This window comes from Micromys minutus, assembly GCF_963924665.1.
Source record: "Micromys minutus genome assembly, chromosome: 11".
NCBI lineage: Eukaryota > Metazoa > Chordata > Mammalia > Rodentia > Muridae > Micromys > Micromys minutus.
In genome coordinates this window covers 58447142-58519230 of record NC_137980.1, presented here as the reverse complement: position 1 = coordinate 58519230, position 72089 = coordinate 58447142, and the positions used below count along the sequence as shown (strand labels likewise).

The window sequence follows — 72089 nt, the reverse complement described above, 5'->3', positions numbered from 1 at the left end:
AAGCAGCTAGTTATGAGGAAAAAAGATATTATCCTGACGAGCAGTACAGACCCAGGCGCTTGTCCCCAGTTGTCCCAACAACACCTCCTTTACCAACAGCCCCTCTTCCTTATGAGACACGCGCACCTTTAAAAGCCTTCTCATTCCTCCCAGAGAGAGTAAAGAAACAGGTGCGTCTTGCATTATGCCACAAAAATTTGATGATTTTAAAAGAGGCATTTCCTATATTGTTACAGGCCCTAAAAAGTAAGGGCCTATATATTGCCACAGAAAAGCTCCAGATTTTTGATACTGGTTAATTCCTAGGGTCTGTGGTATTTATTCACTGATAAGATTGTCCCTCAAAAGCTCGAGATAAGAAGGGATCACCTCCACACTCTTAATGATTTTCAAAAATTACTGGGAGACATTAATTGGCTTAGACCTTTTCTTAAGATTCCTTCTGCTGAACATAAACCCTTATTCGATGTTCTAGAAGGAGACCCGCATGTCTCCTCACCTAGAAGTTTGACCCCGCAAGCAGAAAGAGCGTTACAGTTGGTAGAAGAAGCTATACAGGATGCACAATTGGTTCGCATGGATTATGATAAACCTTTCTCATTATGTGTTTTTAAAACAAACAGGCTCCCAACCGCTGTGCTTTGGCAGCAAGGACCCTTACTGTGGGTACATCCTAATGCCTCGCCAGCTAAAATAATTGACTGGTATCCAGATGCTGTGGCTCAATTGGTGCTGAGAGGGCTAAAATCTGCCATCACGCATTTTGGCATTGAGCCACAGCTGTTAATTGTTCCCTATAATGCCATGCAGGTTTCCACTCTTGCTGCCACTTCGAATGATTGGGCTATTTTAGTCACTTCCTTTTCGGGAAAAATAGATAATCATTACCCAAAACATCCAATTTTACAGTTTGCTTTAACTCAACCTGTAGTTTTTCCCAAAGTAACGTCCTGTAGTCCCCTAAAAGAAGGGTTAGTTATTTATACTGACGGTTCCAAAACTGGGCTGGGGGCTTTTGTGGTTAACGGTCAGGTCTATTCGAGGCAGTATACAGAAACCTCTCCACAGGTGGTAGAATGTTTAGTGGTTCTTGAGGTTTTACAACGTTTTTCAGAGCCTATAAATATAGTGTCTGATTCATCTTATGTTGTTAATGCTGTCAATTTGCTTGAGGCGGCTGGCATTATTAAACCGTCTAGCAGAGTTGCCTCAATTTTTGCGCAAATTCAAAACTGCCTTCTAGCCAGAAGATCACCCTTTTATATTACTCACATTAGAGCTCATTCTGGATTGCCAGGACCTATGGCTCAAGGCAATGATTTGGCAGACAGGGCTACAAAAATAATTGTTGTAGCCATGTCTTCGCCGCTAGAGGCTGCAAAAAGTTTTCACAAAAACTTTCATGTAACTTCTGAAACTTTGCGGCGCCGCTTTTCCATTTCCAGAAAACAGGCTCGCGATATTGTTGTCAATTGCCAAAATTGCAGTCAGTTTCTGCCTGCACCCCACTCGGGGGTTAATCCTCGGGGCATCCAGCCTCTTCAAATATGGCAAATGGACGTTACCCATGTCCCCTCCTTTGGTAAACTGCAATATGTACATGTATCCATTGATACCTGTTCGGGAATAATTGCAGCCACTCCCTTATCTGGAGAAAAGGCCTCACATGCCATCCAACATTGCTTGGAGGCTTGGAGTGCCTGGGGTAAGCCAAAGTTCTTAAAGACAGACAACGGACCGGCTTTTACCTCACAAAAATTTCAACAATTTTGTAGCCAGATGGCTGTGACTCATCTTACAGGTTTGCCGTATAATCCACAAGGACAAGGTATTGTGGAACGTGCTCACCGCACTCTTAAATCATATCTAATAAAACAGAAAGGGGGAATTATGCAGGCCTTGCCCCCTGTGCCTAGGACCGCAGTATCCATGGCACTGTTCACCTTAAATTTTTTAAATCTTGATGACCATGGCCATACGGCAGCTGAAAGGCATTGCCTACCCATGGATAAACCAAAAGAGATGGTAAAATGGAAAGATGTCATAACTAATAAATGGAAAGGACCGGATCTTGTGTTGATAAGATCCAGGGGAGCTGTTTGTGTTTTTCCTCAGGATGAAAATAATCCTTTCTGGGTTCCCGAGAGGCTCACGCGAAAAACGGCAGAGACTCCTGATGACAGCCCTGCTCCTGATGCTGTGGAACCAGAGAGCCAGAGAAGAGACGAGATGGGCGATTCTGTCGGCATTCCTAAAACCAATTCCAGCGGAACTTGATGCTACAGACTTCCCTAACCTTTTCACCCCCGATATTAACTTGGGTGGGGGTGGGACTCTTGGGAGCAATCCTTTGCTGCGGACTTGCGTCGCTTCTCTGGCTGGTTTGTAAGCTCGAGGCCCAAACAAAAAAGAGACAAGGTGGTTACTGCCCAAGCGCCTGTCGCTCTAGAACATGCAGCATCAGCCGATATCTGTTTGTCTTTGCTTAAGCAGTAGGTCGCCGGCCAGACAGCTCTTGCACTCCTAGAACTTCGGTTCATTGCACAGGATTAGAGTGTCTGGTTTGAGCAGCCCATGAGGGATGCCGAGCTTAGCATCGCACTGAGAAACCCCTGGTCGCGGGGCATTCTCCGGGAGATAAGCCATTTGTATGAGGGTTTCCTGCCCCAGTGTCCCTCCCTCAGAAAAACGGCAGAGTGACAGGTCAGGTGTACTGCGGGCTACAAAAGGCCTAGCGGTTACTCCTGTACATGGTCTTTATACACCTTAATGAGGATTTGACCTCTATCTCCGCCATCCTAATATGGGTGTCCTACTTCGCTCAAAGTATAAAAGATAGGGGGAGATGTGGGGCGCCGCCCACACATTCCCACGCTTCCGTCATTACAAGATGGCGCTGATATCCGGCTGTGGGGCGCCGCCCACACATTCCCACGCATTCGCCATTACAAGATGGCGCTGATATCTGGCTGGAGTTAGCAGTAAACAAGCCATGTGCGCACACGCTGGGTAACTTTTCCGCCTCATGAGTTCCGCCTCTTCCGTGGCGTCATAGGGCCTGCTGAGTCTCAACCAATCAGGGGGCTCCGCGTCCAAGGCAAGGACTGATCCCTTTATAGGGGACGGGCTGGATAGCTCCTTTTCTCTCTTCCTCTCTCTTCTTCTCTCTCTCTTCTTCCTCTCTTCCTCTCTTCTTCCTCTCTTCTTCCTCTCTTTCTCCCGTTGGTTTTCGGCCGTCTCGTGGAGCTTGTTCGTCCTGTTCGTCTCCTTGGATTTCTTGGTTTTCTCCGTCTTTTTCGTCACGTGAAGCAAGTACCGGTTTTTCCAGATTAATAAAGTTTACCGCAGAAGGATTCTATTTTGTGTGCCGCGTCGTTCTTGCAGGCGAGACGGTTGCGCGGGACACTCAGTTATGCAGTCACATGGAAGAACACACCAAACTACTCTGATCCAATAGGTATAATATAATTTGCCAACCTAGGTAAGTCAAATGACCTTGTACAATTTCATCTCTTATAAAACATTCATAACAAACCTTATTTATGAAGAGATGAGTCGAGAGAAACATATACATCTGCCTCCATCTTCTTTCCTCCCGGAATCTCCTCCTCCTCTGTTTTCCTGGACTTTTCCCCACCTACTTCTCCACTGTCCAGTCATGTATCACCTTAACATCAACCCACAAGGAGGAGCCTGACTGGAGGAGGATCCTGACTGGGGGAGGAGCCTGACTGGAGGAGGAGCCTGACTGGAGAAGAAGCCTGATGGGGAGGAGCCTAATGGGAGAAGGAGCCTGATTGGTTCCTTCAGTCATTTCCGCCCCCCACCCCAGTGCCTGAGCTCTTCTGCTCTGGCTCTGGTTTTATCCTGCTTTTCTTTTCCTCTGTTCTAAGGGTCTCATTCTGGCCCCTGAAGCCCTAGCTCTTCTTCATCCCACACTCTCAAAATTAAGAAAGGAAGTTGATGTCAGAAGGATATCCAAAATCTTACCATCCCAAGTAATTTATTTAATTGATGCTTCCAGTCAGAGAGATTCTCCGAGATGGGGAGGCATAGGATTTGTGAACCACTCCCTTCTAGTTCCAGGTCCATTTATTTATTTATTTATTTATTTATTTAGTGCATATAATTACACTGTCACTGTCTTCAGACACACCAGAAGCGGGCATCAGATCTCATTACAGATGGTTGTGAACCACCATGTGGTTGTTAGGACTTGAACTCAAGACCTCTGGAAGAGCAGCCAGTGCTCTTAACTGCTGAGCCATCTCTCCAGCCCCAGGTCCAAAAATTTAAAGGGAATTATCTGAGAAGGCTGATCAGTTGGACCAATTCCTTGGACCCCAACTATATTCCTGGCCCAAGCTGATGAGCATTCCTTTATCTGGTAAAGGGAAAAAGAGGAAGAGTTCCCAACAGGGTACAGTGACAGCAGATGAAAATCTCTCCAACCAGTGGCCAGCGTGGGTGATGATGCAGGATTTTTGAGACTTAATCATGGGGTGGGGACCAGAGAACTAGTGCCCTAGTCCTGGAATAAAGCCTTTGGTGTACGACGAGGAAGAGAAGAAGAGCCTGCAGAGGCCCCCGAAAGGTTGAAGGATCTGATTAGAAATCACCCTGGACTGGATGAAGAAGAGTCTGTGGGAGGAAGGATGTTAAAATTATATTTGTAACTAACAGCTGGACAGTGAAAACGTTACAGAAACCGGAAGGCCAGAAACGTAGACAAGTTACTGAGAGAGACCTAAAAGGGATGAAGAAACAAACTGATAAGTGATAAAAGCAAGCAGACAAAAGCAAAAGGCAAGGATAGGGAAGAACGGCTCTGTGGTTAAGAGAATAATATACCGCTTGTCCAAAGGACCTGAGTTTAATTCCCAGGTCAGGCCACTCACAACTGCCTATAACTTCAGTTCGAGGGACATCTGATGCCTCTGGCAAAGATAATGTTGACAGCTATAAACCAAGCCAATGAGGATATTTCCGGACTCAGGAATTTAAGGTCCGAGTTTTCAGAGGACTCTCTCATACCCTGACACACACACACACATACACACACACACAGTGGGACAAATGTAGGTGAAAGATCCCAGAGAGAAAGGATAGGGCTAACGTTTTAAATTTGGTGGGAAAGGACATTTCAAAAGGGAATGACCTTGTGGGAAATGGAACAGAAAACAAAATAAACCTCTCCTGTCTTTTGATGAGGACTTGGGAACCAAGGGTTACTTTTTATCAGGTCCTACTGGGAACTCTTCTTGTATTTGAGGGTCAGATCAGAGAGAGAAGAGAAATTGCTTTTCTGGGCCATCTTTGGGGTTGCATGCTCCCCTATATCCTGGACAGAACTAAGGGAATAAATATCTTCGTCATCTAAAACTAGTCACAGGGTTTAAGTAAAAAATTATTATTTAAAATATTTTATGTAATATATTTTGATCATATTCTTTCCCTCTTCACCAATTCTTTTCAGACTTCCTTCCCCACCTAACTTTATGTTCTCTGTTTACATAAAAATATGAGAACACATACAGTAAAGAAAACACACACACACGCGCGCACACACACACACACACAGAGAGAGAGAGAGAGAAAGAGAGAGAGAGAGAGAGAGAGAGAGAGAGAACCTGAAAAGGTGTGATGTGGGCAGGAGACCTTGGATGGGAGGCCCTACTGTACTGGTATTGCTCTTTTCTTTTTAAGAGATAAGGCACATGTATAATGTCACACACGGCTGCTCTGAGCCCTGGTTTTCTCAACACACACAGCCAGGGTTTCTGGTGAAGTCACTGCCTCCTGCTGCTTTGCAATAAAACAGTTTCTTCTCACTTTGAGCCACAAGTGTCTGTAGGCGGAGCTATCAAGGTAGGGAAGGCAGAGAGGAATGTAGGTCTGCCCAACAGGGCTGACCCCCTTAGCCCACCTCCGAGGAATCACATCTGGTTGTTCTCAAGCACTGGGGTCTCCCTAGCGTTGCCTAGATGTAGGCTGCCTTTGTTTATGAGAAAACGACACCTTTGGGTGCAAGTGGCTTTGGGGTCCCAGAAGCTAAGGTAGAGACAAGTCGCTGCATCTTCAGGCTTAGGGGTGGAGGGGCACAGATGCTCTTTCTTAATGGGCCTAAAGAGCAGATCTTGACCCTCTGTTCTTATGGACACTGGCTTCCTATACCTGCCTTCCCACAAAGCCTCTGGTTTCTGGTTAGAGGGCATCTGAGGTGCAGACCCAGCTTCCTTTGATGCGGGAGCAACTAGAGGGTTCTGGGACTGTGGAGTGTGTGGGACTGAGGCTGTACGCAGGGACTCCAGGCAGCTGGAGTTGGGGCACATCCCTGGGTCTTGGAATCTGTTCCACTGACCCAGGTGTAAATCTATCCTTTTGGTAAGGGGGACCATCACTCTGCCCAGTAGTTCTCAGAGAGAAAGGACTCATTTATCAAGTAAGCTGAGGGGCTTCTAGGGAGAAAAAGGAGCTATGGCTCACCAAACTGTGCCAAACACCCTATAGAGGATGTGGACCTGCACCTAACCTGCGGCTCCATACTGGCTTATAGGACAGAGATGCTGTCTGGTAAAAAATGGGGTGTGAATTGCAAACACCGAGAGCCTAGAAGCTGTGAGCTGGTGGTGTCTGTGGCTGGGGCTCCCAAACTGAGCTCAGACAATCGCAGATCGTGGGAGCAGACATCCCAGGCTCAACTCTCTGTTCCCATCTGACAGACCCACGCCCTCGGCTGCACAGGAATTGCGACTCCCAGACACGGAGGCTGCGGTCTTGTTTGGTCACCATGCACAAACTTCTTACCCTCTCTTGGTTCATCGGAGTGACCTGCGTGGACCCAGAGCAGATACTCTGCCACCTGCTAGGATAGTGTCCCATACCTTTATTTTTCTAAGGTCTGTGTGGTCAGGCTATGGTGACCCCTGCACTGCATGCTAAGAGACAAACTCTAGGACAGAAGTGTGAGCTAGTGCTGTCTCAGAAAAAGGGACTTTTGTCCTTGATCCATCCAGTTCCATCCAGCCTTACAAGTCTTTCCTTCCTCCCCTGGCTGAGAACTCTATTCTCAGAACCACAGATCATCTGGGTTGAAGAAGTATGGAGTATATATAGGAATAATCCTGAATTACCTGGGTGGTTCAGGGAGGAGGGGCAATTCTCACTTGTCCAACCCACAGGGACGCAGGCCTGCTCATTGTGTGTTGGTAACTGGAGCAAGGATGTGCTTGATAGAGCTCAAACACTCCTGTTGGGCACTGCATCTGCCCCGGCTGTGGTCAGGCTGCCTCTAAGAGCCACCGAGTTCTCATAGCTTCTGGTCACATGGTTGTTGGAGAACAGTGCTTGCTGTGAGCTTTGAGAAAGACACTGTCTTGGTCTGGCTTGTCCAGGGACTAGAGGCCGGTCTCGTCAGTGGGCTTTTCTTTCCTTGAAGTTTCTGGTCACTGAGGCTGTTGCAGCTCGGGCCTCCCAGGGCTGCAGTAGAGATGGGGAAGTGGGTTGGCTAACTGGGTCATCGATAGCCCACAGGGATTTCATTTGTTCTTGGCAGTGAGCTGAGCTGTCCCCAGTCTCCCTGCTTGGCTGGCTGAACCTAATTGGTTGCCTTCTTACGGCTTGAACTTTTGCCAACTCTGGGGTCCAGGACAAGAGGCCCCCTAATACTCTCTGAATCCCCAAGCTTGTGGAGTATGGGTGTGGAGAATGGGCCCCTCCTTTTCTGCCTTGGGTATGTGCTTGCTTTCCCTCTTTGGCTGAGGAAATGAAAAGTATTTTTGATGTTTTCCTTTTAAGCTTGACACATGGCAATTGCTTATGAAATCTCAACAGACAGCTGACACATCCCAGTTCCCTGAAGCTGAGCAGGCTGCGGGGAGGGGAAGGCTGGCAAACACGGGTCTTCTTCTGCCTCTGAGCTTTGTCAGAGCAGAGCCCCATGTGAGCGTGGGGCCAGCCTGGACCCCAGGAGGAACAATGGACTACCCTGCCTCCATATTTTAACTAGTAGTGGGTAGAAAGGCTGCTGCCCACTCCTGCCCAATTCTTACCCTGCAGACCATCAAAGCTGTTCCCACCTGGGTGCAGTGGCTTTCAAGGTAGCAGACATCAGACTTTTCGTGTGGAGCACCTCCCATTTCTAGCCCTCTGTTAGTCGCTGAGCAGAAACCCTCCAGACATGGAGGGTCGGGAACAAAGCTTCATCCCAGGGACAGCCTGGGTTCACAGATCAGCCTTAACTAGAATTCTTCAACGTGGGTTCAAGAGGACACTGAGATGAATTGTTGGGGGTAAGGAGTTTATTAGAAGTTATCAACAATATGGACAGACTGACAGACAACAGTGTGGCAGAGGCTCTGAGAGGACTTCAGAGGACTGAGAGACAACAGTGTAGCGGGGGCTCTGAGAAAAGGGAATCAAGGCTTTCATGGCAGAAGTGAGGTCTCTTGTAATAGGGTTTGAGGGTGAGAGAATTTATAACACAAGCCTGTACCAGGTTCCATTCGCAGGCAGGAGTCCAGGAAGAGGGTGAGCAGCAGGATGTGTGAGCACCAGTATCCTCTTTGACTTAAGCACATCTCTCTAGGGGAGAGATGAGGTCTCAGCAGGGAGCCCGTGGGAGAGGGAGAACCAAAGTCTATGTGTGTGCACGCGCATGTGTAGGTAAGTGCCAGAAGATGATGTAGGATCTTTGGAGATTATAGGTGGTTGTGAACCGTCTGCTGTAGATGTTGGACACGGAACTCAGGTCCTCTCTCTACAAGCAGAACAAGTTCTCTTAATCGCTGAGTCATCTCCTTGGATCCATTTCTTTTTTCTTTTAATCCAAGAAAGGACCAAATATCTTTCATTTGCATATTTGATCCAAAAAGATCACCAAACAGGAAGTCCATCTTTTTTTTTCCACTGGGGTACTTACTGATTGTGAATTTAAGTTGACGCATGTGTCTTTGTGTCAGCCCTGAGACACCATAAGGCCTTCCAAACAGATCCACTTCATTTTGGTCTGATTCTGGTCTCAAGAGATATGCAACATATGCTTTCATATATGTTATCAACGAAGGGTTTGGGGCTCAGTGGTTAAGAGCACCGACTCCTCTTCCAAAGGTCCTGAGTTCAATTCCCAGCAACCACATGGTGGCTCACAACCATCTGTCATGGGATCCAATGCCCTCTTCTGGTGTGTCTGAAGACAGCTACAGTGTACTCATGTACATAAAAATAAATAAATCTAAAAAAACTGGTTAAAAGCAAAACAAAACAACCCCACAGAGTTTGGAATTTGAATGTCCCTATAAAGACAGACAAAAATGGACACATCTGCTAATAGTAGCTTCAGTCCCAGTGTTTTGAACAGCTAAGAATAGAAATGTGTTTCAAACCATTTGGTTTTGTTTGTGTGCGTGTGTGTATGTGTGTGTGTGTGTGTGTGTGTGTACACATACATACATGTATATGTGTGTGTGCAAGAGTGTGAATGTGTGTGATACAGGAGAGAGACTGGGTAAAAGGGACCCAGTTAATAGACACAGGTGGACTTTGGTATCTTCATCTTCCTCTGCTGTTCTATACCTGTTGGCTTTCTTTGCTTTGGAAGTTTGCCTCCTTGGATAGACTGGCAAGCCGATGAACTCTCAAAGCCTGTAACTACTCAGATAACAAGAAGAGGGGACAAAAGAGAGGAAGGATGTGTCCCTTTGTGTGTGGACTGTGGGCAAGGAGGTATGTGTGCTAGCATGTATTTTGAGGCACATGTCTGGGAAGAGCTGTGTACGGTGAGAGCCAAATCCCCAGCCCCCCCCCCCAGAAGTGACCTGTATGGTATGTCTGATTGATTGACTGAATGACCAATAAAGTTACTTCTTAGAGATGCAGGCCTCTTTCCCAGATTGCTTGGGAGGCTGGGAAGGTGGGATATGTGCTGATCTGACTCTCCCAGAGTTTGTGTACCTTGAGAGAGCCTTTCCTTTCCAGTGCCATATGTCGGGGGACAGAAAGAGTGGTCTCTTCTATCACACCTGTCAGGTCTCTGACAAATGGTTTAGGTGCCTATTTAACACATCACGACAGATTTGGCCTCCAGCATCTCCCCAGTCCTTACACGTTACAGGGTTCTCCTGGCAGTCACACCCTGCCTCCTACCTGAGACTTCTCCACCCCCGGGTCTGTGCCGCCCTTCTCCCAGCTGCCCTTCCCTGTAGAATCCAGTTGTTTTTGGTTACTTGGCCCTTTCAGTCTACCCTTTACCCTCCTGGCTCTCTTAGTCTGTCTCTCCCCTTGCCCCTCCCCTCTTTCCTCACACTCAGTGCCGTGTTTCTCTAGACTCTCCCTGCCTCTGGCTACGTTCTCTCTTTTATTTACAATAATCCTTCTCTTTCAGTGTGCCTAGGCACAACCATGGCCTTCCTTTTTTATTTCTTCTTATTTTTTAAAATTCAGTATCAACATCGTCCTGTTTATCACCCGGCCCAGTGGTCTCTAGCTGAGCCTGTTTAGGCCTATGTTTTGTAGCCTTGTGGGTTCATATAACTTCTTTTTCTTCCTCTTCTTTCTTCTCCTCATCTTCTCTTCCTCCTCCTCCTTCTTCCTTTCTTCCCTTTCTTCTCCTTCTCCTCTTCCTTCTTCACCAAGACAGGGTTTCTCTGTGTCTCCCTGGCTAACCTAGAACTCATTCTGTAAAACAGGCTGGGCCTTAAACTTGGGGGCTGGCCTGTCTCTGCCTCCTCAGTGCTGGGATCAAAGGCACGCACCACCACACCCAGCCAACGTTTTCTTTAAATAGAACCTTGGAGAGGAATTCAGTCTGGGTCTGAATGATAACACTTTCTCTTTGGGCAAACTCAGACAGCTCATAGTCTTGTCCCAAAGCATTTTCTCAGATACTTTGACTTGGCAGAGACAGGTATAGTTCTGAGGAGGTGACTAGCCTTAGCAACCAGCAACGCTGCACCCTGAACGTAAACAAAACAAGCTACAAGAGTGTGTGGATCCCCATCAGCTTCTCATTCTCAGCAGCTGGCTGGTCCACAGGGCGGGCGTTCCTAAAAGATCAGGAAGGGGGCATACACTTGGCAGTGAATCCAGCAGCACTGTGTCTGCCTGTGCTGTTGTAGCTGTCCCCATAGAAACATGGTCTCTGTACAGGCAGTTTCGACATCACCTAGTTTGGATACAGCACTGTTGTGGTAAATATTAAAATAGGCGGCTACCTGGTTCCCGCATGTTCCCACTCCGGGTGGAGTCATGTGGTCTGGCTGTCTCTCTGTCAGCTGCTTTCACATAATATCTGCTTGGTGGGTTGTTACCGTGCCTGACACACACATTGAGTTCCGAGGGCCACTTCACGTGGCACCACGCCATGCTAGCCCCAGGTACTCCATAGTCGCTCTCTCCTGGCTGTCTCTCTGCCAGCCAGGCACTCTGTTCACATTCCCCACAGCCCGGTACAACCAAAGCTCTGGAGACGTGTAACTTATCAATCACATTTACATGTCAAATTCTCAATCCATAACACAACCACACAATAAATTTATAGCCAATTAATAAAGATATAAACTGCCCACCTAGACAAAATAAAATTGACCTAGGCTGGGCTGGAGAGATGGCTCAGTGGTTAGAGCACCTACTGCTCTTCCAGAGGTCCTGAGTTCAATTCCCAGCAATCACATGGTAGCTCACAACCATCTGTAATGAGATCTGATGCCTTCTTCTGGTGTGTCTGAAGACAGTGACAGTGTGCTCATATATAATAAAATAAATAAATATTTAAAAAATTGACCTAGACCACCCAGATCTGGATCATCCTTGTCTGTCTCCATCTTGATTTTCTTGATTCTCCTCTTCCTCCTCCCTCCTAGACTTTTCCCTGCCTACCCTTCCTTCTTATCCAATTATAGGCTTCGCCTTATCCTGGATCTGCCTTCCTGAATAATGACATCATCTTCACAGCACCTCCTGGGTCAATATTGACTTCAACCATTTCCACAGTGCCCCCACCTCCGAGACCCAGAGACCCCTGAGACCCAGAGACAGTGGCAGGCAGTTCATCAGTAACTGCTGGGGATTCACACTCCAAAATCTCAGATCTTTAACATCTAAGAGAGGGAAATCTTAGCAGAAGACAGCTTTATGACAGTCATTACCAACAAACTCATGGAGACAGTCAGGTCTCTGCTGATCCCAAGGACAGCTTCTGTAAGTCCTGGGCAAAGCGATAGAAGACTGCTCTCTGGTGCTCCATTCAGAAGCCTTTTTTGTCCCCATAGATTGGATGTATGGCCACAAACATCAGCACCTCTGCACACAGCATCACCTTTGGCTGTTAGAAAAGACCTGGCAACGTCTGAGCTGATGTTCAACTTCGAAGATGTTTCTTCCCGTTCTGGGTTTTCCCAGCTGCTGTATGAATAAAATCTCCAGTCTCCGGGTAGAATGGTGTCTGATGTCTAAAACAACCACAGGAGAAAAGCAAGTTTACTTTTTCAAGGGCCTGGTGAAGTGGAAACTTAAGGGTTCTTTGGAAAGTCGGTTGGCTGGTGTTCTGCTGGGGCAAACACGTGAAGGAGTGTTTTCCTGAAGTGGACACAGGTGAATGACTAAGGCAGCCTCGTGATGAAGCAGACACAGAAGGGGTGTGCTGCTAAAGGACATGTGATGAAGGATCCTTTGCTAACAACATTCGTGTACATGCCCACTTTACATTGCTGCATTTGTCCATACTCCATAGAGAGAAACGCAACAAAAATCTTCTGGTGGTAAGCTGCAGTTTCTTTCTGTTTCCACGAACTCAGGTTGATTGGCAGAGTGATATGAGCTGGGACCGTGGAGGACAGGTGATGTTTGGAGGGAGTATAAATAGGACTCGATGGACAGTGACAGGCTGAGCTAGCTTGCTGATAAAGCTTTCTGTGCAAGGCTTGCTTGCCTCACATCTTTACTGATCTTTGCTGAGAGAAAACTTCTGGCGCACCTCCTGGTCCCTCCTGCTGATTCATGCCGAGGCTGAGGCCTGGCTGTTCCTGCTAGGTCATGCCACCGATACTGATTCATGTTTGCCATCCTGACTCTACTGAACTGACTGCTGGTGTGTCCGTGAAGTGTTTGCGAGTGACTGAGCTGCTGCTGCTGACCTCGGAACTGAACTGCTGATTTCCAGATAACAGGTGGGAGTTGCTCCAAAGAACCTTTCTAAACAGGTCCACTTCTCCCGTATCCTTTCTTTTCCACTACCTCTGGTGGGTGGCGGGCTAAAAGGGAGGTTAAAGCATTTAAGAACAATCATTGAAAGCAGGTTTTAGAAAAATTAAAGTTACAGCCTGGACTGTACCAACGAGGACCAGAATCAGAGTCTGAATCAACCTCAAAATTAAGGCACTAGGCAGGCAAGACAGTGAAGCTGAGGATTTGAATTCAGAACCAAGAACACATTTTTTAAAAAGCCAGCCATGTGGAGGAGGGCAAGAAAGATGGCTCTGCAGTTGAGAGAGCTGGCTGCTCTTCCAGAGGGTCCAGGTTCATTTCCAGCACCCAGTTGGCAGCTCTTAACCATCTGTAACTCCAGATGGACCTCCCGTGCCTTATTTTGCCCTTCTAGGGAATTGCTGCACGTAGTACACAGGCACACATCAGAGCCAAATACTCAAACAAGTAAAAAAATACAAAATCCATCGATGTGCCATTCCAGCGTGTCTACAGTGAGATGGGGTGGGCACGGCAGACGCAGTCTAGTTAGCTTGGAGTATGCAGTATGGCAGAAACTAGAGAGCTCCTGATTCAGCAAAGGAGGAGAGAAAGGTTGTCTACTGACCTTCATTCCCATCTGTGGCTATACGTGGCTATACCCCCAGCCCATATAGCACATGCACACATACACAATAAATAAACAAGAAAGAGCTGGAGTCCCGACTCAGCACAAAATAGACCCAGTATTCAAAAGGCCAGATGACTAAGACACCACGGTGTGGTGTGGTTAAGGAAGGGTTTCATGGTGCACAAGAGAGAAAAAAAAATATATCTAGAGGCATCTGGAAGAGTCCAGAGCAGAGAGAAGAGAAACCAGACTAAGCCTGGTCAGGGCTGTCTGTCAGAGAAGTCAGAGTGGTGGGAGTAGGGAGAGAGCAAGAGATAGTGAAGGAGGGGGAGAAACCTTGCTGTTATAAAGAGAACACACACACATGCACACATACATGAACAAATGCACAGGCACACACACAAGTGTACACACATAGACAGAAGCACATGTGCACATGCACACACAAGTACATACATGCACATGCATGTATACATATGGACACATACACACACACGTGAAGTGGTAATTTGCTAATCCAAGCTGAACTCTCCAGTGGGTGTGCACACCTCCTGTACACTGCCCAAATGTTTTGGATTCCCAAAAGACACACACACACACACACACACACACACACACAGCCTTGTTTTTAATATGCCTTGATCAGTGCAATGACTGAGCATTTCCAAACTTCCCTGCAGCTAGCACACTCCCCTCTGATATTCCTGAATTATTGCATTCTAAAATCTATATTCCATCTCTGCTACTTCAGACCCAGTTGGGAAAGTGGCCCTTTTCCTCTTCCATGGCTGGATGCTTTTTCTCCTGCTCCTTCAAGTCTGATCTCTCTTCTTCCCTGTCACGATTCTAAAAACTCCTCCTCTCTCCTGCTCCCTTGCCCAGGAAATCTAAAGTCCCACCTCTTGTCTCTCTGCCCAGCCACTGGCCTCAGGCAACTTTATTTCAGCCATCAAAGCCAACTTGAGGCAGGGACCCTCAGCATCTTACAGGCAGACATGTCATTTTCTGTGTAATTTTGGGAGCCAAATAGCATTAGAACGGATCCACAGTACTCCACACACATGCACATATATGCACATGCACACACATGCACACACATGTGCATGCACTCATACACACACACACACACACACATACACACACACAATATCTGGGGGGGAGGGAAGCCTGAGGATGCTAGCATGGACTTTGGAATGTATAACAAGTACTTGTGGGTAGGGACTGGGGGAGCCCGGAGGGCTATGGGCTTTGATATGCAGCCACAGGTATAGTCAACGGAGCCATCAACAGAGCCATATGTCTCTTCTGTGTCAGAAGTAAGGGGAATGACTTTTTTCCACATGGGAATGGGTTTCACAAGTTCCTGGGCAATGCTGGCTTTTATCTAACTGCCAAACATCCTCCTGTGGTTTACTTTGAGCTCATTTCTAGATATATGGATATATTTATATATATTTCTGGATATATGGACTGCCTTTTGGAGTTTGGGGAGCTGGAGCTTCCCTTGGGGTGGGTGCTGGGAACCAAACTCAGAATTTCTTGAAGAGCACCTTAAATTATGGACCAACCTAGCCTTCTGACTGGGTGGGAACCAGATCACAGACACATTTAGCTGGTGTGTGTAGAAAGCAGGGTGTCTGGCTGCTGGGGTGCATGTGTATAGTGATGTGAACAGTGGATGAGACTATTGCCTTTTAGGCAAACATGGTTGTCTTGGGGTCCACTGTGATCTCCTTGCTCAGTGGCACCTGAAGGCACGCAAGTCAAGTAGAAGCTAGAAAACATGTTGGGAGGAAGGCCCATCTGGTAGGCTCTACAGGACTGTCCCCACCCCTCTGCCAAGTTAAATGGAGTTGAGGGGGCTTGTGCACAAGGGGTGAACATAACTAAAAACAATCCCTCCAGCCCTACATAAACCCCAGACCCTTAGCCCAAACCGCACAGCCCGCCCCAGGCGACCGCTGCCTGCAATGACAGAGCTTGGTGCTGCCTTCAGACTGGCAGACAGGCAGCACAGCGTTTTCAGAGTAAACAGTTCCCAGCCCCTCCAGGGGGAGGACTTGACAGCACCATTTGTCACATGCTTGTCATCCCAAACCCACCTGGAGATCGTGGGGCCCATCTGTGCTTGCTAATTGGGAAACAAACTTCCGGGTGCCTCTCCGACAGGAAGCAGTTTAGCTCCCACCCCCAGGCAGGGACTGTGGGGCTGGCGCCATCTTCCCTGGTGTTAATTTAAAAAAGATGGATGGCTCCCCATCCTCCTGAAAGACTCCCGGCTTCAATGCCCGATGGAGGCTTTTTTAGCGTTTACAAAGGTTTGTACGCTTGCACACGTGTCAAGTACATCTCAATTACAAATGCAAAGTAAAAGCTGAAGAATTCCTTTTAACCAGGGAAGTTAATTTTTCTCTTTCTGTTGTGGTAGCCCTTGCAGAGTGCCAGTGCAGGCTCTCCCTTGAGACTGCAGAGGCTGGCGAACACAGGGGATATTAGCTACCACCACCAGTGCTGGAGGATAGTCTGAGCTATCACCACCAACCCAGGAGGGTAGCCTGAGATATCAGCACCAAGGTTCAAGGGTGGCCTGGGACCAACACCCATCACTTCCAGAGGGGTGTACTGAGTAGGGCTTCAGGTAGAGGCGGGCTTTAGAGGTGAAAGAACAATGCAACACAGGGAACTTGGTATGATCATGTGTGACAATTTCTCCTGGTCACAGACACTGCCTTACAAAAAGGTCAGGTCTCTTGTGACCCCAGCTGCTCTGTCTGGGGTCAAGACAGAAGGTGAGACCATAAGGGTGAGGTGGGACTTTAAGCCTCTGCTACATACTAGACCCTGGCTGAATCTCTTTTCCTCAGTACGTTTGCTCCCAGAGGACAATTATACAGGAGATGTAAGTCCACCCTTCCATTAGCAAAGGGGACTCTTAGGGCTGTCAGAACCTCTGGTGCAGTGCAGGCTGCTAGCCCAGAGAGACATTCTGGCACACGGCATAGAACTGTACTGAGGGTGTCTGTCCCTGCCACCCCCCATGACCACTGAGTTCAATTCCCAGCACCCATGCGGCAGCTCACAACTATCCGTAACTGTAGTCCATGAGGTCTCATGCCGTCTTCTGGTGTGCAGACACCCAGGCAAGCCAAACACTCATATACACAAACATATGAATACTAAATAAAGCTGTTTCCAAAGGAATATGCTGTGAAGAAATTACATTTGGTAAAGAATAACCTCAGCCAGGATGGGTTGTGGGTGGTGGTTGCAGCGACAGCAGCACATGCCTTCAATCCCAGCTTGGCCTTTAACACATAGTAGATGCTCATTAAATGTCTGCTGAGTGGTGTGAGCAGACGTGTAAATACAGGATGAGCTTTGGTGACAGGTACGCAGAGCCAGGGAATTCTAGTCAGCAATAGGTGTATATGGAGTCTCGGTGGTTCGAGGAGGACATGCTGTTCTCTTTGGCAGGATGGTCGCCTCAGTCAGGTTGTAAAGCATGCCATTAGACATGCTAAAACTATACTATTAGATAGACCGTCATCTGTGCTATTACAAGGTCGATCAGACAGGTCATGATCTACGTTATCAGACAGATTAGAGTCTACAAAAATAGTCCAGGGACCACGCCATGGGATCACATTGGGTGTTTACTCTGTTTCCTAGGTTATAAGTGTGGCCTGCGGAACTTAGCAGCCTGATAAGTGGGTGTTTTTTTCTCTGCTCTCTTAGGTCTCTGGAAGCATGGTTCTCTAACGCAGATGAATGACTAAGCCACTTGGAGGAGCCAGACTGCCGGACAGAGGATGAGGCGATTAAAGGCAATTTGGCCTTGAGAGAAATGACCGGCTTGGACAAACAGTCAGCTACGCAAGCTACCACGCTGACTGGGCTCCCTGTGAAATATGAGAGTCCTGTCTGTTGAGTCGGGGTAACTGGAAATGGACATGGCCTTGGGGTGAGGGGCTCCGAGTTAGGTTTCCACACCACATCCACATGTGCCTAATGTATATGGAGTTGGCCAGGGCTGTCTGTGTGAGAGAGAATTGGGGGGAGATAACATGGTAAGGAGAACAGGAGGAGAGAGATGGTGAGAGCCACCGGCCTATTATATAAGGAGGATGAGTAACTTCCGGGTGGGAAGATCTTAATGGAGGGGAGAGAGGGTGTTAGAGGGGGGAGGAAGAGAGAAGGACGAGGAAGCCTGGAGGCCAGCATGGGTGTTGGTATGCTGATAGGTGACATGGGTGGTCACATGTTCCTTCTGTCAAGAGATACAGGAAGTGACTCCCCTTGGTAGAGGGGGAACCAGCTTCATAAGTTCTTGAGTTCTGGCTTAGATCTAGCTGCCGGAAATCCTCTGATATAGTCCGGGTTGGATTAATTGTCTTGCCTCTTGGACATTGGGAAATTGGAGTTTCTTTTGGACTTAAGTCTTTTCTCCATAACCACCGTAGGACAGGAGTCTTGTGTCCTGATGGTGTTTTGAACAAGGGTTTGCCCTCTATTCTCAGTTCTTCTGTGTGGAAGAGGGGGGCACAGGCCTCCTTCAGAGGTGATGTTCTACTTGCTGGGGTCTTGTGACGGGTGTCACTGTGGGTGCCTTATATTCTCACCTACGGTCTGCCAGAGCTGACCGGGGCAGCACCTGGGCATCAGAACTCCAAGGGGATGATGGTGACAAACAGCCAGCTTCCTGGGTGGCACCAAAGATGCCCCAGGAGGGAGTTGGCCTGTGTTCTGGGGTCTTGGGTCACATGAGGATGTCTGAAATCAATCATACCAGAGCTTAACATATATCAGGCCCACACTGGTCTGTATCCTCACCCAACGTTTAAAAGACTCACATATTTATTTAATGCATATGAGCACACTGTCACTCTCTTCAGACACCAGCAGAGGGCATCGGATCCCATTACAGACGGTTGTGAGCCACCATGTGGGTGTTGAGAATTGAACTCAGAACCCACCCAACTTTTTTACTTTTTATAAGTTGGGTTTTTTTGGGGGGGGGTTATTTTGTTTTGAGATATATGTTGCTAACTTGCCCAGGCTGGTCTTAGACTTGCAATTCTCCTGCCTCAATTTCCCAAGAATCTGGGATGACAGGCCTTACCATTAAGGCCCAGTCCCTGATCCACATGAGCCGTCCGTCCATCCGTCCATCATCCCATGAGAATCGCTTGGAATGGGGCGGCTTGTGCAGCTGAGGAACTGGACTATAAACTTTTATTCTTTAAAAAAATTTAAAGTGTTTTTTACTTACGCATATGAGTGTGTGCCTACTTGTCTGAATGCGCACCATGTGCATGCAGTACCTGTGGAGAGCAGAAGAGGGCGCCAGAGCCCCTAGACTCGGAGGCAACAGGGAACCATTTGATGTTTCCTTGTAACCAAATCTGAGTCCTCTTTAGAGCAGAAAGTGCTCTTGACCTCTGAATCTCTCCAGATCTTTTTTTTTTTTTTTAAGATTTATTTATTTTATGTATTTGAACACACTGTAGCTGTTTTCAGACACACCAGAAGAGGGCATCAGATCCCATTACAGATGGTTGTAGTTGCTGGGAATTGAATTCAAGACCTCTGGAAGAGCAGGCAGTGCTCTTAACCACTGAGTCATCTCTCTAGCCCCGGATCTCATTCTTTTTTGAGACAGAGTCTCTCTGTGTAGCTTTGGCTGTCCTGGAACTCACTGTGTATAAACCAGGCTGGCCTTGAACTCAGAGATCTGCCTGCCTCTGCCTCCTGAGTGCTGGGATTAAAGGTGTGCACCACCTCTGCGTGGCGTGGCTCTAAGCTTTTGTTTTAAATAACTTGAACAGAGATGGCTCAGCAGTACTTGGCTGCTCTTAGAGAAGACCAAGGTTTGATTCCCAGAATTCACATGGCACCTCACCGCGTGTGACCCTTGTCCGAGTGATCCAACACACGTTTCTTGCATCTGTGGGCAGTGTGGGAACATGGTGCATGTACATGCATACAGGCAAAACACCAATACACACAAACTACTGAATAATAATAAAAATTTAAATAGGAAAATTTCATACCTCACCCAGTGCTTGGAAAACTTCGGTAAACTACCATCATTTGGAGCAACATATGTGGGTTTATTTCCTAAGCTATGCAATTTACAGAGTCTAAATATGGATCAAGCATCACCGATGCAAATTTCATGTCAAAATTGAGTGTGTGGAGATATAAGATGCATGTTGGATTTCAGATTCAGTAGAAAAAATAGCCATTTCTTATACTAAACCTGTCAGAGGAATGACACTTTGGACACATTGGGTTGGATTAGATATACTTTCAAATATGTATATGAAAATACTGTAATAAAGCCAGTCACAGTGACACACATTTTTAATCTCAAAAATGTCATAGGGTGGAGGCAGGAGTGATGGCTCAGGGGGTTAGAGGTCCTGCATTCATCCACAGTGGGTGGCTCACCTGTCACTCCTCCAGAGGGTCTGCTGCCCTCTTCTGGTCTTCAGGGACACTGCGCCATATGGTACAGAGGCATCTATAGAAATATACAAAAACAAGATAGTTTTTAAAAAGTCAAACCGAAACCCATTATTTTGTATGCAAACTAAGAAGGTTAATTGAAATGATTAATGAGGAGAGGGGCAGGAGAGATGGCTCAGTGGTTAAGGGCACGATTGTTTTTCCAGAGGACCCTGGGTTCAAATCCCAGCAACCACATGGCAGCCCAGAACCATTAAGCACGGAGAAGCCGTTACTCCAGGAATCTTCCTGGGCAAACTCAAACAGTGTAACTGACGCAGGGCAAACAGAGACGACTAACAAACCCTGACCAACCAGATTCAAGGCCTCCTTTCAGAATAGCTTAGCGATCTCTGTAAATGCAGTTTAAAGGTAAGGGGTGGTACAGGGTACACCCTGAAGGAATAAAACTCAGAAAACAGAGAGACTGACTAAAATAAGCTTTTCCTACTTCAGAGTGCAGATCATGAGACACACGGTAAAAGAAATTAGATGTTGGTATTTGCGGCTCATAACAAGGCCAGTGCAGGTACTTCCTGTCTCTCTGGAGTGCTTTCAAGCAACAAATGCCGCCAGCCCAAAAGCCTGACACATAACACATGTGTTGGCTTTGAAGGGGATAGTCTTCAGAGTCCTTAAATTGGAGTTACAGGGCTAATGACAAGGCGGACGATCTGTTCTGCTTCTGTTTTCTAATTTTGACTGAACTTGTAACCCTGGACATGCAATGAAAAGTCAGACGCATACTCTGTACCACTTGGATAATCATTCGCCTGTCTTTGTTCTGTGAAACCTGTATAAATAAAAAAGCACCTGTTTGCTAGTCTGTTGGAGCAGCAGAAGTGGCCTGATTGTGAGTCAGTCAACTGTGAGATTTCCCTGACCAGGGCACCTGGCTCCCTCCCTCCCCTGCGTCTCCATCCTTATCTTCTTTGAGGTATCCTGCCAGGAAGCGTCCAGTCGGGGATTTATGAGGGTCCTGGGATTAGAACCCAGGCTCTCACACTTACATAGCAAGTGTTTTCCTCCCATGAGCTATCTCCCCAGCCATGACACTACCCAGATATCTCCACTACCATGACAGGGTGCCCCTGCTACCCAACTGTGTCCCTGGTAAAGAGGTGTGGTTCTCTGCTTGGATGCTGTGGGAACAGGAGGCCTCACTGCATTACATGAGACACGGGCTTTTTGTCTTTTTGTTTTTATCTCATTTTTAGACAAGAGTCTCATTATGTGTCCTGGAACTGACTATGTAAACCAGGCTTGCCTCAATTTCACAGAAATCTGCCTACCCTGCCTCCTCAGTGCTAGGATTAAAGGTGTGTGCCACCACACATGGAAAGATGGGCGACTCTGCTCTCAGATGCCACCACGTCATTTGATCTCAGGGTCTGAGAGAGGGTTTGTGATTGTACAGTGGGAAGGAGTGCTGTGTGTGTTGCTGCGATGGGGCTGTTGGCAGGAGTAGTCTGAACCTGAGCAAGCAAGCGTGTGTATGAGCTGCTCCCAAATTATGTGAGTGTGTGTGTGTGTGTGTGTGTGTGTGTGCGTGTGCTCTGCAGCTGCACAGAACGCCAAGCAGCGTGCTTGCCCATCTGTTAGTGGTGATTAGCTCGGGGTGGGGGGTAGTAAGACTTCAGTTGTGTGGAATACTCCTGCATATTTAGCATTTCCACCAAAGAACAAATGTTTTTAGGAGAGAATAAGGAAGTACACAGCAAGCTAGGACAGAGAAGGCCGAGGTGGGGAAGCAGACTCAGGAATCTCTCAGTAAAGGGCATGGCTAGTGACTCCCGAGTCAAAGGGAGAGGCCTGTGGGTAACCAGAGGATGGCAGTTAGGTGGCTGTGTGGAGCCATTTTGGGGAACAGAGATAGCAACTGATGGCGAAGCTCACTGTTGGTCCAAGAGAATGTGCTTGGAGCCTCCTTCCCTATTAGAGTGTCTTTGCAATGTCTGCTCACAGGTCCCCACTGCATGTCACATCTAGGATACTCTGGGGCAGAGATTAGAAACAATTCAGTCAGGTTCTCGGGGCTTTGGACTTTGCTGGATGGTCAGGTAGAGAGTCAAGGGTTGAAAGTCTGAAGGCAAGAGAATTATTTCAAACAGAGCTGTGGGTCTTCTGCTCCTCTGGTCCCCAGTGGTGTGTGGGTGGGCGGAGAGTAGTTCTATGACTGTAATCCACTGAGCAGCAGAAGGTGGACACGCTTGATCACCTGTGATGACCACAGTAAGGACGCTGTGTCAGGTCGCACCACAAATATTCGGGAAGGAACCCCTCAGTCCGAGGAGTCAAGGTTTCCACTGAGACCCCTGTGACTAGTACAGTGAAGAAGGAGAGTATTATGGGATATTTTGCTGGCAACTTTAAGGGGAGCCACAGAGCTTCACTACAGACCCTGATGAGCACATGAACATAATTCTGCAGTGTGGCTTTGGGGTGCTGCACACCCCGTGAGACACAAACACCTCTGTTCACATCTGCCTTGGAACACACTGAGTTTATTGGTGTCGCTAACAGAAGCGAGGGTCACTGAAGGCAGCCATACCACAGAGAAATCCTCTAAAGACTTAGGGGCAGCTGGCGCCTCCTCTGACTTGGGGCTCTGGGCTTCAGTTGCCCCTGTGATGTTGGCACCAGGGGTGGAGCTGGGCTGTTGAACCTCCCTCTGATTCCCACAGTTGTTTGTGGGCCCCTGTGGAAACCACATGTTTCCAGGTGACTTCGCTGCTTGGCTTCATTTTGGGAGATGACGAGTCTGAATCTACACCCCGAGAGTGGTCCTCTAGCACAGACTCTGCCATGGTATCTGCATCTGGCATAGACAGCCCAGAATCAACAGCTTGCAGAAGACCCATGGCCCTTGGTGGGGGGGGGGGTGAAGCAGGTTGGACAGCTGGTAAAATGCCATGATAGAAAACCAGGAGACAGAGCACAGGGCATCTGTCCGGCCTCAAGAGACAGCAGCTCCAGGAGCCACGGAACCGCTGACATCCCGGAGTCCTCGAGGACTGAGAGGACTAGAATGCAGTAGACCCATAAGACATGTGAACCCTGAGGTGTACACAGTGCTTTGGGAAAGACTGCCAAGCATAGGAAACTCGGGTTCCCACCTGCTCCCCTCATCCCACCAACCCCAAACTGAAACACTCCCAGACCTATGGGTTCCCTGGGGAATCTGTCCGTCCCTGTCTGCAGCTCGGCTGCCGGACAGGAATGCACGCACAAGGTGTTTTCTACTGGTGCTGCCAGTCCCAAGCATGTAGCTGACTATTACATGTATGTCTAAGTATGTCCGCCCTACTCAGCCGTGCAGGTATCTGCAGCTTAGGAGACACAAACATCTACCCAGAGGTCACTGTGGAGGCTTTGAGTTCATCTCTGTCAGGCACCCAGTGCTCTCCTGTCTTAGGAAATGTCACAGGCAGAAGCGGAACCCTGGTCCCCTGTCTGTTGACCCCACATTAGGGGCACACTTCCATGCTGTTCGTGGGGAGGAAGATTGATTAGACTGCCCAGCCCTTGCATCCGCAGCACTGGCAAAGGGCGTGGCCTTTCGTCCATTGATTTGATCAACAGAGCCAAGTATCTATTAAGTACCACCAGTCACTGCCCGGCCAATCATGCCTGGAGCATGGCTGTTTGCTGGGGCTAACTCTGCCTGGATTCAGTTCCTCCTTACACAGTTTCTTAGAGGGCAGTTGAGGTCCTGGAAACGTGTTGGTCTCCTGTCTGAACGTCCCTTTAGCCAGGAAGCACAGCCTGCTTGGTGAGTAATCAATTGATCATACGGTCATCCAGACTATGAAAGTGTACATCTTCTGTGCAAGCTATGGATTTGGGAGAAAGCCTCAGCCTCAGATGTAGGCAAGAGAAGTATTTTATTCTCTGTCCCCAACCCTCCATTATTGTTCTTGATAAGTTTCCACTTTATTTTTTAAAAAGGTTTGTTATTTTTATTTATGTGAATGTGTTGGGTCTGTGCAGACAAGTCACTGTGCTCACTGGGCTAGAGACATAGGGTCCTCCAGGAGCCGAAATTATAGGAGATTGGGAGCTACCTGACATAGATGTGGTGAGCTGAGTTTAGGTCCTCTGCAAGGGTACCATGTGCTCCTAGCCATTGGACTATGAGACCATCTCTCTAGTCCTCCAGCATGTAAATGATATGTATGTATGATATATAGATATGTGTATGTATGATATAGATGATGTATGCATATTATATATGATATACATATGATATATAGATACATGTAGGCATGATATATATGATGTATGTATGATGTATATGATGTGTGTATGATATATGTGATATGTATATGATATGTATGATGTATGATATATAGATATACATATGTATGATGTATGTATATGTGTATGATGCAAATGGTATATGTATGATATATAATGTATGTATATGTATATACTATATACGTGTTGTGTATATTTATGTACATATATGTGTATATATATATATATACACTTTCTTTTGGATTCAAGGTCTTACTATGTAACCCTAGCTTGCTTGAACTCTATGGAAAACAGGCTGGCCTCCAACTCGCAGAGACCCACCTACCCTTGTCTCCTGAGTGCTACCATATAACCTCCATCTTTTTGCTTTGTTTTGTTTTGTTTTTACAACGAGGTCTCTCACTGAACCTGGAGCTCAGTATTTTGGTTCGTCTGGCTGCCAGCCAGCTGCTGGGATCCCTGGTCTCTGCTCACCCAGTGCTGGGTTTATGGAGACAAGCCACACTGCTTCTGTGACTCACTAGGCCTACAGCCCCGAAAGGGCAGAACTGAGATTCGGAAGAGTAAAAAGTTGCATGTGTCCCTTGGCCACACAGACCCTGGTGATCTCCAAGGAGGAGGGTCCTTCAGGCAGGGTGAGTGGGAAGGAGGAGGCTGGGCACTAAGACAGATGTTTGTGTTACTTCTCATCTGAGAAGAGTCAGGTGCTTGGCTTGGCTTCCCCACATCTGGCCAGGAAGAGGAGTGGGAGGCATTGACAGCAGTTTCAGCTCAGCCAACTCCATTCCTTCCCTAGCTTAGCCCTCAGGCCTCCATCATGTGCTTTCAGCCACCTGGAGAGCGCGGCTGTCCCATGCATGGGACAAAGGTTCCAGTGGCTTTTCCCCAAGTGCTGGCCCTAGGGCTGTCAAACGCTCTACCCTCTAAGCTAGGGAAAGTGAGGTGTTCTTTCTTTTTTCTTTTTTTATAAAGAATTTTTTATTTATGAGTACACTGTAACTGTCTTCAGACACACCAGAAGAGGGCATCGGATCCCATTACAGATGGTTGTGAGCCACCATGTGGTTGATGGGATTTGAACTCAGGACCTCTGGAAGAGCAGTTGGTGCTCTTAACCGCTGAGCCATCTCTCCAGCCCGTTTTTTTTTTTTTTTTTTTTTTTTTTATAAAGAGAGGTTTTCTTTAAGTATGTATTCTCATAGCATGTGCAGCTGGTATGTGTACATGTATCTGTGTGTGTGGTATGTGTGTGCCTGTGTACCTGTGCTGGGAAGGTTTTCTTACTCTTCTCAGCGGGTGCTGACAGTCCCTTTCATCCTGGACAGCCCACCTCTGCCTTCTCTGTCTCTGCTTGCCTCTCACATGCTCCTTACCTGCTTCTCTGCCTCAGGTTCTTTGCCCCCCCACCCCCCACTCTTCCCCATCCTCCACTCCTCCCCCACCCCTCCCCCCGCCACCTCCACCCTGTCTCCTGTTACCCTGTTGCACGCAGCAGCATTCTTTCATAAACTCAGCCTGGTCATGGTTTCTATGGTGTTTTGATAAAAACTGGAATTCAGATCATAATTGTAGGGAGTGGTGGGGGAGGGGAGACTTGGGGAGGGGAGCTTCGCAGACACAGGAAGCTTGGCATTCTTTCTTCTTTCAAACGTGTTTAGAACGTGTTTAGACCGTAGGATTCGCTCCCAAGCCCTGCTCTGTTGCCTAGCAATGCTGACTGAGTTGGCAGCTCGCTTCTGTCCAGGGCACAGAATGAGAGACACACTCACATGATCAGAGTGGGGGGGTTTGCTAAAATGGTAGATTCATTGGGGGGGGGGGTCAAGGCTACATACTGGCTGTCCCTGAGTCTCACTTTTGTGACCAGTCTGCAGTTCCATTGTTTCATTCCTTTGGTGTCCCTGTCTATATGTCTGTATTCCAGCCAGTTCCCTGTGCCCACGAGAGGGAAGGACTTCTTTGTAATCTGTTGAAGGCTCACACACTGAGGAGCCAGACAGGATCAGTGAATGAATGAATGGGCGAATGAGTGAATGATGAGAGGCTGGGGAGGATGTGGTGATTCTGGGACTTTAGGAAGAATCCTGTCAGGAACATAGATTTCTAGGTCTGAGTTTCTGGTTCCACCGGGCAAGGCAGGGCTGGGAGGATGAGGTCAGCAGGCTTACAGGCTTCTGAGTTTATGAGGTCCACTGAGACTCCAGAAGAGAAAGGAATCCTGGAAGCCATCTTAGAACCTTTGTGCCTCTACCCTGGTGGCCTGGGCAAGGCTGGCGTATGTGCCTCTGCCTGTGGTAGGAGGAGGCAGGAAAGGACATGCCTTAGTCCAAAAAGCATCTAAGTGGTTCCTAAGCCAGGGGCCCTGGGTCTTCAGTTAATTTAAACTGTGTGTATATACACATGCATACCCACACCTACGTCATCCAATATTTAAGCAAGTGGACACAATTCCCACTCATCTTCAGGTCTCCTCACACCACTGGTCTCCCACGCCGTGCAACCTGGGAAGGAGGCAACTTTCCTCTCTCCTCAACGGGCAGGATGATGTACGGAGCCGGCGGGCGGACCTCTGTGGCAGAAAACACTGTGCGCAATAACATTCGGACTGGATTTATGTCACCTTGACACAGACTGCCGTCATCTGGGAGGAGGAAACCTTGATTGAGACAATGCCTCCGTAAGATTGGGCTGTGGCCAGCCTCTTGATCATCTTCTCAATTACTGATTGATGAGGACGACCCAGCCCATGGCGGGTGGGGGCCGTCCCTGGGATGGAAGTCCTGGATTCTACGATTTGAAAGCAGGCTGAGCAAGCCATGTAGGGCAAGCCAGTCAGCAGCATCCCTTCATGGCCTCAGCATCAGCCCCTGCCTCCAGCGGTTCCCGCTCTCACTGCTTTTGACAATGGACTGCATCCTGGAGATGTGAGCGAGGAACCCGTCCCTCTCCAAGTTGCTTTTGGTCAGAGTGTTTCATCTCAGCAATAGTAACCCCGACTGATGATAGTCCCAAGGCAGAGAGGGGATCTAGGCAGGCTAGTGGTAGTTCAGTTCAAGTCAGAGGCAAAACTGGGACGTGTTCATGGTTGACATCATCATCACCATCATCATGTTGTTCTCTCTGGTGCCTGTCGACTGTGAGTGCAGCCCTGCTCAGATTGGGTCACTCGACATATGAGTGAAAGAAAGCCGGAAGCATTGCTCCTTCTTTTTCTTCTTCATTCTGGACATAGACTTCTTAGCGCTGAGAAAAATTATATTGTCTAGAACTCCAAAATTTTGTTTTTTAATGTATAATCAGAGTTTTAAAACAGCCATCGTTCAGCTGTCTGTGGTGCTGTGTCTGCTGAGAACAGGTGTGAAGCCTGGCAGCAGGTATGAGCAGGTGTGAAGCCTGGTAGTGGGTGTGAGCAGGTGTGAAGCCTGGCAGTGGGTGTAAATAAGTGTGAAGCCTGGCAGCAGGTTTTGAGCAGGTGTAAAGCCTGGCAGTGGGTGTAAATAAGTGTGAAGCCTGGCAGCAGGTGTGAGCAGGTGTGAAGCCTGGCAGTGGGTGTAAATAAGTGTGAAGCCTGGCAGTGGGTGTGAGGTATGAAGCCTGGCAGCAGGTGTGAAGCCTGGCAGTGTGAATGAGTGTGAAGCCTGGAAGCAGGTGTGAGCAGGTGTGAAGCCTGAGCAGGTGTGAGCAGGTGTGAAGACTGGCAGTGGGTATAAATAAGTGTGAAGCCTGGCAGTGGGTGTGAGCAGGTGTGAAGCCTGGCAGTGGGTGTAAATAAGTGTGAAGCCTGGCAGCAGGTGTGAGCAGGTGTGAAGCCTGGCAGCAGGTGTGGACAGGTGTGAAGCCTGGCAGCAGGTGTGGACAGGTGTGAAGCCTGAGCAGGTGTGGACAGGTGTGAAGCCTGGCAGTAAGTGTGAATAAGTGTGAAGCCTGAGCAGGTGTGGACAGGTGTGAAGCCTGGCAGTGTGAGTAAGTGTGAAGCCTGGAAGCAGGTGTCAGCAGGTGTGAAGCCTGGCAGTGGGTGTGAGCAGGTGTGAAGCCTGGCAGCAGGTGTGAAGCCTGGCAGTAAGTGTGAATGAATGTGAAGCCTGGAAGCAGGTGTGAGCAGGTGTGAAGCCTGAGCAGGTGTGAAGACTGGCAGTGAGTGAATAAGTGTGAAGCCTGGCAGCAGGTGTGAATAAGTGAAAAGCCTGGCAGCAGGTGTGAGAAAGTGTGAACTTTGGCAATAGAGGTTTGTGTGGAGGACTTGGAATGTTTCAAGAAGATGGGCAGGGAGGTGAACATGATCCCTTCAATCTTTAGAAGACATGATCCCACCAGCTGTGCCTGCCTGATTGAACAGATGTGTGAATAGATGCATAATATAAAGAACCAAACTGGATATACACAGCTTCCTTTATTTTTTATTGAGAGTTATGAGGAGGGTGTTCTTTTATTGAAGTGTGCCGGGGTGGGTGGCATTCTGACAGATGTTTGGGGCACATGACCCATTTCCACATCACTACTGGGCTCATAAGACTCTAGCCAGGATGCTCAGGACAGCCTCTGGAACTATTTTTATCTTCATTTGGCCCAAAGCATAGGATGCCCAGCCAGGGTCACAGGTGCATCAGGTGGTGCACGAAGGTGTGTCTCTAACTACGTCAAGCACACAGACAAGATGCTACAGACTACAGCAGAGACCTCTGGTGACAACCTGGACCATCCCTATAACGAGGCCACAGCATTTCTGGGAAATCATATGATAGGATATTGGCTCTACCCAGCCTCCCTTCTGCTTACTACAGGCTGAGTCCTTTAAGACAGTCCTGCTCAGCTGAGATGAGGAAATCAACGCTCAGAAGAATGGCTTGCCCAAGGTCTAGAAACCCAGGGTAGCATCCTTGGGCTGGGCTGTTTGGCTTGAGTCTAGGTCAAAATTCAAGCACTGGCCTGTGACCCACTCACTGTGCAAGGTGGCTCCACAGGGCTGAGAGGGGCTCCCGTGCAGACAGACAGTTCTTGGAAGGAAAGGCCTCCCTCTGGGGTGATCATGTCTTCCTGGTGTCAGCCATGACCCTGATTCACACAGGTCCCACCCTTGATGACCTGAGGGGTTGTGTTACTAGCAGCGGCATTTTGTGGGGTTCAAGTACTTGGACAACCTCCCCATACCTCTGGGTGGCCACAGATACCCTGACTTTCAACCCCATTGTTTATAGTTCGGGGGAGCAGAGGCTAGCGCTGGGCCATGACTGAGCCTCCCGTGTCTCATGACAACACTGTTCTCACAGAGCAGCTGCCTCTCCAATCATCTCCCTTCCAGACAACAGGGCCAAGGCTCTTATGCAGAAGGCCGAACTTGACCCATTTGCTGCTTCTACCCTGCTGGTCCATGACATCCTGAGACTGTCTCCAAGCGCTCAGCCAGCCTTGTTGGCTGGAGGCTACACGGTCCTGTCTTGTTTGGAGACAGCTCCCAGAGATGAAGGGCGCCTGCTTTCTCAGGCGCCTAGAACCTGGGCCAGGGCAGCGGCTTGGCGGCTGGTAACAAATCGACATATGCCTCAGACCAGAGCTGCTGGCCAGCTGGATGCTGGGGTGCTTGGCTTCCCCTCACCTGCAGAGTCTCAGACACTGGCATCTTGCTGAGGACCTGGCTCAGTGCCTCTTGTCAGGAATCTCAGCCTGAAGTCAGCCGCTGCCAGACCTTAGTCTATATAGCTGTATATGAGGCAAAACTTTGGATGTCCCCCAGCAAAGCCACCTGGGCAGGGGAAGGCCATCCTGTATATCTAAGAGGTCAAGGTCCCAGCGCCAGTATCCCTGAAAAGCCATGTGAAGCTTGTCCTGGGTGGTTCCAGACCAGCCCTTTTGTCCTTCCTGAGCAGGTGAGATTCGGGTCTCTTTAGTGGGCCACGGATGTCCAGGCTTTCAGTCGTGGGCCCTGGGCCTTAAAGAGAATTTTGAGGGCTTTTCTGGACCACCCTGGGAGAGAGGCAGTGTGCCAGCCTGCCAAGGAAGGGTCTGAACAAAAGGCTCAGAGAGAGCAAGCCATGGTATCTGCCGGACCAGGGCAGGAACAGGATAGTACAGTTTCAAGATGCTGTTATGATTACAATATCCCATCTGTCCGGAGCCCAGCCCCAATGTGGTGCTTTCATTTCTTCCTTCCAAAGCATCCATTAGTCTGGGAACAAAGGAGGCTGTCCTTGGAGAGTGCTAATTTCTTCTTGTTAAAGGCCAGCAAAAGGCGGGAGAGAAACTGCCTCTGTTCTAGTTTTTAAGGTGGAGGTAGGGGAGGGCTAAGGGGCAGGATAAAGGACTGGGGAGGAGGGAACGGAGGAAGGAAAGGAAGAGAAACTGGAAAGAAAGAAGAGGGTGCCCCAGCCTCACCTGCATGGCTTAGATGGACCACTACTTAACCCTTGGGAGCCTGGGGGTGGGGAATGAGGCCTCCTCTCCACCTCCTTAGGGCCTCCTAGTACAGGGTCTCCCGGGTGGCGCTGGTGGAAAAGGCATGGTTGCTGGACATGCTGTTCGTCTTCCTGGAGAACGTTGGCCTCTTCTTTCGGCGGCGCCGCCACCCAGGACAGAGGCAGGTCAGTGTGGACAGGAAGACCTGGCGGAAGTTGGAGGAGACCAGGTTGTAGAGGATGGGATTGATGGCGGAGCTGACGTAGAAGAGAGCATTGGTCAGCATGTAGAAATAGTGGTAGAAATCGAAGAGGAACCTGTTGGGGGAAGGGAGAACATTTAGACTACAGTGGCCCTCACTAGGCATGCGCCAGGGCCAGACAAGCGCAGTGCGGCAGCTTGGGGGGGGGGGGGCGGGAGGCGTTGTCAAAGAATCCCTAACGCCTTTTTCCTAGGGAATCTGGAAAAAAGATGACCTGGCTTTGACCACAGCCCCACTTGGGCATTTCCTCCCTTCCCCCTCCCTCTCCCTTCCTCCCACCTTCCTTTCTCTCCCTTCCTTCCTTCCCCCCTCCCCCTCCCTCTCTCCCCTCTGTCTCTTTCTCTTCCTTCCTCTCTTTCCCCCCTCCCCTCCCCCTCTTTCCCTCCCTCCCTCTCTCCCCTCCCTCCCTTTCTTTCTCTCTCTTTCCTCCCCCCTCTTTCCCTCCCTCCCTCTCTCCCCTCCCTCCCTTTCTTTCTCTCTCTTTCCTCCCCTCCTCCCCCCTCTTTCTCTCCCTCCCTCTCTCCCCTCCCTCCCTTTCTTCCTTTCTTTCCTCCCCTCCCCTCCTCTTCTTTCCCTCCCCCTCCCCCTTTCAGCAGCCCATTTTGATTGTCTACATGGAGTCCTGTTCTCAGTGTCTAAGTCCCAAACCACACAAGGATGGGAAGCACTAAGGCTTCTGATGTCTGTGGATGTCATATCTATTCATGATGACCTTAACCCCCTGTCCCCAGGCATCCCTGGCCTTCCTAAGCCTTCACTTAGGGCTGTTCCTCTGATCTTGAAAGTTTCCCTGTGAGCAGCAGCTATGTCTCATCCGTTGGTGGCCATTAGCCTGAAGATGATGTTTCTCATATGCTGAGGAGTCCTGCTCTGCTACAGAAATGGCTCAAAGTAGGCTGGCTGGCTGGTCCTCAGGACTGCTGTCACCATCAGGTGACTCATTCATGCAAACAAGGTTCTCGCTGATCACCTACTTTCCGTTCGGGAGCCTGAGTCATGCTTAGCAGAAGGGGCTCTGTGATGGTTTCGTCATGAACCCGGACACCAAGTCTCCTATGATTTGCCCAGCTGACAACATTCCCTAGTGGCCCGCAGCTGGGGTTGAAGCTGTCTCCCTGTCTTTTCCCTTTGTGTGACAAGTCACACAGCTCCTCTGGTGACTCTGTTGAGCCCTCAAGTCCTGCCTGAAGTAGCTGTGGCCAATAGAACCTCCAGATCTGACACAGATGTCTCAGGCATGAGGGTCTGCTTCCTGCTCTCACCTCTTGGCTATAGTCATCCTCCTGGAGCCCCAGGCCCAGAGAGGCCTGCCCCTCATCCTAGACAGGCTGTGCATGGGGCTCGTGGTAGCCCCGCCCATCTGCTAGAGTTGAGTACTCACGTCGTCCACTGTTCATCCGAGACATAGCAGAACATCAGGCGCCGCACGTGGTAGGGCAGCCAGCAGACCACGAAGGCGATGACCACAGCACCTGCAAGACAGCCATTGCCCTCAGAAACATGGAGAGGGCAACAGGAGACAAAGGCATCCTGAGGTCATGGGCCCTTTTCTTTAGTAGTAAAATAAAACATGGTACAAACAAACCACCCGGTGAACAGCGTCGTGTGTGTGTGTGTGTGTGTGTGTGTGTGTGTGTGTGTGTGTGTGTAAGCCAGTGCGGGGAGGCTTGTGGATGCCTAGAGCTCACAGGCGAGCCATCACAGCCGATTCAGTCAGTTCCAGGTTCAGTGAGAGACACATCTCAAAAGAGAAAGTGGAAGAGGGACAGAGGAAGACACCCACTGTTGACCTCTGACCGCTACACACGTGCGCATATGCGTGTGGACACATAAAGCGAACACGCACAAAACAACCAAGCCACAAGTGTTATATGCTGTAGATGAACAGCAATTAAAAAGAAAGAAAGAAAGAAAGAAAAAGCACCACCCCCTTTCCTGGGAATCGACCTGGAAGAATTAAAAACAGGAATTGAAGGAAATGCGTGTGCTCCGTTTCACAGTGCTATCTTTCCTAGCCAATCACAGAAGTGAAGGAGACCCGGGAGCCTGTGGACAGACAGATGGATCTGCTGCCACACTGGTCTGTGGTCACATGATCCATGCACACAACAGGAACTTGGAACAGTGGGTGCTGTACAGTGGAGTATTGTTCGGCATTAAACGGGCAGGAGATTCTAGTACATGCCCCAACAGGGACAAGCTTGGAAGATCTTTTGTGTAATGGACACACTAGCCACCAAATCTTGTGTGATTTTGTTTATACAAAGAGTCAGACTCATATTTGGGCTAGGGGACAGGTAGAGAGCTGGCCCTATAGGGTAGGCCTGGGCCTGTGGCAGCATGAAATATGTAGTTGACAGGTGTCCTGATTCAGATAAGTGACAGTCTCAGACACAGCTCTGCTTGAAGTCTTGAGTGCTCCTCCCTACCTTCAGCCCCAGCCTCCTCCTGGGGACCAGGACTGGCCACACCTCTCTCTCTTCTACTCTGAGAAACACTAGGTTAGTGGGGACATGAGGTGGTTGCTCTGGGGTTCAGCAAAGTCCTGAGCCCTTATTACAGTCACTTCCTTTGGGTATAGATGAGGACATCTGTGAGGAAGGCCACCAAGACCCACTCATGTCTGGTGCCAGCCACTCTGGGCTCTAGGGGCTGCTCCGAGGGGCTTCTTGCTGTCACGTGTTTTGCCCTGAGCTGCAGGGAAGCAAGCTTGAAAGGAACAGGACCAGGAAGGAGCCACAGCCACAGGGAAAAAAAAGTAAGACACGAGTTTGGAGGACAAAAAGACTTCTGTCCTGGGTCTTTCCCATCCATCACCCCTGATGTTTTCCCAAGGTTGCATCAGCTACAGGGTTCAGGCCTATCTCTCTCCTCAGATTGATTGTTGCTGCATTGTTGCTGCAAACTGTCTAACCAACAGGCATCTGCTCTGCATGCCTTCTGCCTGCAGGTCTGTTCCCAGGACCTTCTATTCCCAGATAGCTAGATGTTGCCTCTGTGGAGGCTCCAGCTGCCAGGACTAGTCATGCGACTTTATTTATGAGTGTGCCTGGGGTACACTAGCTCCCTTGACAGAGCCTTGATTTACAGCAAGAAAGCTTACCCATGTTAGTAAGACACCCAGCCTCTGGTTGGTTTGGTGACAATATGAAGCTGTAACGAAGAGGACAGAGCACTGATGTTGAGCTTGGGCCCATGCCTTATCCCAGGTCTTTACACTTGGCTCTGGGCTGAGCCCCCACAGCATTGTCTGATCCCCACCCAGGGTCTGTGGTTACATACGTAAGACGAGGACTCCGTGGCGCAGGGCCTGGACTCGACCGGGCTCCATGGACATGTTGAATGTGCTGTGCTCTACACCGTTGTGTGTGCCCACGGTGCACATGCGGCCCTGCTCCGCGGCCTGGTGCACCATGACTGTCAGTTTGTTGGCGATCACAGTGTTTAGGATGGAGATGACCATCATGGGAAACAGGAAGGACATGAAGGTGTTAACCTGCAGAGAGCAAGAGGCAGCTGTGAGACCCAGGTGTTTACCCAGCAGACCTGGGACTTGCACTGTGTGTGCTCAAAGCTGGAGCTCAGAGCCTACCCACCAGACCGGACCCTCCCCTGGGTATGAGGGGAGCGGGGATCCAGGAGTTGGCTGGACTCCCCAAGAATCTTTTAGACTTAGCTGAAGCACCTGTGCCTCCCAGGTGTCCACAGACCACCCCTGGGAGGGCCTGGGAAAGAGACAGTCCAAGTCGCCATTTACACAAATCTCTGATCAACAGGCAAGGTACAAACTGCTCAAGAGAAGGTCGGCACCATCTCCCTCTTGGGTCTGTTATGCCCTCCCCAAGCTGCATCTCCTCTGACCTTGAGAATAGAGGGCCTGTTCCATCTCTTCCCAGGGGGTCAGCAGCCAGAGCTGTTCCTGCTGTGTGCTTAGCTCACTCCATTGGAAGCCCACGGAGGGCAAGCAAGAAGTCCTCTGTCTGCTGGGGGGGGAGGGGCAGCTGAGCTCCATCCCAGGAGATACACTAATTTGATTCCTGGTGAGTCACAGTGGAATTAAACACACTGGATGTATCCAACACAGATTTAAAATGTCAAAACATTTAAAATACCACACCTCAATGAACAAAGGCAGCAGACAGCTTCTTCCAGGACTGGCCAGAGCTGGAGCAAACCAGCAAGACTGAGGGGGCTGGTTCCAGGCAGGCCCTCAGTGGCCAGTAATGGCTCCTAAACCTGAAGTTCCCAGGCTTGCCCCTTTTCTGACCCTCATCAGGTGTGGCGATAGCTTTCCCGCCCAACGTGTAGGGCATGGCAGCCCTAGTCACACGGGATAGCCTGAGAAACATTTGTCACCTCTGTCAGCCTGAGGGTCATGCTGCGTTCACAGCAGGGTGCATGATTCGGTGATACCCCACCTTCCTGGAAGCATCCACAGCATCTTTTGATGTGCCCAACTAAACCATCCCCGGTGTCCAGGGGGACATGTAGGTGCTGACCCCAGGTCACCCTGATCTGTGACCCTGAGCCATGGGGAGGGAGGAATGGCTGAAAGCAGGAAAGCAAGGGTCAGAAGGCTGCTAATAACCAGTGGAGGGAAGGCGTGTCTCTGTGTGCCGGGGAGAGAAGCCAGACTTGGCATTGCTGGTCACAGGGAGGGGCAGCGCACACCACACAGTGTCTCCATTGTCCCCTCTGCCTCCTTTTCTGTGTGTCTGTCTCTCCTGGTATCTCTGTCTTTGTTTTTTCCCCACCTTCTGTTTTAGCCGTATGTACCAACTCCAACGGGTGACAGGACCTAAGACTAGTTAGGTGTTGGGCTACTCTGGGCCACTGGTTTTGGATCATGCTTCCAAAGCTGGATTGGGGTACTGGGGAGGAAGGTGGACCCCAAGAGCATGACAGCCAGCCTTTGGAGCTCTTGCCTTCTGTTCCACCCCGACTGCTGCTGCTCCTCTCAGTGCTGGACATTGCTGAGCACGAGGAAAGCTCTCCAGAAAGGGGGCTGGAGGTCGAGGTGCAGACTAGAACCTTAGACAGACAGCAGTCCTACATCCTCAGGTAGCTGTGACCTTAAGCAGGTCCCCGAGAGACTCCTCATCTCAACAAGAAACCTCAGAGCGACTGAAGGTGTCCCCACCATTGGGTGCCTTCAGTCGTACCCAGGATTACCATTGGGGTGGGCAAAAGGAGCAAGCTGAGGGTTCTTGTCAGGAAGCTGGGATGGCTTCCATGAGGAACAGGGCTAGTTCGGCCGCTGCCCTCCTTAACCCTGTGTTTTTATGGAGAAGAAGGAGGCTGAGAGAAGGGTTTGGTTAGATAAAGTCATCAGGGATGGTGGGCTCAAACTTTGACACGGATGGTGTGTGTGGAGATATGTAGTCTGTGTGTAAGGATACATGCACTGGTGGAGTGTATCCCTCTCCTCACTCAGGTCACCCAGAGGTGGCCTTGGCTCCAGATCCCTGAGCTGCAGCTCTGACTGTCATCTGCATTTCTCCTGCAGAACAATACTGGGGCCTCTCCTGGACCCTAGCTAAACCCATTGTGTTCGGATTAAAAGCTGAACTCACTTCAGCCAGAGGCCCACAGAGGATGGGAAGGAGCTGAAGAAAAACCCAGCAGGGTGAAGTATGAGAAGTCCCTGTGTGACCTTCTGGACCAGCCTGGGCTAGCCCAGCAGAGGGTTGTCTCCTGTAAGGGTGGCCAGAATAGGTTCAGCAATGGGCTAGCCTTGGACAGAGTGCAGATCGAAGGCCAGCACAAGCAGGCTCCTGTGTCCTCTCATTTTCTGGCTACCTTTCTCCACTTCTGCTGGACCAGGGATGTTAGCCAAATGCACGTCAGAAGTGTCTGATGTCAAGATTTCCGGCGCAGCCTTGTTTGAAATAACAACACCAGAAATACTCGAATGCTTACCACTGAAGCAGCTGGCCGGTCCCCACACACCCACACATCTGCTCCTCGGGGATCCCAGGTGCCCCAAGATAACAGTTTATGGAGAGAGTATCCAAGGGAATAAAGGGAGACGGGGTGTATGTGTGGCTCCCCAAGTTCCGCTAAGGCCCAGCTTGGCTCTGAAGAAGACCTGACCGGCCCGTACAGGGGCTGGCAGTGCTCCCTTCACGTGCTCCTCCTGAACCAAAATAACAGTCTCACCACACCAACTCCATGCCTAGAGCCCCCATGTCACACCAAAACCACCAGTTTTTCCCTGACGTGGAAAATGTTAGGGACAAAGAAGCCTGTATTTGGTGGGTCTGTTCTCATCTCACAGGTGGGCTGCTGGGGCCCAGAACACAAAGGGTGGGGGGTTTCTTAAAGTGACACAGCCCAGAATTTCACAGGAGACTGACTGCATTGCATTTATCCTCAGGACATCTGTCATCTCAAAGACTCCACAGGGTCTTGAGACCAGGGTTCTATTTAAGTGACTAAGGAGGAGGACAGAACCTAAGGTACATAAACAAAATTGTTGGAGCAACAACTTCTTCTGGAATGTCCCAAAGAGAGGAAAGAGAGGCAGGTGTAGGATGCCATGTTGTTCCTGTCTCCACTTGGATCCCTGTCATACTTGCCAGGTGTCTTAGAGTGGTGGCCAAGGTGGCTTTGGCCTGGACAAACTCTGGGCACCTCAGGACTGGAAACTTGAAGCTTCGGGATTCGCCGCTCAGAAGGGCTCTGAAGAAAACCTGACCCGTAGGAACAGGACTCTGGCCAGAAGAAGTACAGGCTCTTTGCTTTCAAGAGTGAGTGTAGGGGTCTGGAGAGATGGCTCAGTGGTTAAGAGCACAGACTGCTCTTCCAGAGGTCCTGAGTTCAATTCCCAGCAACCATACGGTGGCTCACAACCATCTGTAATGGGATCCGATGCCCTCTTCTGCTGTGTCTGGAGACAGCTACTCATATATAATAAATAAATAAATCTTAAAAAAAAAAAAAGAGTGAGCGTAGGAGCACGCACCTCAGCTTCCCAGGTGGCACCTCTTGGGGCAGCCTCTGTTCACTTCCTTACTGGGCCTCCTCTCCATCATGGGTCCCCGTTTTCTGGTTTGGGATTATTGGAAGAGGCTGGAACTCAGACAGAGTCCAAATGGCAGATTTACTGGGTGATTCTCAAGTCCCAGATGGAAAGACAGAACTGCATACCACAGACAGCTAACTACACCGAGAGGGCTGTGACCAGAGTGTAGGCAGGACCCCCACTCTCCTGCTTCCGGTAGATGCCACATCCGGCCCGCCCCCCACCTCTGTGTACTGTCCACCTTCCAGACTCCTCTCCGGCTGTCCAGAGGTGCAGAGGCTGCCGTCTGACTGAGGGATTGGCGACAGAAAACCTTGAACATCCACATCCTGCCAGTGCCTGGCTGGGCAGCAGGCCTGGCACCAGTTTGGTTGTCAGGAGACCACAGACTCAGCCCGGAGGCCTCAATCGGATTACTGAGATGGCCTTCTCAACAGCTCTGTCCTTCTCCACCTATGCCAGGCCCTAAGTGCCTGGGAGAAAGCTTAGCACAGTAGGGTGGGTGCAGGGCCTGGTTTTGGTCCAGAACCCTCAGCACAGCTGGTGGTGTGGCTTCTCTTACTGGTTGGGGGGCAGGAACAGGTGACAAAATGCTTCAACATTTCTAATTAGCCCCAAACCATCTGTGTAGGGGATTAAGTCTTCAGGGCAGGGAAGGGGCGGGGAGGACTGAAGTCTGTCTGCCGTGCCTTCAAATATATGTCAGCCAAAAAGCCTATTAGAATGTTCAGATCTGTGGGACATCTGCTGAGCAGCAGCAGCGAGTGACTTCAAAATCCCCAGCAAGTTCAGAGGTGGTGCAGAGGGGAGTGGGTGGGCTGGGTACTGCTGGGCCCACACCCCACCTCTGTACCCAACAGCGGTGGAGCAGGAAAGAGAGCCAGCTTGTGCCTAAGGCTCACTTTATACTGTAGTCAGCAAGGCTTGTCCACTGCGGGCTAGGACAGTAGCCCTTCCTCTCATGGGTAAGAGTTTCCTGAATGGCAGCTCCCACTTGATAAAAATGCATCTGCTGTGTCTCTACTTCAAAAACCCAAGCCAGTTCAATCAGGTTGACCAGTACGCCTTTTGTTTGCATTTTCCTAAAATGCAGGGCACTAATTTGACACGGATTAAACATCAGGCCAAGTGCTCAGCACAGTGAATTTGGAGCCTTTGACAGAGGTTGAGCTATCCAAGAAAGGTCTCTGTTCCATGCCAAGAAAGCCTGGCACTCATGGACACTAGCTTCCTATTTCCAGCGACCATGAAAACCCCTGAGCTGGGCTCGGGAGCAAGGTTGGCTGCTGGGGCTCAGCACTTTTAAGCAGGATGCACATGCATCCTAGAGCGCGAGTTGCAGCGGAATCAGCCCCACAATTTGCTGTGAGCTTTCTTGCCATGTAATTGTGTGGGCAGTGCATCGAATATCCTGCCTGTTCCTCCCAATTTGTAATTACCACCAACTGCCAAAGCTGGCCACTGCACTTCCCCGTGGACATCTGGCTCTTCAACATCAGAGTCTCAATGGGATTAGTGCTGTGTCCCTGCTCAATAAATCTGATTACAGTGAACACAGAAGGGTGTGTCCTCACCCACAGGAAGAGGACTTAGAGATGGCCAGTGTGAGGGAAAACGCTGGTAGAGGTCTTCCATGTCCTACCACAGAGCTTCAGGCACGACAGAGGGTTTATAACTTGTACAAAGCCAGGCTCTGGTCTCTTCCTGGGCGACCAGGCTCTGGGCCTCACCTCTGGCTGAGGACACTGCCTCAAGCCAGCTTTCTGCTGGGTGGGACTGTGGGACATCTGAGGGTGGGCAGAAGTAAAGGCCATGAAGTAGCAGCAGAGGGACAGAGGGACAGATTCACCAGCAGAGCACTTGCTCTCTAAACACCCATTTAAAAACTGCGGCATAGAGGCATAGCCCTGTAATCCCAGCTCTGGGGAGGCTGACGGACACTTGCTGGTCATCGTCTCTGACCAGTTGGTAAACTGTGGAGTCAGCAAGAGGCCATCTCAAAAAACAGTGAACAGCGATAAAGCCACCTGACATCAACCATTAACCTACACACACACACAGGCACACACACCATACATACACACAGACATACACACCACACAAACACACACACAAGCACATACACTACACACTACACATACATATACACACCACACACATACTCCACACCATACACACATACATACACACACAAATACACACACATCACACACAGACATACACCACATACAGACACATCATACACAGAGACACATACACCACATGCATACACACACACAGGCATACACATGCACATGTGTGTGAAGAACATTCACAAACACACACTAGTGTGCACTTATGCACACACACACCATACACACCACAAATGCACACAAATACCACACACAGACACCACACACAAACACATACACACATTCACACACTTATACACAGGCACACACATGCACATGTACATGAACATGCACACACACATACCATACACACATACACACCACAAATGCATACAAACACCACTTATATACACACACTACATATATATAAGCACATCACCTGTACATATTCACATACCACACACACCATACACACATATGCACACCATACCACAAATGCACACAGGCACACAGATGAACATGTACATGAATATTCACACACACACTAGCATGCACACATGCACATACACACACCATACACATACATACACACAAGTATCACACACACACACACACCTGTAAATTGTGGCCCAGATTCTACCCACTGGGGAGGAGGCTGGAGTGGGGGAGCAAAGCACCTCCCTGTCAGGCGCTCAGCTCCTCCCTCTCAGTCTGCAAACCCATTACCTCATTAGTCCTCCTCCGTTTGTTCTTTACACCCACGTGGAGCTTTTCTTTACCATAACAAAGAGGCTTTCTGGTTTTCTGAATGGTACAGCATTGCAAGATCACACTCTCCTGAGCGGGAATCTGAGAGCCCTAGGTATAAATAAGTTCTTGGATTTTCTCTCTAGATGGAGGGGGCAGGCAGAATCGATCTTATCCAGTGACCCTGAACTTCTTCCTGTGTCACTCTGGGGCTGCCATTCCCTAAACCCCCATGCAGGAGAGGGTGTCACGGATCTCCTTAAGCTGTCCTGCCCTGACCATTGCCCTCACGATCCCTAGATCCCTAGTGAGCTTTGAAGTCACAGACAGGCTGATCTACCCTCTGAGGACTGGGGGGAAGCTGACTCTAGCTTCTGTCATATCTGCTTCTAGGGCAGGGGGGAGAGCGATATAGCTTACCTACCCACTGCCAGCCATGAGTCAACCTTCTGGGTCTTGAGAGCCAGGGGCCTGAAGAGCCCCCCCCCCCAAGCCCACAGCTCTCCCACCGTCTCCCACATGCTCCCACTGACCCCAGCTGTCAGGCGGTTTCTAGCTACTTTTCCCAGGTGGGGGTAGTCTGTGTTGCAGGCTGCAGACCTGAGGTGGTACAACCTGGCTCTTTCTGGAAATTCCATAACTTATGTCTGTGCCTGTCCATCTCTCCTCTGGGGTTACTTACATATCCCTCCATCCAACATCCTCTGGCACTTATCAAATACCTGATGTTTACAAGGTGTTCTGCTTGCAGAAGTGGGAGGAGCCGGGCAGTGAGAGGGAGGGGGCCTTGGTGGGAGGCAGAGGTGAGTTCAAGATATTATGAAGGATGGGGAAGGATGAGCCTGTTTTCAGAGAGCTTGACGCTTGTCTATGGGCTGAGATCCTTTGGGCCAGGAGAGGTTGACAGGGGCAGGAACCATGGCCTGAGAAACAGGCACAGTTGTGTGCATATTAGGGGTTTTTTGGCCTACAAAATAGGCAGAACCTGGAGCCAGAGCCAAGGATGGTAACTCACATTAAGAACGGTTCTGGAGCGGGACTCCACAGATGTTTTCAGTAAAGGGTCACAGAGCCAGGGACTTTGCTTTGTGGGCCAGATGGTCTCTGTCACAACTGCTCAGCTTGGCCACCACAGCCCAAACTAGTCACAAACAACGTGCTAATAAGCAGGAGGCCGTGTCTACACTGCCCATGAGAGAGCATAGTCTGAGCTTGCTGACTCCTGCTTGGAAGACTCAGGCTTATGGTCATGGGACACACACTGGGTGTCGGTCACATCACAGTCAGGGACCAATGTAACCGTTGAGGCTGTGTTCCCACATCAGCGCCCAGCGTATAGAAGGAACATGAAGGAGCAAGAGGAGATCTCAGAACACGTGTTTGAGTGTGAGGAGCGAGATACCAAGGCAGCAGACTACCATCCACCAGTGTCTTCTGCCCTCCCCACCGTAAGCCTTTGTTCATCCAGTTCTAGGATGACCAATGGGCTGGCATGCATGGCTGAGGGCCTGCTCTATTCTTAGGGAATCTGACACAAAAAGCCATCTCTTAGGCTCTTTTACTTTACATTTAAAATGACCCCAAGGATGGGTTATACTTGGCAGAGGCAAGAAAGCTTTCATGGCTTAACCCAGCCTTCTGCCAAGCTGACCCTTGTCTGGTTCCACAGCCTCTGAAAGCAGCGCCCCAAAGCTGTGCACACGGTGTGAAGAGAGGTGAGCTTACTCTGGTTACACAAATCTCCCCAAACGTGTCTCCATTGACACCCACGTCCCAAGACAATTGAAGCTTTATCCCCTCAGAATTGTCCCTGCAGAAACCTGTTCCCGGGACAAGTGGCTCCTACGGGCACTTGGCATCCTGATCCACATTCTGCCGCATGCCTTGAGCTGTCAGTCACTCTCGCCAGTGCCTTGTCAGCAAGGTTCAAGGTGTAGGTGGAATGGGATTTGTTTCTATCCGGTCGGATTCAGAGTAAACCTTCTCCCCGCCTGTCTCAGACGAGAGATAGAGGAGGGAAAGGGAAGGGGGAGGAGAGGAAGAGAAGGGAGAAGGGAAGGAGGAGGGGGAAGGAGAAGAGGAGGGGAAGTGGGAAAAGGAGAGGTTCCTTGTCTCTGTTCGGTTGGAAGGTGGATGCTGCACCCACAGGGCAGGCTGAGCTGCTGAGCTACGGCCTCATCAGTCAGAGGTCTCTTCTCCATGCTACTGTTGCTAGGCTCTGTCGCCGGCCTGGACGCTAACTGCACCAGTAGGAAGCCTTGTTCCAGGCATTGGAATGCATGAGCCGCACCCGGGCCATCCAGCCAGGTTCCTGCAGGGAAGCCTTCTCGGCCCTGCCAATCTGTTCCTGTAGGCTAGATGAGTCTCCTTTGATGGCTCTGAAATGGCCACTTGAAGGCACTCAGGCCTTGGTCTGTAAATTCTCCTGGACCATAGTAGCCACAGGAGAAAATCCACCTCAAGGCTAGGCTTAGTGTTGACAGCAAAGTTCTCATGATTGAAATGGAATCAAGGTCAGCTGTGGGTGGGAGGGAGAGCAGCCATGCGGCCATTTCTCTGAGACTCAAGCGAGTCAGGTCCTTTTTGCAGCTCTGTTCCCATCTAGTGCCTTACACACCGGGTCATCAGTCACATCGGCACGACGATTTTGTGTCCGGGAAGCTGCACACATGCATAGGCTCTCAAGCACACATGGAAAGACTGTGGACGGAGACACAGACGCACATAGGCACACACACAGACATGCTGCAGACACCAGAGCCTCCTGGGTCCTGAGAGTCTCAGTTCTCAAGGGGATGACTAAACTGTGATCCTGGAGCCAGCATGGGAGAGAATGGTCCTGGCTTCTCATTCGTGCTGGTTGACCCTGCCAGTTTCTCCCTGTGCAAAAGCAAACGGACAAGCACACACAGTCCCTGGGTGTACAACCTGGGAGGGATGGCTCAGTGGTTAGGAGCACCGACTGCTCTTCCAGAGGTCCTATTTTTTAAAATTATTTATTTATTTACTTTATCTATGTGAGTACACCATAGCTGTCTTCAGACACACCACAGGAGGGCATCAGATCCCATTACAGACAGCTGTGAGCCACCATGTGGTTCCTGGGATTTGAACTCAAGACCTCTGGAAGAACCGTCAGTGCTCCTAACCACTGAGCCATCTCTCCAGCCTCCATGTCTCTTCTAATGGTCATTCCAGGGGGCAGGTAAACTACCTGGCTAAGGGAACACTCCTCTGGAAGGCAGACTCACCTGCGGCTATGCTGAAGAGATGGAAGGGAAAACCTACCCCTTTAATGAAATCATGTACTTTCCCAGAATTCCTGATATGAATGAATTGTCTGCAGAAACGACATTAGGGTCCGTCAGATCTGCCAGCCTGTGTCCCAAGCCAGAGAGGGTTAACTTCCCCTTCTTCTGTCTCGTTCCTTGGAAGGCTGGCCAGAGCCACCATATGCTTCCTTTGGCACTTTGGGCTTCCTCAACCCTTTCTCTAAAGCCACCCAACTTCTGGCCAATCGGTTTTCAGTCTGTCACAAGGCTACCTGCTTGGCAAACCTCCATGCCTAAGTTTTTTTTTTTTTTTTTTTTTTAAGTCATACTGTTCTCTCCTTCCTCTCCTTTGGGAAGTTGCCAAGATGGGACACTCGCTCCCTTCCCAGTAATATGGCAGCTCTAGCAGGCCTTTTTAACACTGCCAGTAATGAGGAAGAAAAAGGGGGGACACGGCAGGAAGGGAGGGCCCCCAATCATCAGCCCGAGGATTAAGGCTGGGTTTGGCCAAGTCAGTGTACTTCGCAGGTCAAACGGGGCTTCTACAGATCCTGCAGAACCAAGCATGTCTTCTTTCACACACATTTCCTGCAGAGAGGACTTTATCATTGGATCCAACCCTCAGGTTCCCCCAGAGACCTGGCAGCTTCTCTGTAAGCCCTGGTAGAGAAGAGCTTGGCTTTTCATACTTGGGTGGAATCAGGCAAAGTAATCCCATGGCACTGGGCCAAGGTAACACTGTGCTTCCTGCTCCCTGGAGGTCTAAGGGACAGCTGTGTCCATGAGACATTCCCAGAGCCAGTTCTGGCTCAGCTACATTGGTGTGAGCAAGCATTTGTGTATATACATCTGTATCTCTGTGTGTGAATGAGCACGTGTCTGTTTAAGATGAGCCTGCACCCATTTTGTGTCATGTCTGCTTATATACATGTGTCTCTGGACATACATGTATGTATGTGAAGCATGTCTCGCATGTGTGACTGAATGGCTTCTGCCTCTGCTCCTATTTTGCGTCTGGCCCATCCAGGATGCTGAAAGCACTTGAAGACACAGAGGGGCTGCTAGGTGGTGTAAGGTTTTAGGACCTAGAACTCCCACCTTGACCCTGGGAAGATGTGTGGTCAGTTCCTATCTAGTGTGGTCCTGGGTTCATGCCCCTTTGGTAGAGGTTTTAGATTGTTCCCTGGGAACTGTGTGGCATTGACCTATAACCAGATGCAGGGATTTTTCAGGGTGACTTTGAGTCTTTAGTGGATGGGCCTAATCTCTTTCCCACTGTTCTCCCAGCTCTTAGCCTTGGTTGGCCATTAGGAAAACTAGGTAGCAATGTAGGTTTCCTGTTGAGGCAGGAGAGGCAGTTTGCCTTTCCATTGTGTTCAAGAATCGAGAGCTGCCTTCCAGCTCAGAAGGCCTCCTTAATGGGCCCAGACAAGTACAGTTCCTGGCTTAGGTCTGGGTGACTATACTGCCGTACCTGTCGGGCTCCTCTTGGGCTGGGCACCTAAAGGCAACTCTCAGGGCTCTTTGCTTCAGTTGGTGCTCCAAGCCTTCACACAGGCTCCAGCACCTATCTCTGGCCAGTTTTTCCAGGGATGAGCTACAGAGAAAACTTCCCACGAAGGAACGGCAGTTTCCAAGGACAAAGATCAGGACAGAATCCAGACCAAACCCCTTGGGAGAAAACCTCAGTTGGTGATGATTGTATGCTCATGGGACTTTGGGTAAGATGTGAGGACTGCTCTCCAGCCCTGAGCCAACATCCGTTCTGATAAAGGATGCCTTGATCACTGTCAATGTCAATCAAGAACCATAACCCTACATTATCTATAAGAAGCAGGGAACCGGCAGGGCGGAGGCTGTACCTCATTGTCTCTCAGGATGGCATAGAGGAGGGACCCTGGAAGGAGGGCTGAGGAAGGTCCCTGGGCTCAGACTGTCCCTCTCTGAATCCTCTGTCACATCTCAGAAGAAACCTCATCTTCCTTCCAATAGCGACTTTGTCACAATGACATAATTGGTTCATTTGTTAGACTGATTGTTTCCAGGCTGAACGCGGAGGATTCTTGTTGTTGTTGCTGCACAGGAACAGTCCCACTCAAATGCCACCGGGCTTTGAGGCGAATAAGGCGTTCATCCTCCCCTGCTGGGGGTTCATCTTGGTTCCTCCTCTGCCATGCTGGAGTTTGGGGACTTGTGTAGTTGTGAATTGGGCTGCCCAGGGTGCCAGGTCTGTTTGGCAGTTCCCGTGGGGACAGGCTGAGCATCCAATGCAGCTCCCTCTGTATATCTGATGCTGCTGGGTCTTCAGGACCCAAGTAGGCATGGAACCCCTGGTACCCTGTCAGGGTTGGCACTGAGCAGCAAGGGTTGGAGCTGGTCTTGGTCTTCTGGCTTCTCTCCACACTGTCCTTCCCCAGGACTGCCTGCCTGCCAGTTTTACTCAACACTGGATTCCCCAGAGCTGCTAAGGAGTCCTCAGAAGAAGACATCCTCCCCTGAATGGGTGGGACAGGATCTGGACCTCCCCAGGTATGCAGGAGCAGGGAGAAACAGAAAGCAGGTGGTAAGGAATGCTCAGCCATTTTAAAGGTAGAACCACCCTAGGGAGAGGGCGCAGCTGTAAAACGCTTTGCAAGCAGGAGGATTTGAGTTTGAGGCTGAGAACCCTGTTTAAACAAAAAACATTTGGTATGAAGCAATACAAGCAATTCCAGCACTGGGGAGGTAGAGGCAGGAGGATTCCTGAGACTCACTGGCCAGTCACCTTGCCAACGGGTGAGTTTTAGATCAACAAGAGACCACGCAACAGAACGATGTGGATAGTACCTGAGGAATGACACCAGAGGCTGTACACACAAATGGGCACACACACACTGAGACAGACCCACACATGCAGGGACACATACAGATGCACAGACACACGCACAGATCCACACACACAGGCACACACACACAGACACACATACAGACACATAGACACATAGACATACACACAGACACACATACACAGACACACATACAGACACATAGACACACACACAGACACACATACACAGACACACACATGTAGGCACAAAATACAGACACATACACATGGACACACACAAAGACACCCACATGCAGACACACACACACACAGACACACACATGTACACATGCAAGCACACACAGACACACTCACACAGACACACATACAGACACACGCACAGATCCACACACACAGGCACACACACACAGACACACATACAGACACACGCACAGATCCACACACACAGGCACATACACACAGACACACATACAGACACATAGACACATAGACATACACACAGACACACATACACAGACACACACATGTAGGCACAAAATACAGACACATACACATGGACACACACACAGACACCCACATGCAGACACACACACACACACACACATGTACACATGCAAGCACACACAGACACACTCACACACACAGACACACACATATGCAAGCACATACATATTGACACATACACTTGGGCACTCAGAACCACATACTTACACACAGACACACACATGCACACATGCAAGCACAGACACAGACACACACATAGACACACACATGCAAGCACACACATACATACACGTGGGCACACACACAGAAACATACACTCACGCAGACACATGTAAGGCCAAGAATGGGACATTCATCTTAAGCCAGTTATAAAACACATGCACTAGGTAAGGAGTGGGTGCTACACCTTCCAGAAACTGGCTCCACCTCCCTTCTGTCTCTGCAAAGCCCCTCAGAGCTTGGGCAAACCTATCGAGCTGCAGCAAATTTCCATTGGGTATGAATAGGACACAGCCTCCAGAAAGGCACCACAAAGTCTTAGTGGAGATTTTTCTTGCTACCTCTTGAGTTCTTCCTGGTCAAACCTCAAAAATGGTGTGTAGTAAGGCCAGGACAAGCCTCAGGGCTGGATGGGAGAGCCCGGATATTAGCCTCACAGGCTGGTTAGGGGACCGGTCCCAGCTCCTACAGATGTGTTCATCTTCCCTACTTAGCTCGACTCTTCCTCACCTGAAAAAGGAAGGTGGTCCACAGAGCCTCTGGGCCGGGCCTGAGCTCAGAACTGTCTTCTACCGAGTGAGCCAGGAGCTGGTGAGCAGTAATTATGTGCTCAGCACAGCAATCCATCCTTCCAGTGACTGCCTGTCACGGGAACTCACTCGGTTCAGAACTTTAGTCCGGCATAGCCGAGACGCCAGTCAGCTGTGGGAACCAGAGCGATGGCACATGCTTGTAATTCTAGTATTGGAGAAGCAGAAAAACAAGGGTTCAAGGCCAGCCTCACATGTATTTCAGTTTGAAGCCCCGCTGGGTTCAGTGAGAAACTACTAAAAAACAACAAACAAACACCTCCGCACATATACTTATTTATTTTTGTTTGTTTCCTAAGATTTATTTATTTATTTTGTATATGGCTACACTGTCACTGTCTTCAGACACACCAGAAGAGGGCATCCGATATCATTACAGATGATCGTGAGCCATCATGTGGTTGCTGGGAATTGAACTCAGGACCTCTGAAAGAGCAGTCAGTGCTCTTAACCGCGGAGCCATCTCTCCAGCTCCCATGCCTTGTTTTTTAAGACCAAAAATGAACAATATTAAGGGAGAACCACCACATCTTATATCTCCATTTATTTCCCACTGGGACTCACCCAGAGCTACAGGTGAACCAGAGTGCAGGAGCTTTCTAGATTTTTTTTTTTTTTTTTTTTTTTTTTTTTTGTGAACCAGGAATGGGAAGGCTGGGCTAGAATCCTCCTGGAGGAGCCACCTGCTCAAGGAAACACAGCTGTCCCCAAGATTCTTGTGGCCCCACCCAGTTGCTTTGTAGAAAACTGCAATCTCACCAAGTTAGCACTAATTTTCACCCTCCTAGGGCTGTGAGCCCATGGAGGGCTGTCTGTCTGAGGGCGGTGCAGAGGGCTGCAGGTCCCTCCTGCTGTGGTTGCAGTCAAGATGCATTTTCCCTGACAGATTTTCTCCACAAGGCAGCCACAGGTGCTCATGACATTTAAATTGTTTGAATTTGCAAGTCCGATGTTTACATGAATATTCACACACACACACACACACACACACACACACACACTCACAGATTTCATGGTATTCAGTCTGTTTGGGTGCCTTTGTCCGTGCAGTGAGGTGACAAGTCCCATTGATTCCCATGGTGGCTTCTCATCAAAGAACATTCCAAAACCTGAAGCCTGCCAACTGCCCCACTTAGGGTTGAGCTATCCTGAAATGCACGTGGCTTACAGACCACAGACTGAAGATGCCTGGCGTGGTGTAGATGAAATGGGTAAATGCTGAATCCGCCAAAACTTTCAAAGAAGAAACAATTAGAAGTCTTTATAAAGAAATCTAATCAATATTCAATAACCTTCTAAAACGGGAAGCACCAGCCTGGATAGCGTTACCCTAGAGCCAGAAAACCAGACACACACACACACACACACACACACACACACACACGTGATAAATGCAGATGGCCATCTCTTAGGGACACAGATGCAAAATCCCTTAAGAAAATACTGTCAGTACGCACACATGACAGTGTTCTCCAAAGTCCATGGTGATGTGTTTATAAGAAGATAAAGAAAAGGGGGATAAGTTCTATGGAGGTGTTGGGGGAGTGAGCGCCTCTGGTGGACCCAAGCTGAGGCATCGCTTCCTCCTCAGTGACCAGCCACACAACAGTATAGTTAGAATAGAGTTTATTCAGGGCATGGGGTTGAGCCAGTAGTAGGGGCAGAGAGAGAGAGAGACAGAGAGACAGAGGAAGAAGAGGAGGAGGAGGAAGAGAAGGAAGAGGAGAAGGAGGGAAAAATAGAGGAGTGAAGGCCTACCATGAGCACTGGAGAAAGAGGGAGGAAGGGAATGGGAAGAGAGTAGGGGCAGGAAAAGAAAAGCAAGAGAGTTAGAGAACAAGAGAGTGAGGAGGGGGCAAGCAGCCCCCTTTATGGTGTCAGGCATACCTGGCTGTTGCCAGGTAACTGTGAGGCAGAGCTTAGACAGAATGTTAACACATGGGTTGGAAACATAATAGTCAACAGGGCTGAGAGGTAGGACCTAGAAAGAGGGTTTAGGTCCTGAGAAAGAGCCCTCACAGATAGACTGATTTCATTATCCTGGAGTAAGTTTGCTATAAAAACAAATGTGGTCCTCTTGCTTTCTCTCTTACCTGCTCTTACCCTGTGATGCCTTCTGCCACATTACAAGCACAAGAAGACCCTAACCAAGCCAGGCATGGTGGTACCCGCCTTCAATACCAACACTAGGGAAGCAGGGGCAGATGGACCTCTGTGAGTTCAAGGCCAACCTGGTCTACATATCAAAATCCAGGACAGCCAGGGCTACACAGAAACACCCTGTCTCAAAACAAAAACAAGCAAACAAAAGAGGCCAGCACAAAATGTGGTCCCTGGAGTTTGATCTCTCAGTCTTTGAAGCCAGGAAGCCAATAAAGTCCTGTTTGTTGTAAAGCGCCTACTCTCTGGCAGTTGTCATAATAGCCCTGTCCTGGCAACTTTGTGTCAACATGACACAAGGTAAACTCATTGGAGAGGAGGACTCCTCAACTGAGAAAATGCTTCTGTCTATCTGTCTGTCTGTCTATCTATCTATCTAACATATCTTTGTTTTTTCTAGATAGGGTTTTTCTGTGTAACATCTCTGGATGTCCTGAAACTCATTTTGTAGACCAGGCTGTTTCCGAACTTACAGAGATCCACCTGCATCTGCCTCTCGAATGCTGGGATTAAAGACATATGCCACGTTAACCGCCTCTTTGTGGCATTATTTTTTTAATTAATGAATTTATGGGGAAGGGTCTAGCCCACTGTGTGTGTCCGGGGCACCCCCAGGCAAGTGGTTCTGGGATCTATAAGAAAGCAAGATGAGCAAGCTATGGGGAGCAAGCTAGTAAATTGGTTCCTGCCTCCCGGTTCTTGCCATGTTTGAGTTCCCGTCCTGACTCTCTCTGATGATGAGTTGTAAGTTGTACACCAAACAAACCCTTCCCTTCCAGAGATTTGGCCATGGTATTTCCTCACAGCAATAGTAAGCCTAAGACAAGCACAAACGAGACCCAAACCACACAGCAAGACCCCCAGTTATGCAAGGATGGTTCACTTGATTATGATCCAAACAATTACTTGAATAGATGCAAGAAATGCTTTTGACAAAATCCAAAGCCTATTCATGACTCAACTCTTAGAAAGCTAGAAATGGAGACAACATCTTACTACTGATGAGATTATAGGTCCACTAGGATGAGGAGCAAGTTATGCCCAGAACCATGGCAACTTAACCTTGTGCAAGAAACCCTAGCCAAAAAGACAAGAAAGGGTGGGGTATATGCATTGGGAAGAAAAAGAGCGTTGTGTGTTGATAGACATATATGTAGAAAACACCAAAGAACTGACACTCTCGGAACGAGTATGATTATGGGAAAGTAAGATAAAAGGTTAATAAAATCTAACTGCTTTCCTGTATGTCAACAATGAATAACTGAAGTTAAAAAATACAACACTATTTTTAAATAGTATTTAAATATTCTGTTTTTTAAATATTTGTTCTAGTGTATGTGTGTGTGTGTGTGTGTGTGTACATGTGAGAATGCATGCATACATACACACATGTGTACTGTGGAAGCAGGAAGAGGTGTTGGATCTTATGGACCTGGAATTGCAGACAGTGGTGAACTACTCAGTGAGAATTCTGAGAATTGAACGTGAGTCTTTCTACCAGAGCAGTAGAAGTTCTTAACTACCGAGCCATCTGTCCAGCCCCACGATACAGTATCTGTATACTAAGTAATTAATGAAAACTTTACAAAAATAAAATACTGTTTATATTATAGAAAATGAAATATGGACTGGGTGTGGCAGAGCACGTGCCTTGCTAATCCTAGCATCACCCTCCTCCCACCCCACCCCACAAAAAAAAAAAAAAAAAGAAAAAAAAAAAAAAAAGAAAAGAAAACCCTTGATTTTGCTTTTTAAAAGATGAAGGAACCCTATTGGGTGTTGGTGGCACATGCCTTTACTCTCAGCAGAGGCATGTGACAGAGGTAGGAGGCAGAGGCAAGTGGTTCTCTATGAGTTCAAGGCCAGCCTGGTCTACAGAGTGAGTTCCAGGACAGCCAGGGCTACACAGCTCCATGTTTAGTGATGAATACTTAATTATTTGTTTAGTTTTATGAGACAGGGTCTCATGTGGTCTCATATGACTTGAATTCCAGATCCTTCTTCCCCTTTATCCCAAATGCTGGGATTACACATGTAACCCACCACAACCAGCTGAATTTTTAAATAGAAGAATGTTCTGTGAAGAAAAAAAAAACCCAATAAACTGGGTATTATTATTAAAATTAGTAATATTGTTAAAAGAGTAAAAAGACAAAACTGAGCATGATATTATAACATCTGCATTAGCATTAGAAGCCTGAGGCAGGAGGATGAGAGGTTGGAGGCAGCCCTGGCTATATTGTAAATTCCTCTCATAAAACCATAACCAAGATTAAGTAAGAGGAAGCCACAGCCTGGGAGGCATTATTTGCGAAAGACACATCTGATAGGCTTGTCTAAAATATACAGAACTCTTAAAAACAAATAAGAAAACAAATAAAAAAATGGGCAAAAGTCTAAACAGGAACCTCATGTAAGAACCACTAATGAAAAACTATGCACCTGGTGTGGTGCTGCCTGTTAACACTTTACAAGATGGAAGGCCTTGATTAGCACCTCAACTCCACTGGGTTCAGACTCACAGGGGAGACACATCTGTGGGGGGTCTGTGAGGGTGTTTCTAGAGAGATTTAATGGAGGAAAGAAACGTGAAGGGGACATCTCAGGGTCTAGCATGCTGAACTGAGAAATACTGCCGGCAAAAAGGAGCAACGAGAGCCCAGGCAGATAAACTTTCCCCTTCTTGACTCTGGATACAATGTAACCAGCTGCCTTACCTTCCCACCGCTGAATCCACAGCCACTCTCAGAGCTGTTTTTTCACTTTGTGATGGGGTGTGCCCTCAAAAGCAAACTGAATAAACCCTTCCTTCATTACATTGCCCCCTGTCGGGTATTTGGTAACAGTACCGAGAAAAAGCAACCAATACAGCAATGGACAAAGACAGGAATGTTCTAAAACAACATCCCTAGCTCAACTGGAGGTTCTTCTAACCAGAGACTCCCTCAGTACTGTGTGCTTCCGATGTACCTCTCCTCAAGCAAAAGGAGTGCCTGGCTTCCCAAACTTCCCGAGTTCCATCTCTCAGTTCCTGTCTCCCTCAATGGAAACAGCTGCTTCAGAAATGCACACAGGGTCACAGCAGAGAGGCTAGGGGAGGAACATTTAAACTGTGTGTGGACTGGGGACCACTTAAAGCAGACTCCCTGTTACCCACAGGAGTCCAGCTGGGTCTGGACAGATCTCGACAATCATCTTCTACTTTCGTATATGGCTTTCTCTGGATCTATTGGAAGACTGAGGTGGTCTTGGTGGTCCATCCTCTGCTAACTGGACAGGTATAGTTGCTTTGAAATAAATGTAGCTGACAATCTCCCAAAGCCCCACTGTCCTGAATAAGGACCCAGTAAAGGCTGGTTTTGGGTGTAGGTGGTTCTTGAATGGATTCTTGGCCAGACTGACCAGGGGATGAGACAAATTCAACTCCACTTGTAACTCTCCCCAAATCTGCTTGTCAGAAACTCCAGATCTCTGGGAGAGGCTCTTGTTCCCTTTTCCTTTTCTTTCTGAGTTTGAGCAAGACACAGGCATGTTTCAGTTGAGCATGTGCTGTCTTCCAGAGAGGACTTGTGCAGGGCTGGTCTCAGCAACTCCGAACGGACAGGCAATGAGGGCACAACACCTTGTTTACACCACAGTCCACCCGCTCTGGTGAAGGGACGTCAAGGATGAGCTTTCTCCGTCTCTCCATTGTTAGGAACAGAACTGTAAGAATTCCTGGCAGCAAGGCTGGTGAATGGTGGAAAGGAGGCTTTCCTGTTCACAGAGTGCTTTCTGTTTGTTCATTCAGAGGACTGAAGCTCACGAGCACACTAAAGACACAGCACGGGAGGGAAGCCTGGGGTCCTTCTGAGCAGGTGGGGGCCAAGCACTGGGATCCTTATTGATCATATCAGATGCCGGGATCATTATTGATCATTAATCTGATGCTGGAATCATTATTGGATCATGGGTCAGATGCTGGGATCATTATGGCATTTGTATCCCTGCCTTCAGATCAGACTCCCACCTACTCCTGAAACCTGTCCTACTATCCATCATCATGAGACTCTCAGGATGCATGCACAGAGGCAGCTGAGGAAGGGACATGGTCACTGCAATGCAGGATTAGAGGCTTAGCTAGTGCTCAGCAGCTTCTCCAGGAGAGCGGGCATTAGTTCAGTCTGCCGGCTGGGCTTTGTCTCGGAGGAAGGAGGACCATGCATGGTTCCAGGTAGCGACACCTCTGTTTACTTCCAAAGTTCACTCCTTGCTGAAATCTGGTACTTGAACCAGCTTGTTCCCTAAGGAGTTTGGTTTCCCAATGGACCCAGAGAGACAGACAAGACCCAGAAAACAGTGATCTGTTTCCAACAGCCCCAGTGCTGATAGGCAAGTAGAGCTGGGCTTAGGAGCATGTTAGAGAGTCTGTAACATATTCAAAAAAGGCCGCAGGAGGTACCCCACTATTTGTGCAGAACAGCTCTACTTCACCCCCAAACAGCAAAGTAATGAGGAAAGCCTGGACATTAGTGGGTGGAGCAGGTCGTCAGGTCTCTGGGAAACTGCAGACAGGAGCTAGCATGGCTTCCAACGCCCAGGGAGAGAAGAACTGGGTCCCATGGGCGCATCTCCAGGCTTGTCCTTTTGTTTGTTTGTTTTGTTTATTTATTTTATGTATGTGAGCACACTGTAGCTGTCTTCAGACACACCTGAAGAGGGCGTCAGATTTCATTACAGATGGTTGTGAGCCACCATGTGGTTGCTGGGAATTGAACTCAGGACCTCTGGAAGATCAGCCAGTGCTCTTAACCACTGAGCCATCTCTCCAGCCTGTCCAGGTTTGTTCTTAAACAGTCTGTCCTCCTCAGGACCCTTTTTAAAGCAGGAGGGATGAACTGGAGCAGCTCCCGCAGCAGGAGCTTGTCTTTCAGGCTCCAGAGAAACCACACCTCCACGATGCCTCCCAGCTTTATTCCCTCACTTCTCCTGTGTCTTAGTCAGAGTTTCTATTCCTTCATAAGCATCATAACCAAGAAGCATTTGGGGAGGAGTTTGTTCAGCTCACACTTCCACATTGCTGTTCATCATCAAAGGAAGTCAGGACTGCAACAGATCAGGAAGCAGGAGCTGATGCAGAGGCCATGGAGGGATGTTACTTACTGGCTTGCTTCCCCTGGCTTGCTCAGCCTGCTTTCTTATAGAACCCAGGTCCACCAGCCCAGGGATGGCTCCACCCACAATGGGCGGGGCCCTCCTCCCTTGATCACTAGTTGAGAAAATGCCTTACAGCTGGATCTCATGGAGGCATTTCCTCAACTGAGGCTCCTTTCTCTGTGATAACTCCAGCTTGTGTCAAGTTGACACAAAACCAGCCAGTACACCCTGCTCAGGTTTTGTTTTTGTTTTTGTTTTTTGAGACAAGGTCTTGCTATATAGCCTTGTGCCTGAGATTTGATAGCTACAAGGCAACCCTGCTGACAGTTTTGGCCAGTATCAGAGGGCCCACCAAGATGCCCATTTGTGTAGTGAATTAGTTGCAAAGGTCAAGGAAGAATGCCATTAAAACCCAGCAGGAGGCTATGGGAAGAGCTGAAATGTTTTCTGGTGTCAATCACAGCCATCTGTGGGACAATGCTGATCCAGGTCAGGTCCCAGGCCAGAGTGCAGGTTGGGTATGCCTATTTTAGATCACTCAAAGCATGTTACAGACCCGTCCCTCACAGGAACAGGCAGTGAGTCTCTCGGGGAGAGCATCCAGCCTTCTGACCAGGACCACCTGCCTGCCACATCTTCCTAGAGCCTGACTCTCTAGCCTTTGCCTGAGTATAACCTGAAGCTGAGCAGCCCAACCACAGACCAGTCTCCATTCCTCCTTCTGTTGGGAACTTAGCCTAGTAATGTCCCCACTGCTGCCCTTCAGTGTCCCCATAGTCATAGCTTCCCTGACCGAGGCCCTAACAGAGCTTTTTTGAGACATGCTTCAAGTTACAAGACAGCAGGAACCAAGAGGTAGGACTCAAGCCACGATGCTGTGGCCGTGACGACCTTCTGTGCTGTCACGGGGATCTATCTGTTCCTGTGTTTGCTATACTGTGGCTCAGGGTTCTGCTGGAATTAGCTAGCACATTCCTCTTAGCAACTAGAAAAGCTAGACAGATAAGGCAAGCTGGTCAAGCAGAGAGGAGCCCTTTCCACCCCAGGTCAATGAGAGGGTGGGTGGTGATGGAATCCAGAGGCAAGCTGTGGGGAGTCGGTACAGATAGCATTGGGGAAGACGCAGCCAAGCAGGGAGCCAGCCTGCTTTCCCTCGGGGGCCAGGCTGGCATCTATCCAGGAGAGAATAACGGCAGTGGTTAACATCTCAGCATAGGACGCAACAAAACAGAAGATAATGGAGCTGTTCCAGCCCAGCGGTCACCCAGAAGGCACAGACTGTATGAGAAGGGCTAATAGCTTGCTCTCCCTGTGGCCCAACTTGCCCTGGCAGGGGAGTCTAAAAAGAAGCCCAGCTTGAGGCTCTGTCTTGCTGGCCTTAGGAGTCACCATCAACATTTGTGGACTGGGGTGGGAAGTTTTGTGATTGCATCTGGATCTTTCTGGTTTGTTTTGCTCTTTCTGTTATGAAGGTCCCCCAGTGTACCGGTTAGGCATAGCTCAAGGACCAGCAGTAGCTGTGCCCTGGAACCAGCAAGACCAGACCTGGAATCTAGCCTCTGCCTCTCTCTTAAAGGTATAGTGGTGGCAGTGTGTGTGTGTGTGTGTGTGTGTGTGTGTGTGTGTGTGTGTGTATGTGTGTATGTGTGTGTGTGTGCAGTGCAGATATAGTCTCAGATTTGAGATGCAATTGTCCTGGTTCAGGGTGGGCCCTAAATCTCATGACAAATGTTGCTAAAGGGCAGATATACAGAGAAGAAGGTGTGAAGACCAACTCAACACTGAAGGGATGGGGCCATGAGCCGACATCCTTCCTGGAAGAAAAGGAAGGAGCTTCCTAAAGCCCCTGAAGGAAGCATGGCCCCGAGAGACACCCTGGGATTCGAACCTCTGGTCTCTGGGACCATAAGAGAATCTATCCTATAGTTGTGAGCCATTAGGGGTCACCAAGCCCTGGGTTCTGACAACCACTGGTCTCAGACATGCTCTAGAGACTCTTGGGCTTCTCACAGCAGGCTCAAACTCGTTTGAGGTTAGAGCAGTTTAAAGTGTGGACATCTACCCCTGGTGATTCTCTTTAGAGGCTTTGTGAGCGCCGCCTGGATGATCTGCCACAAACACAGGTATTTTTAATACACTAGACGGCTCCTTTTAAACAAGCTGTCAGGAAAATTAATTGCAGGAAGTTTAACAGGCGCTAACGTGCCTAAGAGCCCTGCAATTACCCGCTTCCAGTGTACAGACGCATTTGACAGCCTGGGGGCCATAGGGGTGCCTAGCTGTTCCAGAAATGTTTTCTTCTGCTACGGGTGTGACCCTGATGACCCCAGATCACTGCTCCAGCATCTGAGTAATGCCGGAGTCTCCGAGGTGCAGAGGCCAGACAATCCTCCTCTGCTTGGATCAGAAATGCAGTGGTCCAAGTCAGAATCAGGTACAAGGCACCTCACCAAGTTCATCACCTGGGGATTTAGTTCAGCCCTAATGAGGGAAGGTCCGTCAGGAGTACAGTCCACCACAGCAAAATGGATTCTCCCCACCCCAAGGCAATAAATCTGACTCTGGACAGTTACTTCCTACTGTGCAGATCCTGCCTAGCAGACAGGTTTATAGATGAGCTAGTCTCCTCTGGATCCAGACCAGCTTGAAGCCCCGGACACCTGGTCCTTGGCTTTCCAAGTGACATGACCCAGATGTGCTTTGCAGTGTCCTCCTGGACCCACAGGAGCTGGGGATGTGTGGCTCTACTGAAGTCTTGGAAATTATGTGCTGGACTGTTGGCTGGCTGGGAGCATTTAGTCCTAACAGTTTCCAGGGAGAGATTATTTCCAAACAGCTCCAGGGCTCTCTGAACCTTGAGGGGCTGGAAGTGTAGCATCTTTAAAGAGAAGAGCCGATTTTGAGTTACAAGAAAACAAAGCTTTCTCAAGAATGCTCTTAACCTTTAAATACCGCAAAGGAGAGTTACTGGGATTTACAATAAATTCACCTTTTCACAGACAACTGGCTCAACACATTGAAATCCAAACAACTCTGTTCCTTTTGTAAGTCTTAGTGTAAGAGTTGCTGAACATTTGTCCAATATGTCCCTTTGTTATGCCCTCTTTATAACACTGGTGTAGTAATTCCTTCAAACCAAAGTTCTGCATCTTAGCTGCCTGGGATATTTGTCCATGTAGGCAGTGTTTAAAGTCTGGAGAAAGCTTTTTGCTTGCGATACTGGACAAGATCTGCTGCTATAAACGCCCATAAACCATTGCCAGGTGCGTAGGCCCCATGTTCTGACAGGTCGCCAACCATTCTCAGCACCACAGTTCACCGTTTGGGGATGCTTTTGCAATGGAGTCTTTGGGAGCTCCTTAAGCTGACAAGGCAGAGTTCAGTGACTGGGCTGTGGATCCACACAGGGCTTCTCTGTGGATCCTGTGCTGGTAGAGCTGGGTGCAGACAGACCCCAGAAGACTCCTTAGTGAAACGGGGGGGAGGGCTGTTATCACACTGATCTTTCAGCAGAGCATCACCTACTTGGACCTTATTCTAATAAGCTGAAGCAAACCTCGATATCAGTGTGTGTGTGTGTGTGTGTGTGTAGCTTTAATGTGTTATCTGCAGTGTTTATCACCAATTTAAAAACAGTCAAATACTCGGAGAAGTAGGAAAAGGTGACCCACTGACAAGAAGTCTAACTTGGAGTGGACCCCGAGGTAAACCAAGGTAGAAGTGGGAGGCGTGTCTGGGCCTCACCACAAGGTTGTCTTTACCAGATTCTGAGAGCTTAGGAAAGTGTAGGAACTGCCTTGCCAGAGCACTCACCACAGCTCCAAATAGAGAGGCGACTCCGAAAAGCCAGCTGAAGACTCTGGCTTCCTCCATGCAGGCTGGAGAAAAGGAGCCCAAGAAACTGAGGATCATGGGAAGGAATCTGAGAGGAGGTAGAAACGGACTCACAGAATCTCCGACTGACCCACATAAGTCCTGGGATTGTCTTCACATGGTACATACACGTAACACACAGTAAAGGGTTTGAGGATGGGGAAACTGGGGACTTAGCAACAGAACTGATGTCAGCACTATCACTGACTGATGGTACAGCTCACGCTGGACTGGCTGCCCACCTCAAGAAAATACCAACATTCTCCAGGGGATTGACACAATCCAAAACACAACAAAGTTTAAAATGCTCAGGAAACAATCTAAAGTTACTATTGAAAGGAATAGCGCTCTCGCCAAAGGAAATGATGACCATGAGATCCATTCATGGTATTGGTACAGTCACAATAAAGGCCCGTTAAGAAACAAACAAACAAACAACAACAAAGCCCATCTCCTCTGGCCAGGAGCTTGGGGTTGCTGCCTGGGTGAATACCTAAAATTCCCAATGGGCCTGCTCAGTCAACTGCCCAAGGGACCACTGTTAGGAAGGATGACTCACCTTAAACTGTGCTAAATGGAGAGAGAGAACAATTTTTTCCTTTAGAGATACTGTAATTTTCCTTTCCAGAATTGCCCAGTGCATGGACCCCATAAACCACCATGAGTCCAGCTGTATGGTCTCACTTTTCTCCCTCCCAGCCTCCTTTCCCTTTTCTGTCTCTTCAGGATGCTGTCTAGAACCTACATATGCTTTCCTGACACTCTGGGTTTCTTTCTCCAAAGCTACCCCCTACACACACACACACACACACACACACACACACACACACACACACACATCTATATGGCCTTGTGTTTGCCACGTGTCTGACTCCCCTACAGGCTTAAATGGCCTTTTCCCTTTATTTTTCTTCAGGCAGCTGCTGAGATTGCCCCCGGAGTTTTCCTTTTTAAACTTTAATGGAATCATCCTTGAGCTTCTATCTGAATCCATTTTTAAATTCTTCTGTTAGTAAGACTAAGAATCCAAAGAGGGGACCTCGGTTTCCCCTGTGTCATCTGGTGATCACAGAGAAACCTAAAGGGATGACCTGAAAGAAGGAAAAACCGATTCTTTACCTGGCAGTGGAGAGGCATTTTGATACCCACCCATTATCCCAACACTCGAGACACTGGGCAGGAGCATGCTCATTTGGGGATAGCCTTGGGCTATACAATAAAATCTATGTCAAGACAAAAACAACAAAAACATGTAACTACATTGCCTGAGGTACAGACCTGTCTGCGATGAATAAGAAGATAAGAGGTCATGAAAGAAAAAGACTGTATTATTAGACCAACAGAAACGTTAGCGGTTCAAGACCAGCGACAACCATTGGCCCTTACAGAACATTCTGTAAGTAACAGAACATTCTGACACTGTCTTGTGCAATATCCACCAGTGCAATCTGTTGTCTTGGGTATAAAACAGTCTTCAACAAGCTAAACTCATATCCTTCAGAGACGATAGGACTGGGTTAGGAATGGACACAGCACAGTGGAGTCTGGAGGCATGTCCGAGCTTCTAGGAAGTAGAAACGCTTCTAAACAACCCATGAGTGAAAGTAGAAAATGTTTGAACAAGAAAGGATACAGTCTTGAAAACAAAAAACCAAAAAACTTGTGATGCTACTAAAGCAGTACTTAGGAGGAATCTTGGCGCATTAATTGTTTATACAATAAATAATGTTCATGCTGGGCATTGTAGTTCACACCTTTAACCTAGCACTGGGGAGGCAGAGGCAAGAGGATCTCTGTGATGTTGAGGCCAGCCTGGTCTACAGAGTGAGTTCCAAGACAGCCAGGACCATATAGAAAAGCCTTGTCCCAATAATGATAATAATAGCAATAACAACAACAATGAAATTCTTAAACCAATAATCTAAATATTTACCATAAGAAATCTAGACTAATAAACTGGTCATGTTGGGTTTATACTGTAATCCCAGGTTAAGGCCGGAGGATTGAGTTGCAAACCCAAGGTCAGCCCGGGTTACAGAGTGAGACCCTATCTCAGAAAAAGACAAAACAAGAAAATCACTCAGTCAGTCCAGGGAAAGAAGAACAAATGAAAGGAAACAGACTTAGGACATGAAAACACTAATATAAATTAAATTAAAGACACAATAGAGAAACCCAGAGAGACTGGAAGTGTTATGTGTATGAATATTTGCCTGAGTGTGTTATACCTACGTGTCCCATTCATACATTACCCAAGGAGACCAGGAGGCCATGTCAGATATCCTAGACTGAGTAACAGCATTTTTGAACTGACAAGTGGGTGCTGGGAATTGAACCCTGGCTTTCTGGAAGAGCTGCCAGTGCTCTTGAACCCTGTTGATCTGGTGGCCGGGGAGAAAAGAGGAAGGGGGGGAGGGGGAGAGGAGAAAGGGTAGGAGGGAGAGAAGGAGGAAGAGAGGGGGAAGGATCCGGTCAGGTCTTTGTTTGCTCTCTCCCAGCCCCAGTCTAAGCCACTCTTCTGGAGTAATAGAATAAGGCAGCTGCCTCCTTACTACCCTTACTGTTCCCTACATTGATTCCTAAAAGGCAGAAAGACATATTTGTACTCTTAAAACATTATGCCTCCATATGGTTCTGCTGGGAAACTTGGCGTTGTTCATTTCCTGGAGTAAAAGCCACTGCGTTGTTGTCTGTCCATTAATGCCCGTGGTTCCAGCTGCCCCAGCTTGTCCCTCCCTCTTTCTCGACACGGCACACGCCACTCTGGGAGCCTATGAGAGACCTTTGACCTACCAAGCTGTGTTCCTGATCCTAAGGACCCCACATTCTCCGAGGAAGATTCCTCAGAACAAGCCATTGGAGAGACACGTCCTAGACTATGTCTCAGGCAGAAAGTATCTCTCAGAGGAGGTGGTCAGGTGCTGGCCAGCTGGCCCTGTCCCTGACCTAGATTTCGTTTGTGGGGGTGTCAAAGATGACGAAAGCACTCTAAGGCTCTAGGGGAGAAAGCAGTTTGAGGTAATAGTTAGTCTTGTGCTTTGTCTGCTGTTCTATAAAGTGGCCTCGCCGACAACGATTCTTTGTTGTTCCCTGGAGTGGAAGGAGTCCTGCGGGTTGTGAATTGAGAGATCCTTTAGGCTCTGGCAGTTACAAGCATCTAATATGATTTAATTCATCTATGGTTGGCAGGCTGTGTCCTGGGTCTTGTGGCAGAGACATCGATAGAGCTGAGATTTGAACCCAGCTCTGGACTGCTGCCTGGAGTGGCCCTCAACTGTTCACTCCTGGGTGATGGCTTGGGTGTTGGGAGTCTCTGCCAACTTCCAAACCGGCCCTGGCACAGGTGTCTGGCTTGAAGAGGGTAGTTTTAATTTGGCTTGTTTGACTGTGACAGTTTGTGTATGCTCAGCAAAGGGACTGGTGCTATTAGAAGGTGTGGCCTTGTTGGAGTGGGTGTATCACTGTGGCTGTGGGCTTTAAGACCCTCATCCTAGCTGCCTGGAAGCCAGTATTCTGCTATCAGCCTACAGATGAAGATGTAGAACTCTCAGCTCCTCCTGCACCAAGTCGGCCTGGATGCTGCCATGCTTCCACCTTGATGATAATGGACTGAACCTCTGAAATTGTAAGCCAGCCCTAATTAAATGTTGTCCTTTATAAGACTTGCCTTGGTCATGGTATCTGTTGGCAGCAGTAAGACCCTAAGACATTGGCCAAAAGCCTGTCCTGTTCTAGCTTGCTTCCTAGAGCTATTGATAAAACACTGACTGATAGCAACTCCAGGAGGAGAGGGTTTGAGAATCTCTTTCCCCCTTTAAACACAGACAGCTAGGAAATCTTGCAAGGTTGTATAATCATGGCCTTGGAAATGCATGGCTTTTGTCTCAGCCTCCTGAGAGTTGAGATTACAGACATACTGCACTATGCCCAGGAATATATAGCCATGTTGTGCTTTTAAAAGCTTTGATTTGGGCTGGAGAGATGGCTCAGTGGGTAAGAGCACTGACTGCTCTTCTAGAGGTCTTGAGTTCAATTCCCAGCAACCACATGGTGGCTCACAACCATCTGTAATGGAGTCTGATGCTCTCTTCTGGTATGTCTGAAGACAGCAACAGTGTACTTATATAAATAAAATAAATATTAAAAAAAAAGAAAAAAGCTTTGATCAGGGGCTAGAGGGAAGGCTAGGTGGTTAAGAGTACTTTCTCCTCTCCCAGAGGACTGGAATTTTGTTCCCAGCACCCATATGAGGTGGCTCACAGCTCTGAAACTCCAGCCCCAGAATATGGCTACACACACACACACACACACACACACACAGACACACACAAACACTCAGACACACATACACACACTCAGATACACACACATACTCAGACACATACACACACACATACTCAGACATACACACACACACACTCAGACACACGAGTTAAAAAAAGAAATAAAAACTCCAGTCATCAGGATGATGAAAATGCCCCCGTGAAACATGACAAGCTGTATTTGACACCCGAATCCACAGTGGAAGGAGGGAACTGAACTCCACACGCATAAACCTTCAGCTGAGTGTCTGTGCCATTGCACACACACAGTAACTTTAAGAAAAACACACACACTCACACACACACATATACCTTCACTCAAGTGTGTGCCCAAGCATGGGCACACACAGTAACTTAAAAAAAAAAATTAAACTAGGATCATTAAACACTGCAGCATATATAAATAAGATCAATATTCAGTGTCCACTACTGTTTTACTCACACAAACTTGTGACCCTTCCCCGAAACTGTTTCTGTAAACTCCATTGAAACAGGGCTTCCCCTTTCCTAGTCGTGCCTAACAGCTGCTGCACACGTCAGACACCTTTCTATTGATCTGCTGTAGACTTGCAGCACCACCTCTCCCTCTGTTCGCCTCTCCTGCCCCCTGTTTACCTTATCCAGGGCTGCTGCTGCTGTCGGGTCTGACCACAGAGGAATGCTTCCATTGCTTTCCAAGGATAACTCAGCAGATGATGTCGAGGATGGACACAGTCCTTGGGCTCACCTTTCTCTCTATGTATGCACATTAGTACGTGTGCGCACAGGATTATGTGTACTGGGACATAATCCCCAAGGTTAGCAACTACTAGAAGACCCAAGGTCAGAGCAGGAGGCTGGCCTGGATGGCGTCAGGGATACATGTTACTCAGGGACAGTACTGGGGAACCCTTGGACACCAGGAAGTCCCCAGTCTCAGCTCTTCCTCCTGTCCTCTGAGCTCAGAGCCAGATCTTGAGCCTTTGGGAGGAGCTTGGCAACAGGGTTCACTTGCTGCTTTGGTCTTCCCACCGCCTGCCTGGTTCTACCCTATCCCGCTACCCCCAAACACCCAGCCTCTAAACTGTTGTCAGTTACTCAGAAGTTTACCACCTACACTCTCAGCTCAGTTTTGAATAACTTCTGTTTACAAGTGCCTAAGATGAAATCCTTAAAGTGTACAAAGTATCAGTCTTCACGGAAGGCACTAAGGCAGAGAGATGTCCCTGTTTTGGAAAGAGGTCAACACTTTAATACTTCCAAATATGGCCATGAGGATGGAGTCATGGGGTAGCCAGCCCTGACTGGAGACACAAGGAGAACAGAAGGCAGCCACGCTCATCTGCGTCATGTACCCAGACATCTTGGTGGGCACTGCAAACTTCATGAACCCAGGGACAAAATACATCTTCAGATAGCAGACAGTGGTTTAGGAGGGGTGAGAGGGCCCACGCCTCTCCCGAGGGATGGTCTCATCCAGAGAGACCTGGTCAGCTGTTCACATGAGAGGGAGGAAGAGAACGCTGTAATCAGTCGCTCCAAGAATGAGCCTGAGACTTCTAAGGGAGAAGGAAAGCCCTGTTCTTCAGGGGCACAAAGGCCACCAGCAGGCACTTAGTAAACACTCAGCCAACACTGTGACGGCTACTGAGGGGAGCCTTGCCCAGGACCGGTTGTCCTCAACAAGCACTGCTGATGGACAGTGACCAGGACCCTGTCAAATGGACCCGGAAACTGCCAAGCAATGACAAGCTTCAGACAAGAGAGCTTTGGGAGGGAGGAAACACCCTGTCTGTCATATGTAGATCCAGTTCTGTGGCTCCAACGGGAGCTCTGCAGGAACTTCAGAAAGGGCTTTGTCTAGCGGATGACGAAGAGTTGTGCTTGCCCCTGGCCCAGGCCCTACAGCTGGAGGGGCTGGGAACAGTGTGGTCTGGGAAGCCCCCTTCCTACAAAGCCCATCGAAGACAGGAGCTTGAAGGAAGAAGCCTGTTGCCTCAAAGGAAGCACGGAGCTGTGGTGAATCCTACTGTTTGTCACATGGAGCACCCAACAAAAATGTGCTTAATGCAGAGGACCTTGCTAAAACGGCTGGGTACTGACTCAGCCCTGTTAGAGGTGGCAGCTCAGGAGGGACCTTATACAGGGACACTAGTAGCACAAGAGTATTATCTCTGACCCCACAGCCCATCTCAGAGACGAACTGTTAAGCTAGACGCTGACTGAGATGTTTGAATGCCAGTTACAACTGACCCAGCATTTCTGGTTTCTGGGTGTCACCTGGACATACTATATGACCACAGGATCTTGCTGTGAGGCTCTGGAAGTCTATAGATGGCTTGGGCAGGACAGATGGCACAGCCAGCTTCCTTGGGGGCCCTCTGACATGGCAGGAGCCCCTGGCCAGATCTTCTCATTCTCTGCCTTTCTTGCCCACCCTGTGGTGAAAGAGAACCCTCCCCGTACTTCCATGGGTACCCAGGGTCTAGAGCTAAGAAACTATTCAAAACTTTCTTTCTTTGTTTCTTCATTTTTTGGGGGAAGGTTGTTGTTGTTTTCCAGACAGGGTCTCACAAGCTTGCCTCACACTTGTAAATCCCCCTGCCTCAGCCTCTGGAGTGTTGGCACAACCACACCTGGCTTAACATGTTACTTCTGCTCTGGCTGCCCCTGTGGATACCCACTTCCTTCCTCATGGTCCTTTCCTGATGAGCTCCCAGCAATGTTGAGTTGCTCTCCTAGTAACTTCGAAGGAGGGCTCACATCTGGTTCCCTGGTTCTATGCTCAGACCCACAGAGGACTGTGGTCCATCATCCCAATCTTATTTACCTCATCACGTCCCTCCACACAGAGACACTCCAGGTTGCTCTGCAGAAACACCACAGGCAGCAGTAGCAAGGGCCTGGCGTGCTTCGGACTGGGGGCCTGCAAGCCCCTCTCACAGCCCTTGTTGCGATCACCTCACTTCGAAGACGGGGACAGTGCAACCCAACTGGGAACAAGTCTGAGATTAAAGCTCCCCTTCCTGGGTTTGGGTCCAGGAGGGGCAGCCAGAAGGCCTTGGGGGAAGCCAGCCTGGGGGGTCCAGGGATTCCTGTAGCTTCTTGAGAAGCCAATGGCAACTCTCTTCCCTGAGAGTTCCTGCAGGCTCACAGTAAACAGAAGTCACTGACTGGGGCTCAAGCCCCCTTCAACAGGATGGGGAGTAAGCAGGGTGGGGCAGGTGTCTGTGAGTGAAAAGTTAGGAAGAAGAGTTGCTGGGTGTGCCCCACCCCTTTTTAGCCTCCTAAAAGCAGCCTTGTTGAATGCTCTCCGTAGGCTGCTCAGAATGCGGCCACTGGGACTGGGGTCTACTTTGGGACAAGGGAGAAATAAAAAAGAGCTTCTGAGGCACAGTTCTTTCCACAACACTGCTGTGTCTCCCCAGGTGGTGCCCTGAATCACCAGGGCTTCTGAGGTGACACTGCTAAAAGTCTCCAATGGAAAGAAACCAAATGGGAAACCAGCTGCCCTGGTGTGCCCTCTAATGTGCTATAGCCGAGTCCCCACTTAGACGCTCTTACCTGGATGACGACCTTGACAGTGGCTGTGTCCACAATGGGCGTGCACACCAGGCCGCCAGGATGCTGGCCGTCGGCACTGCGGTTCTGCAGGCCCATGGTGAAGAGCATGGGCACCGCCAGCAGAGCCGAAGCTAGCCATATGGCACTGATGAATTTCTTGGTGCGACTGCGGGACATGAGGGTCTTGGCCTTGAAGGGATGGCAGATGGCCAGGTAGCGCTCCACACTCAGGCTGGCTACATTGAGGGCTGTGGCATAGGTGCAGGCATCGCGCAGGAAATAGTAGCCACGGCAGCCAGCATCCCCAAAAGCCCAGGGATGGTGCACCCAGATAAAGTTGTATAGCTCCACAGGCATGGCCAGCAGCAGGATGAGCAGGTCAGACAGTGCCAGGCTGCCCAGGTGGTAGTGCACAGTGCTCTGCAGGCTCTGCAGCGACTTCTTCCGCGCTAGAGTGAAGGCTGTCACCGAATTGCCCACGGTGCCCACCACAAAGAGTGCCAGGTAGACAGTGGTCACCAGCACCTTGGAATAAATGTCAGTGTTCACGTCCAGGTCGCTGTTGGGCGCTGCCTGGACGGATTCCGAGGTATTGCCAGAAACATTGCTCCAGCCGAGCGCCAGGAGCATTGCCTCCAGTCCAGACTGTGGCCACGGAAAGGGTTGGGCACCGGGTTCACCAGGAGCGCCCTGCGGCACGGAGCTGTTGAGGTGCATGGTGGGCGCCCGGTACGCTGCTTTGTCCTGCACCTTTGCAGGTGGAAATCCCTCCAGGGGCAGATAAGGAGGCGCTCAGGGAAGAGGGTGCGGAAGCTAAGGGGGGCGTGCCGTCCAGCGTCGAAGCGCTCTATCCAGGGGATCCTGGGAGCTCTGGGGCTAGCGACTTGCCGGCTCAGGGACCCACTCTTTCTCCTCCAGAGTCTGGGATCTGCGTTCCGGTTCCGCTCTTCCTCGGCACCCCCAACCCCCTGGTCCCTAGCCTGCCTAGATCGGGGCTGCTACCGACCTCCTGATTCTGTGGTTGGTTCTCTGCACTCCTGGGTGGCAGCAATGTCTTCAGGACCACGACCCTGCTGGCTTCGTTGGGCGAGCCTGTGGCGCAGAGCGGAGCGCACGCACGGCAACCCAGCGTGCTCACCCTCGTTCTCCCTCTTCTGCTTGGAGCTCTTCCCGCACCCGACTTCGCACACCTCCTGCTGCGCCGGAGCCTGCCGGGCTCCTTGCGCTTCCACTGAGCTGGCGGCTGCGCGGCGCGCCCAGCAGTGGAGGAGGGTGGGTGTTGGAGAGTCAGAGACGCCGCAGCCACTGTCCCCTCCCCACCCGGGTACTGGCTGACGGTTACCCCTACACGTTTCCTAGGACCACCTGGGCTAGGATGAGTACCCCAGGAAACAGGATTCCCCACAGGGTGAGGGAGAATGCGGGGATATTGGATTTTTCCTTTCAACCTCTCCCGGGCAGCACAGTCTTCTCTTTCCTGATCGTTGGTTCCCAACTTCTCCCACCCCAAAAAGGAAGCTACCCTTAGTCGCCTTCAGCTCCCTTAGGGACAGGAGGTTGTACTCGAGGGGAAGGCGGAGAAGGAGGCGACACCCTGCTGGTATGGCAGGGTCTTTGTACTTCTGGTTCAGCCTCCTTCCCTTCTGGGAGCCTGCGGGGTGCCAGAAGCACCCAGGGGGCCCTCTTGGTGAAGGGTCGGGTGAGGGAAAGCGTAGAGCAGGAGGCAGAGCAGCCACCTCTCCACGCAGCCTAGGCAACCCCATGGTTTTATGCTGCCCTTGGATATGATGGGCTCTTCTGTCCTCTTGTAGTCACTTGAATTTGGCCACCAGCAGTGACCCGTCGTCTTTCAGAGGGGTACGGCAGGTTTGTGGGTGACACAGAGCCCCGTCTGTCCTTGCAGGAAACCCTGCAGCCTGTGCACTCAGCCCAGTTCTGCTTTTCCCAGGGGACCCTACCCCAGACAGGGACCCAGGGAACAAAGGTCTTTTCATCTTGTTCTCCTTGGCAGGGACTCTAGCAAGAGCTCCCAGGCTTGCTGTATCTTGCTTGCTCCCAGGGCTCTTGCCTCTATTTCCCCACTTGGCCCTCTGGGCCCTTCTCCTCAGGAGTCCCAGGGCTGCAGGGAAGAAGGCAAATGGAGGTCCCTGCATGGACCTTGCTGGCTATACCTGCTGTGCTGGAACTAGGGATCTTGAGTGGGCTGAAGGGAGAAAGAGGGTAATAAAGAAGTGGCTGAGGCTTTGACCCAGACCAGGGATCCTTCCGTGATCAGAGACTCTGGGCTCAGCCAGCAGGGAGACCCTCAGACCTCAGCATTCAACCTGAGAGTGCTAGCTCAGGCAAAAGGCTGGTGCTCAATCATAGAATTCTAACGAGTGGAAAAGCAGAGCTTAAACACTTGGCTTTCAAAGGAAACAACTGTGTCCCCTTCCTAGAAACCAGTACAGCGGGCTGAGGGTGTAGGGGTTGAACAGGCCTTTAATATTGGGTGAGCCTCGGCTTCTTCCTTTCTGGAAGGGAACTTGAGATCTGTACTGATGGGTTCTGGTGATTGCCCATAACTGCAGGTGAGGTGGGCTTGAAAATTGCCCCAGTTAAGAGCACATTTGCTCTCTGACAGAGTCTGTGCTCCAACTGATGAGCACAGGCAGAGTGTGGAGGGCAGGGGAAGGCCTGCTGGCCGTGACATGGTTAGGAAGAAGTAGAACTAGGCTATATCGATTCCATGTCTCGCTCCCCTGTGGTGTCCTTGGTCTCTCCTAGACCCACCCAACCACCATCTGGCCTCCTCTGTCGGGGGTGGGGGGACTCCAGAGAAGGGTCCTAGCTGATGGCCACAGGAATATATCCGTTTGGCAATGGGAGCTGCAGCCACGAGGGAGAGGCCGTCTCAAAGGTGGCATGAGTTCATGTTTAATTTTCTAGTCCTGACCTTTGGGCTAAGCCAGCCTTGTGTCTCCAAAGCTTTCTTTTCCCATAGTATCAAAACTTAAAAAAAAAAATCATAAATGGCAACTTAGCACACATATTACGAAGAGGTATTTGCTTAAAACCAGCTAGGAAAATACCATTCAGAAGCCCTGGATATTCATAAAGATGCTGCAGGCCCTCACGGGGGCTCGCCAGTGGCCCCAACTCTGGACACTTCTAGATTGTTCTTTGTGCTCTGTGCCAGGGAGGCTCACGCAGAACCTTTCATTGCATGGCTTCATCTTCAATCCATGCTTTCCAACGGGACCCCTCTCTAAAGAACATGTCATTGAGCGCCTTGTACAGGAGTCAAGCCTGGGTCCAGATGTGTCCATAGGTGACCCAAGCTGCACACTGACAAACTGAAGCCCCACATATCTATGGGTAAGCAAGGCTCTGGAGGCACGGCTTACTGTGCTGGGATCAGAAAACCTGGGTGGGTTGCGGGGTGGTCCCAGCTGCTCCTGGTCTGGACCCACTTCCAGGGCCAGAGCTGATCCGTCTCCTCCGCAGCAAGGGTCGAGGTCTATTGACAGGGTCTGGGTTTCCAGATGTAGATACAATGCAGGCTGATTCCAGCCTCCTAGGTTCCTTGTGTGATATGGGTAAGGCTGAGTCCCTGTCATTATGTGGAATTTTTAGCTATTATCTTCCCATGAAAGCCAAGTTCAAAGAGCCACCAGTGAAAGGCTGCGGCAGATGCCTTCCTAGGAGCTGATATTTGTTTATGTGGTTTGATGACTGACCCCGTGACTCCCCAGCACTGCTCACACAGACACAGACAACAGCGATGCCACCTACTCATTATAGTCAACAGGCTCCAGTCAAAGGAGGCCACAGATGCTCAGATTCCCATGTCTCCTTTTTCTGGACCCTAGACCACAGTTAGGATTTCTTAATAAGTTCAAAAAGCTAAAGAGATGGCTCATTGTTAACTGAAGTGGTCCAGAGCTTGGTTCCCAAACCACAGAAGATGGTTTGTAACTCCAGCCCCATAGGACCCGACCCCCTCTTTCGGGTCTCCACTGGTGTCTGACTCATGTGCACATACCCTGCCCCCAATATCCACAATCAAAAATAAAAGTTCCTTTTTAAAGGTAAATGCATTTACAATCATGGCCCTGGTAATTTTCTGCTAAGAAACTTCGAAGGCTCAGACACTTAACACAGCAAACATTTATTTATTTGCTTCTTTTCTGCTGTCATAGTGCCGGGGATTGAACCCAGGACCTCGCATGTGCCAGACAAGCAGCCTACCACTGACTTGCATCTATAATCTATTTATTTATCTTGGTTAAAATTTTAAAATTATGTTCTTGTTGTTTTGAGACACAAACTCACTGTGTAACCTTGTGGTCTAGATCTCACTTTATAGATTCAGAGATCTGTCTCTACATCCTTGTGCTGGGATCAAAGGTGTGCATCAGTATTGCTGGTCAACGTTTATTTATTTGTTTTCTTATTATTTGAGTGTGTGAGTGTGTATGTGTGTGTGTATTCATGCAGGCACATGTGTGGTACTGTGTGGATGTATTTATGCAGGTACAAGTGTGCTACTGTGT

The 72089-nt window shown here is 49.3% G+C and overlaps 1 protein-coding gene across 1 annotated transcript; it reads right to left on the bottom strand.

The window, feature by feature from the left end:
- Positions 1-31028: 31028 nt before the first annotated feature.
- On the bottom strand, positions 31029-68271 carry NTSR1 (neurotensin receptor 1; the record flags this gene model as incomplete). Its single annotated transcript, XM_080925203.1, has 4 exons — positions 31029-31281; positions 32608-32698; positions 34509-34722; positions 67555-68271. The coding sequence occupies 4 exons, from the start codon at positions 68269-68271 to the stop codon at positions 31029-31031; spliced, it is 1275 nt and encodes a 424-aa protein (XP_080781329.1).
- Positions 68272-72089: the final 3818 nt, after the last annotated feature.